General features: G+C 44.3%; 3 protein-coding genes across 6 annotated transcripts; 2 read left to right on the top strand and 1 right to left on the bottom strand.

The window, feature by feature from the left end:
• Nucleotides 1-15,139: 15,139 nt before the first annotated feature.
• LOC112235109 (single-stranded DNA-binding protein 3-like) lies at nucleotides 15,140-41,832 on the top strand. Of its 3 annotated transcripts, none has more exons than XM_042319495.1 (18): nucleotides 15,140-15,437; nucleotides 21,937-22,009; nucleotides 22,618-22,679; nucleotides 24,637-24,721; nucleotides 33,847-33,936; nucleotides 34,960-35,025; nucleotides 35,403-35,462; nucleotides 35,573-35,639; nucleotides 36,078-36,145; nucleotides 36,220-36,281; nucleotides 36,436-36,481; nucleotides 36,682-36,717; nucleotides 37,323-37,374; nucleotides 37,484-37,554; nucleotides 37,699-37,777; nucleotides 37,877-37,905; nucleotides 38,057-38,158; nucleotides 38,488-41,832. In XM_042319495.1, the coding sequence occupies exons 1-18, from the start codon at nucleotides 15,382-15,384 to the stop codon at nucleotides 38,641-38,643; spliced, it is 1,260 nt and encodes a 419-aa protein (XP_042175429.1). In that variant the 5' UTR covers nucleotides 15,140-15,381; the 3' UTR covers nucleotides 38,644-41,832. The 3 variants fall into 3 exon arrangements, with proteins under 3 accessions (XP_042175429.1, XP_042175428.1, XP_042175430.1); XM_042319494.1 differs by having other exon boundaries at nucleotides 37,323-37,377; XM_042319496.1 differs by having other exon boundaries at nucleotides 15,141-15,437; nucleotides 37,323-37,377; nucleotides 38,305-38,630.
• Nucleotides 41,833-42,135: 303 nt separating this feature from the next.
• On the top strand, nucleotides 42,136-48,007 carry LOC121846180. Of its 2 annotated transcripts, none has more exons than XR_006083097.1 (3): nucleotides 42,136-42,588; nucleotides 46,853-46,980; nucleotides 47,152-48,007. XR_006083097.1 is itself a non-coding variant. In XM_042319497.1 (3 exons), exons 1-3 carry the CDS (start codon nucleotides 43,087-43,089, stop codon nucleotides 47,449-47,451), a joined length of 783 nt encoding a protein of 260 aa, XP_042175431.1. In that variant the 5' UTR covers nucleotides 42,713-43,086; the 3' UTR covers nucleotides 47,452-48,007. The 2 variants fall into 2 exon arrangements, 1 of the variants encoding a protein (XP_042175431.1); XM_042319497.1 differs by lacking the exon at nucleotides 42,136-42,588 and adding an exon at nucleotides 42,713-43,441.
• Nucleotides 48,008-48,022: 15 nt separating this feature from the next.
• LOC121846182 lies at nucleotides 48,023-58,436 on the bottom strand. Its single transcript, XM_042319505.1, has 3 exons — nucleotides 57,869-58,436; nucleotides 54,187-55,742; nucleotides 48,023-48,038 (listed from the first exon to the last, which is right to left on the bottom strand). The coding sequence occupies exons 1-3, from the start codon at nucleotides 58,052-58,054 to the stop codon at nucleotides 48,023-48,025; spliced, it is 1,758 nt and encodes a 585-aa protein (XP_042175439.1). The 5' UTR covers nucleotides 58,055-58,436.
• Nucleotides 58,437-71,169: the final 12,733 nt, after the last annotated feature.

Here is a 71,169-nt window from a genome sequence, read left to right as displayed (position 1 = left end):
AGGAGAGAGGGGAGGTGGAAGGAGGAGAGAGGGAGGAGGTGGAAAGAGGAGAGAGGGGAGGTGGAAGGAGGAGGGAGAAGAGGAGGTGGAAAGAGGAGAGAGGGGAGGTGGAAGGAGGAGGGAGTAGAGGTGGAAGGAGTAGAACGGGTGGTGGTGGACAGAGGAGGTGGAAGGAGGAGATTTGGAAGGAGGAGAGAGAAGAGGTAGAAGGAGTAGAAAGGGTGGAGAGGGAAGGTGGAGAGGGAGGAGGTTGGAAGGAGAGGAGGAGGGAGGAGTTGGAAGGAGGAGAGAGGGAGGAGTTGGAGAGAGGGAGGAGGTAGAAGGAGGAGAGAGGAAGGAGGATGGAAGGGTAGAGGGAGGAGGATGGAAGGAGAGAGGGAGGAAGTTGGAAGGAGAGAGGGAGGAAGTTGGAAGGAGAGAAGGTGGAAGAAAGAGGGGAGGGAGGAGTTGGAAGGAGAGAGGGGGAGTTGGAAGGAGGGAGAGGGAGGATGTTGAAGGGGGAAGGAGGAGAGAGGCGAGGTGGAAGGAGTAGAAAGGGTGGACTTGGAAGGAGGAGAGGGGGAGGAGTTGGAAGGAGGAGAGAGGGAGGAGGTGGAAGGAGGAGAGTGGAGAGTAGGTGGAAGGAGGAGAGAGGAAGGAGGTGGAAGGAGGAGAGTAGGAGCAGAGGATCTTTCTCCTTAGACCCTCACACTTGAGGATGACTCACATGGCAAACACATGGCACACACTGACACGCATCACACACACTGACTGTTCCTGATCTGACTGGCTCATAGAGACCTCTTGCTTCAGTCTATGCAGTGTGTCCTTAATAAAGAAAGCAGAGCTCGGTTTCAACCCGTCTTAAACACATAGAAACAGATCATACAGAATGTATATAGAAGATTAAATGGAATACGCAGTCATGTGGAAGTGACCTTGGGAAGGGATGACCTTATCAATATCTCTGCCTGCAAACATTGTGTTGCCTTCTGAAGCTCCAACGGCACACACACATCAACATCCCTCCCTGCCTACAAACCTTATCTGCTACATTCTGAAGGATGCTCCATGTTTAGTGTTCCATGAAGGTGACATTGGTGGTAACACACACACATACACACACAGATTACATTGATGCATATGGGTGATACACACACACAATGGAATAGTGCGCCTGATTTTCCTCCAAGCCATGTTCCCTGTGACACAAAGTAATGTACGTACATGAGTGACATAAGTACAGCGCGCGGGTGTGTGTGTGTGAGTGTGTATGTGCTCAAAGCTCCAACGCATCTAGTTTGTTACCTGTCCAGTTCAACCTGCTCCAGGTGTGGTGGTGGCCTGGATACAGTGACCAGGTAAGACCATACATGACTGCCTGTCCCAAATGGCATCCTATTCCCTTCATAGTGCAGTAGTTTTGACCAGGGCCCACAGGGCTCTGGTCAAAAGTAGTGCACTACAGCATGGTAGGGAATAGGGACGTTTGGGATGGTGATTACGAGAAATCTCACTCATCACAGGGCTTCATCTAGATGTGATGGTTGCTATGTATCGCCCCCACCTCCTTAGTTACTACCCAACTGCTACAATACCTTCAACTTCACACAATAGAGAAAGAAGCTTCAGTTATATGGATTATGATCAGGGAACATTTCAGATATTCTTTTCAGTTTAATTGGAATTATGATCGATTTTTGTTATGAGAGATCATCTTAAAGTTGGCATATTAATTTAGCATCCTAGCATATGAAGACATGTTTTTAAACCCTCTCAGAGTAAATGACTGAAGTGTTGAGCATTATGCAGTCCATTTCAGTGCTCAAAACACAATGACTAGAGTTTAAGTATAGCCTTCATGTAGTTAATGTATTACACTGTTATTTAACTTCACATAATTCTTCATTTGATAATCGGTCAAGGAAAAGCTAAGATTAATGAGTGTGATCGACAGTGTGTGCAACTTGTGCGGTGCTGCTGATATCCCACTAGCTGACGGTATTCAGTTTGACTGTGTTTCTCCAGATCTCCGAGGAAAGCATCAGTTGACAGTTTCAAGCTCCCCCTAGCTGAATTGATTCTACTATGGGGCCGCTCGAAACGCAGCACCGTATGGTGGGGGTCTGCGATGTTACGTCCTTCTTTAACCAACCCCTTTAAACAAACAAAACTCGTCGAAATAGAAATTAAGCCTATTCGTCTTCTTTGTTGTTTATTTTAGACTTTATAGTAGTCCAAATTAAAGTTGAGCAGCCAATGGTTAAGAATTCAATGTTTTGTCAAATATGCTCCCCCCCTGTTCTTGGAAATAGTATATTCCACAATTTATTCCAGGCAAAGACTGACAGTTTTTTGGGTCACAGAACGGCTGTTGAAGTCACCAGTTTGCCCTCCCCCCGCCATAATAAGGAATTAGTACATTTTAGATAACGAAAAGGTTAGTGGATTGAGGGAGAAAGCATGTTGACATGTCTGCCCATTTCTACCGAATGAAAAGTATTTTTCCATCTTTATTAAAAGGCTTTAATGTTATTCTCTAGTCTACAACATCCACCTTTCCTTTTAAAAAAAAAATATATATATATTTATATTTCACCTTTATTTAACCAGGTAGGCCAGCTGAGAACAAGTTCTCATTTGCAACTGCAACCTAGTCAAAATAAAGCAAAGCAGTGCAACATAAACAACAACACAGAGTTACACATGGAATAAACAAACGTACAGTCAATAATACAATAGAAAAGTCTATATACAGTGTGTGCAAATGAAGGAGGTAAGGCAATAAATAGGCCATAGTGGAGAAGTAATTACAAAAAAAAAGCAATTAACACTGGAGTGATAGATGTGCATATGAAGATGTGCAAGTAGAAATACTGGTGTGCAAAAGAGCAGAAAAACAAATATGGGATAAGGTAGGTAGTTGATTGGATGGGCTGTGTACAGCTGCAGCGATCGGTAAGCTGCTCTGACAGCTGATGCTTAAAGTTAGCGAGGGAGATATAAGTGATATAACTTCAGTGATTTTTGGAACTGGAAGGAGAGGCGGCCAAAGAAGGTGCTGGCTTTGGGGATGACCAGTGAAATATACCTGCTGGAGTGCGTGCTACGGGTGGGTGTTGCTATGGTGACCAGTGAGCTGAGATAAGGAGGAGCATTACCTAGCAAAGACTTATAGATGACCTGGAGTCAGTGGGTTTGGCGACGAATATGTAGAGAGGGCCGGCCGACGAGAGCATACATGTCACAGTGGTGGGTAGTATATGGCACTGTGATAGACTGCATCCAATTTGCTGAGTAGAGTGTTGGAGGCTATTTTGTAAATGACTTCGCCGAAGTCAAGGACCGGTAGGATAGTCAGTTTTACGAGGGTATGTTTGGCAGCATGAGTTGTTTGGCAGCAAAGGAGACTTTGTTGCAAAATAGGAAGCCAATTCTAGATGTCATTTTGGATTGGAGATGCTTAATATGAGTCTGGAAGGAGAGTTTACAGTCTAGCCAGACACCTAGGTATTTATAGTTGTCCACATATTCTAGGTCGGAACCGTTCAGAGTAGTGATGCTAGTTGGGCGGGCGGGTGCGGGCAGCGATTGGTTGAAGAGCATGCATTTAGTTTTACTAGAATTTAAGAGCAGTTGGAGGCCACAGAAGAAGTGTTGTATGGCATTGATGCTCGTTTGGAGGTTTGTTAACACAGTGTCCAAAGAAGGGCCAGATGTATACAGACTGGTGTCTGCGTAGAGGTGGATCAAAGAATCCCCTGCAGCAAGAGCGACATCATTGATATATACAGGGAAAAGAGTCGGCCTGAGAATTTAACCCTGTGGCACCTCCATAGAGACTGCCAGAGGTCCGGACAACAGGCCCTCCGATTTGACACACTGAACTCTGTCTGAGAAGTAGTTAGTGAACCAGGCAAGGCAGTCATTTGAGAAACCAAGGCTGTTGAGTCTCCCAATAAGAATACAGGGATTGACAGAGTCGAAAGCCTTGGCCAGGTCGATGAAGACGGCTACACAGTATTGTCTTCTATCGATGGCGGTTATGATATCGTTTAGGACCTTGAGCGTGGCTGAGGTGCACCCGTGACCAGCTCAGAAACTGGATTGTAAAGCGGAGAAGTTATGGTGGGATTCTAAATGGTCAGTGATCTGTTTGTTCACTTGGGTTTCGAAGACTTTAGAAAGGCAGGGCAGGATGGATATAGGTCTGTAGCAGTTTGGGTCAAGAGTGTCTCCCCCTTTGAAGAGGGGGATGACTACGGCCACTTTCCAATCTTTAGGAATCTCAGATGATATGAAAGAGAGGTTGAACAGACTAGTAATAGGGGTTCCAACAATGGCGGCAGATAATTTTAGGAAGAGAGGGTCCAGATTGTCTAGCCCAGCTGATTTGTAGGGATCCAGATTTTGCAGTGCAGCTCTATCAGAACATCAGCTGTCTGGATTTGGGTGAAGGAGAAGGGGGGGGATTGGGGCAGTTGCTGTGGGGGGTGCAGAGCTGTTGGCCGGGGTTTGGGTAGCCAGATGGAAAGCATGGTCAGCCGTAGAGAAATGCTTATTGAAATTCTCGATTATCGTGGATTTATCGGTGGTGAAAGTGTTTCCTAGCTTCAGTGCAGTGGACAGCTGGGAGGAGGTGCTCTTATTCTCCATGGACTTTACAGAGTCCCAAAACTTATGGGAATTGGTGCTGCAGGATGCAAATTTCTGTTTGAAAAAGCTAGCATTTGCTTTCCTAACTGTCTGTGTACTGTATATTGGTTCCTGACTTCCCTGAAAAGTTGCATATCACTGGGACTATTCGATGCTAGTGCAGTACGCCACAGGATGTTTTTGTGCTGGTCAAGGGCAGTCAAGTCTGGAATGAAGTAAGGGCTATATCTTTTCTTTTTTTGAAAGGGGCATGCTTATAAATATGGTGAGGAAAGCACTTTTAAAGAACAACCAGGCATCCTCTACTGACGGGATGAGGTCAATATCCTTCCAGAATACCCGGGCCAGGTCGTTTAGAAAGGCCTGCTCGCAGAAGTGTTTTAGGGAGCGTTTGACAGTGATGAGAGGTGGTCGTTTGAACGTGGACATTTAACAAAGTGATCGCTGAGATCCTGGTTGAAAACAGCAGAGGTGTATTTAGAGGGCAAGTTGGTCAGGATGATATCTATGAGGGTGCCTACCTGGCCTACCTGGTTAAATAAAGGTGAGGACGGCCGGGGTGCTAAGCATATCCCAGTTTAGGTCACCTAACAGTACAAACTCTGACGATAGATGGGGGTCAATCAATTCACATATGGTGTCCAGGGCACAGCTGGGAGCTGAGGGGGGTCTATAACAAGTGGCAACAGTGAGGGACTTATTTCTGGAGAGATGGATTTTTAAAAGTAGAAGCTCGAACTGTTTGGGCATAGACCTGGATAGTATGACAGAACTCTGCAGGCTATATCTACAGTAGATTGCCTCTCCGGCCCCTTTAGCAGTTCTATATTGACAGAGAATGTTGTAATTTGGGATGGAAATTTCAGAATTTTTAGTGGCCTTCCTAAGCCACGATTCAGGCACGGCTAGGACATCAGGGTTGGCGGAGTGTGCTAAAGCAGTGAATAAAGCAAACTTAGGGAGGAGGTTTCTGATGTTAACATGCATGAACCCAAGGCTTTTACAGTTAGGGGTTGCATCTCTGCAGGCGCCAGTTAAGCTAGGTGCGGTCTCTGCATGTGTGGGGGGTGGGACAAAGGAGCTATCTGAGGCATGTTGAGCAGGACTAGGGGCTCCGCAGTAAAATTAAACAATGAGAGCTGCCCTAAACAACAGTATACAAGGCATATTGACATTAGAGAGCGGCATAAAGCAATCACAGGTGTTGATTGGGAGAGCTAAGACAACAACGGGTAAACAGCTAAGATGACAACAACGGGTAAATGGCGATGAATGGGTAGAGAGGGTCAGTTAGCTACACACAGGGCCTGAGTTCGAGGCTGGGGCCGACAGATAAACAAAATGAAGTACCGTGTTAATGAACAGTCCAACGGGCATCACCTGTGTAGCCGAGTGATCATAGGTACCAATGAGCAGCAATAGCTGAAACAGGGAGCCGTTCAGTAGTCGATTACTACGCTAGGCGAGCGGGAGACACAGTGTTCAGAAAGCTTGCGGGCCGGGGCTAGCAGATGGGTCTTCACCGACATCCACGTCGCAGAGGCTGGTTGAGAGCACATCAGCAGAATTACGTCAGCAGACTAGTAGACCAGTCGTGATGGATTGGCAGGGCTCCGTGTTGACAAAGGGTCCAGGCCAATTGGCAAGAGAGGTATTGTAGTTGGTGTACTTCATTTGCTAGCCGAGAGATGGGCCTAGATCGAGGCTAACTGGTGCTTGCTTCTGGATAAGGGTGTTAGCCACAATAGCTACTCGGTAGCAGCTAGCTAGCTGTGAAGATCCGGTGTAATGGTCCAGAGCTTGCCGCAGGAATCCGGTGATGTGGTGGAAAAAAACTGTCGCGCTGTGCAGACTGGCAGGCATTATCCGGGCTATCGTGTCTGAGATAAAGGTAAAGACCGCTATTAGTGGCTAACAATGACTAAATAGCCAGTAGCTAATTAGCTGGCTAGCTTCTGATGGAGGTTCCAGTTATAAGGTAAAAAAAAATAGCAGATCCGTACCACATCGAGTGAGGCGGGTTGCAGGAAGGTATATTTAATCCGAAAATTGAAAAAAAAGACATCTTACTGCTGCGCCATTTTGGATCAGTTTCGCTGTGAAAATGTAGGCCTGTCTATGCTGTAACACATTTATCATAAATATATTATAATAGAGTAATTCCGTGCCAGTGCACATCTTAGTGATGGGAACTATGATTGTCATGTTGTTTTATTTTCTCCAGAATAAAAAAAGAAAAGACAAACAGAACAGATTGAATAATAAGATGTTGGACAATTATTCTCAATAATGGAAAACTCTCTCTCCCCATATCCAGTACTGTACATATGACTGGTAAGTGAACAGTGGTAGCAGTTAAGGGAGAAGGACTAGTGATACTTGACTCTACAGGCTCTAATGTAGCCATTCATCAAATCAAATTCTATTAGTCACATGCGCCGAATACAACCGGTGTAGACCTTACAGTGAAATGCTTACTTACGAGCCCCTAACGGACAGTGCAGTTTCAAAAAATACGGATAAGTATGTGAGATAAAAGTAACAAGTTATTAAAGATTAGCAGTAAAAAAATAACAATATATACAAGGGGGTGCCGGTACAGAGTTAATGTGCAGGGGCACCGGTTAGTTGAGGTAGTATGTACATGTAGGTAGAGTTAAAGTGACTATGCATAGATGACAACAGAGAGTGCCACTGGTGTGGAGAGGGGAGGGGGCAATGTGAATAGTCTGGGTAGCCATTTGACTAGACGTTCAGGAGTCTTATGGCTTGGGGGTAGAAGCTGTTTAGAAGCCTCTTGGACCTAGACTTGGCACTCCGGTACCACTTGCCATGTGGCAGCAGAGAGAACAGTCTATGACTACGGTGGCTGGAGTCTTTGACAATTTTTAGGGCCTTCCTCTGACACTGTCTGGTATAGAGGTCCCAGATAGCTGGAAGCTTGGCCCCAGTGATGTACTGTGCCATTCACACTACCCTCTGTAGTGCCTTGCGGTCGGAGGCCAAGAAGTTGCAATACCAGGCAGTGATGCAACCAGTCAAGATTAGTTTGATGGTACAGATGTTGAACCTTTTGAGGATCTGAGGACCCATGCCAAATATTTTCAGTCTCCTGAAGGGGAATAGGTTTTGTCGTGCACCCGCTTCACAACTGTCATGGTGTGCTTGGACCATGTTAGTTTGTTGGCATTGTGGACACCAAGGAACTTGAAGCTCTCAACCCGCTCCACTGCAGCCCCTGTCGATGAGAATGGGGGTGTGCTGTGTCCTCTTTTTCCTGTAGTCCACAATCATCTCCTTTGTCTTGATCACATTGAGGGAGAGGTTGTTGTCCTGGCACCACACGGCCAGGTCTATGACCTTCTCTCTATAGGCTGTCTCGTCGTTGGCGGTGATCAAGCCCACCACTGTTGTGTCATTGGCAAATTTAATGATGGTGTTGGAGTCGTGCCTGGCCGTGCAGTCATGAGTGAACAGGGAGTACAGGAGGAGGCTTTGCAAGCACCCCTGAGGGGCCCCTGTGTTGAGGATCAATGTGGTGGATGTGTTGTTACATACCCTTACCACCTGGGAGCGGCCCGTCAGGAAGTCCACTATCCAGCTGCAGAGGGAGGTCTTTAGTCCCAGGGTCCTTAGCTTATTGATGGGCTTTGAGGGCACTATGGTGTTGAACGCTGAGCTGTAGTCAATGAATAGCATTCTCACATACAGTGGGGCAAAAAGGGCAGTGTGGAGTGCAATTCATACAATAATCATAATGCTTTAACACAGGTCAAGATCTGGAAGATAACATACATACTCACTGTGTGTGTGTGTTTATTAAAACAATACAGTGAATCCCCAGGACCAATCAAGCATTAGTGTAGTTAAGATCTGATTATCCCCTATTGGGCATCTGTGGTGGTTGATGATTATGTTTTTCATGTTGCTACAGTGCTAACCTTAAAAGCTCCAACATATTTTTAGCTTAAAACGGGCCAATAAGGCTCATTTTGACCCCAAATTTGTAATGATTGCAGAGACACCGTCTGTCAAGCAGTAACACAAATATAAATAGTTTAAACACACACAAGTAAATGGTTTATATTTTCCCAAAAGAAGTATATAGTATTGCAGTTGAAGCACCCTCTAGTCACTTTATGGATGGAATGTTATTCATATTTTTCATAATTAATAAACATGATTAAATTTGTCACGAAAATCCGGTGTTTCTATGTCAAACGGTTTTGCTCTATTTCATTCTTATGTGATGTATATAAAGTCTAATATTGGGATGCAAACTCAAAATGTAATACATTTCAACTCTATATCCGACATGGTACAAGTGTCTTCTTATTTTTAAGCCCACAACCATTTGTGTGAGGTGTATACTTTTGTTTCAAAGAAGATTTGTATGAGACTACCAAGAAACACTCTGTGACCTTAACTTAGCCTACTGCAGTAAAAGGTTTAAAAACCTCTTGGCGCACCGATCCCTTTAGCGGGATCATTTTGATCAACATCCGGTGAATTGCAGAGCGCCAAATTCAAATTAAATGACTAAAACTATTTAATTTTCATGAAATCACCTGTGCAATATACCAAAACACACCTTAGCTTGTTGTTAATCCACCTGGCGTGTCAGATTTCAAAAAGGCTTTACGGTGAAAGAAAACCATGCGATTATGTGAGGACAGCTCTCAGCAGACAAAACATTACAAACAGCTAGCTAGCAGCAAAGTAGATTGGTCATGAAAGTCAGAAAAGCAATAAAATGAATCGCTTACCTTTGTTGATCTTTGTATGTTTGCACTCACGAGACTCCCAGTTACACAATAAATGTTTGTTTTGTTCAATAAAGATTATCTTTATATCCAAAAACCTCCATTTGGTTGGCGCGTTTTGTTTAGTAATCCACAGGCTCGTGCAGGTCACGACGGGCAGACGAAAATTCCAAATAGTATCCGTAAAGTTCGTAGAAAAATGTCAAACGTTTTTATAATGAATTCTCAGGTTGTTTTTACAATAAATAATATTTCAACCGGACGGTAACCTTTTCAATAGAAGAGAGAAGAAAAAAAAGGTCTCGCTCCAGTGGCGCGCACTGACGCAATGTGATCATTCTCGCTAATTTTTCAGAATAAAAGCCTGAAACTATGTCTAAAGACTGTTCACACCTTGTGGAAGCCATAGGGAAAGGAATCTGGTTGATATCCCTTTAAATGGAGGATAGGCTTGCAATGAAAAAGAGAGGTTTCAGAAAAACAGCACTTTCTGGATGGATTTTCCTCAGGTTTTCGCCTGCAATATCAGTTCTTTTATACTCACAGACTATATTTTGACATTTTTGGAAACTTTAGTGTTTTCCTAATCTGCCAATTATATGCATATTCTAGCTTCTGTGCCTGAGAAATAGGCAGTTTACTTTGGGCACGTTTTTCATCCAAACATCAAAATACTGCCCCCTAGCCTCAAGAGGTTTTAAATAAAGAAATGCACACGTTTATAGTTGGAACATTCAAAATATAAAGATGAATGTTTTATTCACAACATCTGAATAGTACATAATAGAACCTGATAGAATATAGCAGGTATGTACAAGTGCTTTGTGATGTCTGCAGTAGATACTGCTGAACAGCTAGAATGGACCCATTATGGCTAACACTGGATTAACATCATCCTTCACCGTGAGTGTGTGTATGTACCCCCGTTAGCTAATGGGGATCATATGTGGAGTCAGCACAGAAACACTAAACAATTTACTTTCCCCACCACCACACACACAAACATCCTCGGCCTTAAACCCCTCGTCAGTGAGTTAAACACTACTCCTTGGGGTGGTAGAGTACAGCCCTGCCACCGTGTGTGTTAGAGATAGGTGAATGGAGGGAGAGGCGAGGAGAGAGAGAGAGAGCAGGAGGTATGGAGTGCGCAGATGGAGAGGGACAGCGGTAAAGAACTAGAAAGACAGAGAGAGAAAAGAAAGAGAGGTTTGGAGGCCCACAGAGGGGTAGAGGGGCCCTGTAGTTCTGGCCGAGGGGCAAGACTGTCAACAACGCATGTATCAAAACCCCCAGACAACACACTCCATATATACACACACAGCCCGTTTTTGGTGTTTGTGTACATACATAACACTGCATGGGACACCAAGAGCAGAGGTAAGACAAACATAATGCCAAGCATAACCTTCTCTACTGGAGAGAGTGGGGGAGGAAGAAGGGTAAAAAAGGGGGAGGAAGAAGGAGAGAGATGGTTGAGGGAGAAGGATAAAAAAGGGGGAGGAAGAAGGAGAGAGATGGGCGAGGGAGAAGGATAAAAAGGGGGAGGAAGAAGGAGAGAGATGGGCGAGGGAGAAGGATAAAAAGAAGGGGAGGAAGAGGGGAGGGAGAAGGAGAGAGATGGGCGAGGGAGAAGGATAAAAAAGGGGGGGAGGAAGAAGGGGAGAGGGGAGGGAGAAGGAGAGAGATGGGCGAGGGAGAAGGATAAAAAGGGGGAGGAAGAAGGGGAGAGGGGAGGGAGAAGGAGAGAGATGGGCAATGGAGAAGGATAAAAACGGGGAGGAAGACTGGGAGAGGGGGAAGGAGAGAGAGGGGGAGAAGGGGAGAGAGAGAGGGGGGAGGGAGAATGGAAAAGATGGGAGAGGGAGAAGGAGAGAGAGGGGGAGGGGAGAGAGGGAAAGCGGTAAATAGAGAGAACATTTAGAGAGAGATTAGGAGAGGGGATAGAATAGAGCATTATTTTTTCAGTCAACAAACATACCTGTGAAAGTAGTTATATGGTCATTTTACCACATTTTGGGAATAAAGCAATAAAGACATTACCAGATAACCATTGCAGTAAGAGTTTGATTGAATTCAACATTTAAATAAAATAGTGTTAAAAGCTGAGAACTGTGTACTGTCTGTGTAGTAGCAGATCACACCACAGTCTGTGTTCCTTTAATGAAAAATCTGTGTTCCGGGTGTGTGTGTGTGTGAGCATGTGTATGTATGTGTGAGTGTGTGCCACTGTTAAAACCCTTCTTTAAGAGGACATGCAATCTGGATCCTATTTAACATCCATGTGTTTTTATTTCAGGACTCTTAGGTCAGATGTACTTGACTCTGCTCCAACTGTTTAAAAGTTTGCCATTATTGACACACAGTATCAAAACTTTACTTAGATTGAAGAGGTGATATTTGACATTCTGATCCTAAAGCCTGTACGTACATGCATGTATGTGTGTGTGTTTGTGTGCCTACGGGTATGATATGACTGTACAGAGTTGTGTTCTGTCAGAAATAGGGCAGGTTAGGTCATAGACAGTTTCATAAGCCCAGTCTGACCTCTTTATACAGACACACACACAATCTCTCTCTCCCTCTCTTTCTTTCTCTCCTTTAATCTTCTCAGAATATTAGTCAACTCGTTCAAATTCCCACATCTCTCTCTCTTTCTCTCCCTCTACATCCCCTTTGTTTTCCACTGGCTGATTACAACCACGTGGACACGTAACAAAAATATAAACGCAACATGTAAAGTGTTGGTGCCATGTTTCATGAGCTGAAATAAAAGATCCCAGAAATGTTTCATACCCACAAAAAGCTTATTTCTCTCAAATTGTGCACAAATTTGTTTACATCCTTGTTAGTGAGAATTTCTCCTTTGCCAAGATAATCCATCCACCTGACAGGTGTGGAATATCAAGAAGCTGATTAAACAGCACAATCATTACACAGGTGCACCTTGTGCTGGGGACAATAAAAGGCCAAAGGCTCTAAAATGTGCAGTTTTGTCACACAACACAATGCCACACATGTCTCAAGTTTTGAGAGAGCCTACAATTGGCATGCAGATTGCAGGAATGTCCACCAGAGCTGTTGCCAGAGAATTCAACGTTAATTTGTTTGAGAGAATTTGGCATTACGTCAAACTGGCCTCACAACCGCAGACCACGTGTAACTACACCAGCCCAGGACTTCCACATCCAGCTTCATCACCTGCGGGATCGTCTGAGGGGAGAAGGAGCTGAGGAGTATTTCTCTCTGTAATAAAGACCTTTTTGTGGGGAAAAACTCATTCTGATTGGCTGGGCCTGGTTTCCCATTAGGTGGGCCTGGTACCCAAGTGAATGGGCTTATGCCTCCAAGGCCTACCCATGGCTGCACCCCTGCCCAGTCATGTGAAATCCATAGATTAGGGCCTAATTCATTTATTTCAATTGACTGATTTCCTTATATGAACTGTAACTCAGAAAAATCTTTGAAATGGTTGCATGTTGCAATTTTATATTTTTGTTCAGTATAAAACAGCAACCTGCCATTTTAGTTTCTGGAAATATGGTCCAACTATATGTTGTGGTGCTAAAACCATGTACTTACATGGTAATTAGCAGGTAATCATTAGCGAGTAATGAGCATGAGCAGGCAGGGTGTAAATACAGTCCAGGTACACATTGTTGAAAAACACCTACAACTGATATATACCTGTTTGCAGTTTGCACAAGGAGTGGGGAGGATGGAGAAGATGGGTGGAAGAATTCATGAATGGGAGACAAGGGGAGAGGAAAGAAGAGGAGAGAAAAAGAGACTGAAAAAGCAAGGAGAGGCAGTGTCATACCGAGGCAGTGGTTGTCTGTGGTTTTCCCCTCAGACAGAGTGAAAATAGGGGCGTAGAGAAACCAGGCAGTATGATCTTTAGAGAGATTACATTTCTATAGAGATAGAACGCATTCAGAGAAAACAGAGATTAGAGAGATACAGGAGCAGGTAGACATTTCCCTTAACTCTAAGGCTGTGTTTACACAGGCAGGCCAATTCTGATCTTCTGCCCAATTATTTACAAAAGAGCTCTTCTGATTGCTCAAAAGACCAATTAGTGGAAAAATAATCTGAATTGGGCTGCATGTGTAAACGCAGCCTAGCTGATCCCAGGTCAAACACTTGTTCAGTCCTGTTAATGGTTATGATTAGAATGTGAGGTCTGGTAACCTGATCCTAGATCTGAGGTTAAAGTGCTAACTTCTATTCTGAGAGATAGTAGAACTATCAGGTATCAGGAAGTGTGAGAAGCAAAATAGTTAACCACATTGATTAAATGTGCTACTACTGAAACCACCACACTCTCTACTAGCTAGGTTGTGGTATTAACACACGGAGGGCCATGTTCCAGTAACCTCCTTCTTTCTTACTACAGCATTGAAACGGGGACCATGTCTTTCAGCCATCTATAGGAATCCAGTGAGTACTGATCCAGACATCCAACAAACAGCCTAATTGTTGAGTCAAACGGCCTCATTCAATTAGCAATGAAACATGTGAATGTAATATTCTGAGAGGTCCTCTTCTGGAGTGATTGAAAATACAGGTCTGGCTCGATTGAACACAACCTGTTTGGAGTGTGTGTGAGATGTGTGTGTGTGCGTGTATACATTAGGGTGAATACCTCTGAATTCCAGGAGTGGAGTTGATTTATAATTACCCTAACGAATCATCCTACCCTATCAGAAATATACACACATACACACACACACACACACACAGGCACATTCCCTCAACAGTGTGTGTGTTCTGAGAGGTATGTGGGCTCAGACCAATCGATACTGATGCTATGATGAGACAGTGATAGAGTTTGTGGTCTAGAGCTGAGTAGATACAAACACACTCTCCCTCACTCTCTTCCCTATTGGAGCAACACAAGCACGCTGACAGCTCTGCCTAGCTAGACGGTGTTTGTGTGTCCTAGCTCTGCACTCTCTCTTCTCTTTCCCCCTTTTTTTGGACAATGTGTTTGCTTATGTGTGTCCTGTAGAAAACAGTGGAGGTGGCTAACTCCAAGAATGACACATACATGCAGTCAGTGTGTCCTTCCCACAGATGAGCAACATTTAAGCAGATCACTTCGCTCCTGCACACACACACACACACACACACACACACACACACACACACACACACACACACACACACACACACACCCAGCCACTGCACTGGCACTCACACACATTCTTAAAGGGACAGGACACACACACATCCCTCAACTTCATACTTGGTGTACATGTACACATTTTATTAATTATTCCCTCACACGACACATGGGCTGTGTTTAGACAGGCAGCCAAATTCTGATCTGTTTTTCTCCACTAAATTGGTCCTTTCACCAAACAGATCAGCTCTGAAAAAGATCTGATGTGATTCGTAAAAAGACCAATTAGTGGCAAAATGATCAGAATTTAGCTTACTGTGTAGACACAGCCATAGAACTATATCTAAACAGGACACACAGAGCTGTTATATACCATTCCTGGCCGGAACATACCTTACAGAGCACACAGTTCCATGTGGGCACAGTAGGGTACTGTTAAAAGAGGTATGTTAGTGCTGTGCTATATCAAAACCCTGCACACACCCATGTGGGTCTCCAGGCACAGGAATGAAGAACACTGACCAGTCTATCATAATTTAGTTTGGCAAATAAACCAAAAGGGATCTATCCCTTTAAGAAGCCCCCACCATTCTATAACAGGGGGAGCGTGGGTAAAACCCTGGAACAGCGACAAAAAAAAAACGATCACCAACAGACGGTTTCAAGCTCCCCGCGACGGCAGCAGCCCCTGTTCGGATCGGCAATGTTGAGGATGGATGTAGCCTGCTAGAAAAAAAAGACACCGGGGCACAGTGAGAGAGAGAACACTACTGCTGTGTAGCTATGGAGATCGTAAGTGGTCGCTTTCTTTGACAGGTGTCGGAACCGGACTGAATAAAAGTATCGAAACCAGCTTCAAGGATGTACGCCAAGGGGAAAGGTGCTGTTGTGCCCTCAGATAACCAAGCAAGAGAAAAGTAAGTGGGAATAGTGTAATGTCACAAAAACACTAGCTAGAGACACTAATGCTAGGATATCTACTGTTATCTCCAACGCTCACATACACCACCTCGCTTGTTGTCATAGAAAGGGTGCAGAACAAGATACGATATGCTCTCTTCGTAGTTTTGGTTCTTTGTTTTTCAGGTTTTCTTGCATCGGTGAAGTCTTGTAGCCCTCCCTAACAAGCAATCAGTTATTAGGGGTTGATTGCTAGCCTAGCTAAACGTTAGCTTACTACTAAGGTATCCATTCCTACTAGTTTCATTCTCATCTGGTACAGCATAATAACGTAATGTATGACATTGGAGATATTAAACAACATTGGCAAATTCGTTTGTTTTAAAGCGGTCTGTGCAATATGTTGCATTTTAGAATTGAGTGGAAAAGAGCATCCCTACCTCTCTGGGTATTGGGAACAATGCATTCGTGAAGATGCTTGTGTGTTTCAGGAAGCCTGGGATTAGTTTATGGTGAAATAACGTAGCCGATTGATAGCTTTTACAAAGTTGAAACCAATGTAACCGGTTTGGTTTCAATGTAACAAAGGAGTGCCCAACGTTCCAAAAAGGAACTATTCGAACTCACTCTACATTGTATGAATGTGTACCTTCATACGCGAGTTACTGCTAGGTAGGCTAGGAGCTAGCTAGCGGCAAGTATGACAACTTTGTGTCCAAACAGTTTGTTTAGCCCTTATTAAAGAGTAAAATACGTGTCCTTTTATAAAACTAGGTTTTTTGTCATTTTAAAATTGGTCACTATGCTGAGCATTTAGCCGAATAGTTGAGTTAAACTCTAGGCAGTGTGCTAGCTCAGTTAGCGGTAGCTTACCTATCCCTTTGTCTGCTAGCTACGGGTGCCGTTTTGTCCGTGAAGGATGCTGTTCCACTGAACTGGCTGCTAGTACGACAGAAACGTTATCTTATCCACCTAGTGCTACTGTGTTGCATTTATGTTTAGTTCCTGAACATGTTTGGCTCTCAACATGTGTTATTTGGTTTCTAAAGAGATTTATTTTTATTTTTTGTTATGACCTGCAGAACCAGATACTCAAAATTATGCACCGTGAACAACACAACTACTAGGCTATTCATACTGATTTATTTGAACTTTACTGACAAGCTGTCTGTCGGTGGCTCTTTTTTCCCTGTTTCTTTCCAAATGTCAACAAAGCCAATACCTCATTATTTGCCCATGCTTTTCCTCACACTTCAGTCCATATTTCAATAAAAACTGTTCTAAGCCTTGTCCCTTAGATGTGCAATTAAATTGTCAAAACATTTGTCTGCTCCTGATGTCTATGTCGCTGCTGTGCTTGAAAATAGTATGTTAATCTCTACAATCTAGCCTAACTGATTTTATGAATCAACCTCAGCACTTGAGCTCTGGGCAGACCATAGCTTTGCTCAGAAGGCAAACTTTTGTTGATTTTCCTCCCCTCTGTCTCTATTCTTCTGCCTCCTCCCCTCTCTCTCCTCCTCGGTCTCCTCTCCTTTCTTCCCCTCCTCTCCAATGCTCAGTTCTCCCTTCCTCTCTTCCAAGTCCTCATCTCCCTCTTCTGTGTTGAATTATTGAGTGTCTGACTGAAGCGGTTGCTCTGTGCTGTGAGTTGGAGTGGTGTGTGCGGTCGCTCTGAGATAGAATAATGTGTGTGTTTTTCAGTCTGTGAGAAGGGGGGGGAGAGAGAGAGAGAGAGAGAGTGTGTGTGTCGGTGGGCTTGCTTATCCGTGTTTAAAGAGGGGTTTTGTCTGCAGCCGCAGGCAGGATGTCAGGTATACTGGTGGCGAACATCAGGGGGGAAGTTTGTGTGAGAGAGAAAGGTACTGAGGGAGGCGTGAGCTGTCCCTTTGCTGACTGAGTAATTGTGCGTGTGTGCAGAGACTACCTTCCCATCAAAACATCTCCCAGTGTTGCAGCTCAAGAAACTATCTTCCTCTCAATGTGTGAGCTTAAATAATGCAGCAGACCAGGTGCACATAGCCCCCCCACCCCGCGCACACACAGACAGGCCTCCCATCACACACAAACATTTCATCAGTGCCCTTGTGGGGGAGATCAGTAGTTTCTGTTAACCGTAGCCTTCTGTAAACGGTCAGGAGAAGACATGGTGTGTATGTGAGAGAGTAGACCTACACTAACTAAAGTCAGTGGTGTAGTGGAGGGTTAAAAGCAGTTTACCCACCATGCATCCCACTTCTGGCTTGCCTCTGAAGCTAAGCAGAGACACTCTTTCCTCTGGTCTAAAAAAAAAAAGTAATTCCAATGCCCCAGGGCAGTGATTAGGGACGTTACCCTGTGTAGAGTGCCGTCATTCGGGTGGGATGTTAAGTGTCCTGACTGTGGCCACTAAAAGATCCCATGGCACGTAGCATGAGAGAAGGGGTGTTAACCCTGGTGTTCTGGCTACATTTCCCCACCTTTTGGGGGAAAATGCATTGAAAGTATAGGCAGTGTTACTTTATTCACCGTGACCGCTGATCAGTTTGCCCGCCTGTTAATTATTATTATTATTTTTACCCCTACAGCATTGACTAAGGTTTGTGCTTGTGTGTGTGCCGAGAGACCCACACTAAACCAGCAGTCTCAAAGAGCTAAGTGACTTTCAAATCATTGAGTGCCTTGTGCAGTGGTCACATTGGTCAGTTGTGAGAGGGAGGCCTAGCTGACCCAAGACAGACAGTAAACTCTACTACACCACCAGGCAGCCTCAGACAGTGTGTGTGTGTGAGAGAACCACTACCTCTGACATCCTGGCTCATAAATCACAGACTCACCTGTCTGAAGAGCTGCAACCTCACAATTGCCTCCTGCTCTTAAGAGGATTCGTACTCTTCTCTGGCAGTGTGTTTGTCCTGTCTCACCAGTTGTTTTATCTTTGATCACAGGGTGGGAACACCCCTCAGCTATTTATGGTCCTGTGAGACAGCCCTTACGACTCACACATCAGACCTGGGTTCAAATACATGTGTATTTTGTTATTTAAGTACTTATTTTCTGTGTATTTTCAAATAATATGGGCTGACTCAACTACTTCTATTTTATTCATGAGCTGTGGCCTGCCATCAACTGATGGCAGGCACAACACAAACCTCAGATGATGAAAGGTCTAAGCTACAACATATGCAAATTAAAAATAAAATAAGTTTTCATGAAATTATAAAATAGTTTGACAACCCTGTTTTTGTATGTACATTTTTTTTTTAAACATCAAAGTCAACCGTTTATCTTTTCCAATGATGAAGACATGGCTGTCTCGTGGTCTCGTGGTATGTAAAATGGGTCAACATTGAGCACCATAATCTCCTGGATGTTTTGTATTCAGGTGTAAGAAGTCACTTTCTGACCATTTGGGTCATGGTCCAATATGTATGTGAATTTATAATAAAAAAATTATTAAAACATTTCAATTAAAGGGGATATGGTGAAAAAGTGATTCCATTTAAATGTATTTACCCTATTTTCCAATACATGCCAATACCTTCCAAATGTATTTACCCTATTTTCCAATACATGCCAATACCTTCCAAACGTATTTCCCCACAGCATTCAAATATTCAACTACTTGTCTTTTCAAATAATTTTTTTTATCTGAATATTTACTTGAAATGGGAAGGTAATTCAGATATTTGCAATAGTGTTTTAACCCAGGTCTGACATACACAGGGCCAGCTATAGCCTATTGGGGGCCCTAAGTGAGATTTTATTGGGGGGGGGCAGCTCGCGGGCAAAACATTTGCGTGGCCACTTACCAATGTGGTGTAGAAAGTGCTGCAGTTTAAGACATTTTTCTGCAGTTCTACATATTTTGCGAAGAAACATTTTAGCAATTATATAACAAATTTCATGCCATTCTACAAATTTTGCCATGTGGTAGAAAACATTTTCTTAGTTACTTTCTTGCAATTCTACCCATTTTGTCATGGGGTGAAATGTTTGAAGTTTTAAAGAGGCACTATGCAGAAATTTCTCTTAAAATTCTAATAGTTTGCCTAATTTCCGTCTGACAAAACAAGCAAGTCTAGTGTAGAGAATCACTGTACCATCTAAAACACTGAAATTGTTTCCATAAACAAAAGTATTTCACTTTCAGCTGTTTGAAGCTGGTGTACAAAATCAAAACTTAAAAATGGGAAGCATAGAAATAGAGCACATAGAATCTGCACACACAGATCTGTAACTTACTTTTCTATGACTTTTGTCAGGTCGCCCAAAAGTTACATATTGTAGCTTTTGAAGCAAATTTACAGCAGTTCTACACTTTGACTTATGCCATGTTAACCCTTTCCCGCCTGAGCAGAATGTTCCACTGGATCATTGACCTTGGCGTGCATGAATGAGTATAATGAATACATGATACCTATTTTGAAAGCTGAGAAACTGCCCTTTCAAATGACAATCAGTCAAGAAAGAACACCTATGAAAATGTATGTTATATGAAAATCTATGCTCCCCCCAAATAACTGCAATTTACAACACTTTCTAATGAAGATCGAGAAAAACTTAGAGCATATTGAGTCTCTTGTTTCGTAAGAATTGAAAATCCGAATAGAAATACCTTTTTACTGTGAATACGTTTTTTTATATGGAATGTTTCTTGGTCGAACACTTATCTGCATAGTATATTCAACACATCTGCACCAAAAAAAATACAAATAGCATTTAGTCTGACATATGATAAGGAAAGTCATAAACAAGTAATGTAATATTAATAATTCAAGAACTTTATTGAAAGAATAACATTAGGGAGGACATTGTCTCATTCAAACCTGTAAAAAAAAAATATCTCCATCATAGCCAGAACATTAAATACAACCACCTTAGAGATATTGTCATGAAAATGTATTTGTAATGGCTTTTACACCTTCAATTTCTTCTGTACATTCATTACACTAGGCCGATCACGTGAGGAATCAGAACGTGAACAATTTAAAAGCCCAACATTATTTTAGTCTTTACATGTCCTTTACATCTCCAAGGCCATGAGAGTTCTGACTCAAACATGTAGGCAGGCTGGTAGGCAGGATCTATGGGGAAAGGAAAGGACAACATACAAGGGTGAGGAACATACAGGAGAAAGTCATGGAGGAGCCACGGTGGGGGCCTCTGGTGGGCAGAGGAGTCAGCTGTCTCAGAGTAGCTGCGGTGGACCTGGAGGCTGGTATGCAGCCGGTGTCTGGTAGGACTAGGAAGCCAGGCCAGTGGGGGGGTAAGAGGGGGGACCAGAAGGGAAGAGGCAAGGGTGGAAGCGGTCTGGGGAGGGGCGTTGAGAGGCCAGGGAGCAACGCTGGGAAGTGTCTTAGACCTGTGGGGGCAGGGGGACATGCATCAAGAATACTGTATTTCCTTAACCTCCCTAAACCAGCCTGATCTGGCAAGCTCACATATTTCACTGCAAGTGAAGTGAAACCAGTGTGAGCACAGTGGTCAATCTGGTTTAATTGACATTTGAGTCATTTAGCAGACACTCTTATCCAGACCGATTTACAGGAGCCGTTAGGGTTAATTGCCTTGCTCAAGGGCATATCAACAGATAATTTTTTCATGTAGTCAGCTCAGGGATTCGAACCAGCAACCTTTTGGTTACTGGCCCAACGCTCTTAACCGCTAGTCTAACTGCCAATTTTTTTTTTTAGTAGCCCATATCAGCGACAAACTTAGCTATGTTATTGACAGTACACAGAAAATCTAGCTCACTTGTTTTGCTAGCTAGAAAGAAATGGCCCAAAAAAATTCAGAGACGGAGGGAGTAGCAACTTTCTTTCCTCATCTGATCCACCTGCTGGTTTTCACTTTGACGCTGTCAAAATATCACTCGATCCACTCTCCTTCCAGTCATCTACCAGGGCACTGAGGCAAATGGAGGATTTGCGCCATGACCTTTCATTGAAGTCAAAAAAGGTTCCCGCCCATAAATCCCTAAACCAATTCTATCTATTTGTAGCTCATGTTGTCATGTGTAAATGGCAGTTTACAGAAATTCATTTAGTGATTGGACGGCAGTGTTATTAAGGCTTTAAACCATTGTTTAACTGTTATTACAAAATTAGAATGCTCCGGGTGGAAAGGGTTTCAATGATATCTCAGTGACAAAGACTAACAAAATCAATTGGGGACCCTAGGCACATACCTGGTCGGTATTTTGCCATGATTACTACAAGTTTAGATTGGTAAATAAATAAAAAAAATTGTTAGCTGAAATTGAGAAATTGCTGATGCACAACCAAATTTCGAACTTGCACCTTGTGTATTCTACTACTATCGCAACAGTAAGTTGAGACCCTGACTGAGTTCCCAAAAACAACCTAGCGGCCTGGGGCCCTAAGCGACTGCCTATGCCTGGAGCTGGCCCTGCTCACACGGTCAGCCTTGTTGTTCTAGTAGGTTTGTGTAATCCTCATCTAGATCTTTGCTAATGCTAACTCCTATGGCTTTTTCTATAATTTTGCTAATGCAATGTCTTGTTCTGTGTTGCAGGTTAGCGCTGTACGTATATGAGTACCTGCTGCATGTAGGAGCACAGAAGTCTGCACAGACCTTCTTGTCGGAGGTAAGACGCACACACTTTTCTGTCCTACTTTGCTCCTTCCCAGTAAGGGACTAGAGTGAGACAGTGGGAGAAAGGTAGACTGACTGAGAGGAAAAGAGAGGGAGACTGAGGTAGAGATGTGGACAGGTAGCGGTAGCCTAGATGGAGGCAGTGGTAGAGGGTGACCACGAGAGGGAAGGACGGTGTTGACGAAGAGTTAGAACGAGGTGTAACTATCTCAGAGGGCATTGACTGAGAGGTAGGGAAGAGAGGCGAGCGGGAGAGAGAGTGTGCTCGAGAAAGAGGGACAGCATCGACTTGCTGAGACAGACTGATTATGTGTTCTTAACCTCTAGGCCAGGGGTGTCAAACTCATTCCACGGAGGGCCGAGTGTCTAAGGGTTTTTGGTTTTTCCTTTCAATTAAGACCTAGACAACCAGGTGAGGGGAGTTCTTCACTAATCAGTGACCTTAATTCATTATTTGAGTACAAAGGAGGCGTGAAAACCCGCAGACGCTCAGCCCTCAGTGGAATGAGTTTCACATGTACTCTAGACACACACCCACCCTGACAGTCTCCTCTCCTGCTGAGTTTAGAACTAGACATCATGTTGCTTTCTCTCTTTCAGATACGATGGGAAAAGAATATTACGTTAGGGGAGCCTCCTGGATTCCTGCACTCGTGGTGGTGGTGAGTATCTTGGCCCCTTGCATCTTCTTGTGTTCACACGTTTGTGTATTCCATTAGAATATCATTTACATTCAGATGCATGCAGTTGAAGTCAGAAGTTTACATACACTTAGGTTAGAGTCATTAAAACTCCTTTTTCAACCACTCCACAAATGTCTTGTTTATAACAAACTATAGTTTTGGCAAGTCAGTTAGGACATCTACTTTGTGCATGACACAAGTAATTTTTCCAACAATTGTTTACAGACAGATTATTTCACTTATAATTCACTGTATCACAATTCCAGTGGGTCAGAAGTTTACATACACTATGTTGACTGTGCCTTTAAACAGCTTGGAGAATTCCAGAAAATTATGTAATGGTGTTAGAAGCTTCTGATAGGCTAATTGACATAATTTGAGTCAACTGGCGGTGTACCTGTGGATGTATTTCAAGGCCTATCTTCAAACTCAGTGCCTCTTTGCTTGACATCATGGGGAAATCAAAAGTAATCAGCCAAGACCTCAGAAAAACAATTGTAGACCTCCACAAGTCTGGTTCATCCTTGGGAGCAATTTCCAAACACCTGAGGTACCACGTTCATCTGTACAAACAATAGTACGCAAGTATAAACACCATGGGACCACACAGCCATCATACTGCTCAGGAAAGAGACCCGTTCTGTCTCCTAGAGATGAACGTACTTTGGTGGGAAAAGTGCAAATCAATCCCAGAACAACAGCAAAGGTGAAGATGCTGGAGGAAATGGGTACAAAAGTAAATATCCACAGTAAAATTAGTCCTACATCGACACAACCTGAAAGGCCGCTCAGCAGGGAAGAAGCCACTGCTCCTAAACCGCCACAAAAAAGCCAGACTACGGTTTGCAACTGCACATGGGGACAAAGATCACACTTTTTGGAGAAATGTCGTCTGGTCCGATGAAACAAAAATAGAACTGTTTGGCCATATGACCATAGATTTGTTTGAAGGAAAAAGGGTAGGCTTACCAGCCAAAGAACACCATCTTTGAAGCACGGGGGTGGCAGCATCATGTTGTGGGGGTGTTTGTTGCAGGAGGGACTGGTGCACTACACAAAATAAATGGCGTCATGAGGAAGGAAAATTATGTGGATATATTGAAGCAACATCTCAAGACATCAGTCAGGAAGTTGAAGCTTGGTGTTAAATGGGTCTTTAAATGGACAATGACCTAAAGCATATTTCTAAAGTTGTGACAAAATGGCTTGGAGTGGCCATCACAAAGCCTTGACCTCAATCCTATAGAACATTTGTGGGCAGAACTGAAAAAGTGTGTGCGAGCAAGGAGGCCTACAAACCTGACTCGGTTACACCAGCTCTGTCAGGGGGAATGGGCCAACATTCACTCAACTTATTATGGGACGCTTGTGGAAGGCTACCTGAAACGTTTGACCCAAGTTAAACAATTTAAGGCAATGCTACCAAATACTAATAGAGTATATGTAAACTTCTGACCCACTGGGAATGTGATGAAAGAAATAAAAGCTGAAATAAATTATTCTCTCTCCTAATTATTCTGACATTTCACATTCTTAAAATAAAGTGGTGATCCTAACTGACCTAAGACTGGGACTCTTTACTAGGATTAAATGTCAGGAATTGTGAAAAATGTAGTTTAAATGTATTTGGCTAGGGTGTATGTAAACTTCCGAATTCAACTGTACGTGTGAGTGAGAGAGCGCACATGTCAGTGTGATAGATGGCAAGTGAGAGTAGTATGGTGAATAACTGATGTACTGTATATAGATGTCGGTGGAACGCAGATGTAGGCTAATTTAGCTGGGGGGGGGGCAATGAATCTTTCCCCCACGGTCCTTCATGCGTTTCCATGGCAATTCAATTGCTTTGGTGGCATTCGATTGACCACTTTACCGCCTCTATTGGCTCATCAGGTGCTCCCTGACATGAACCCTCTTCCTCTATTTCCCATTGCAGTGTATTCTGGGATTTGTATTGCGCTGCGCCGGACAGACGGGAGAACTGCGAACACTCCAGCGAGGCCAAGGCCTTCCATGATTACGTGAGTGACAGGCCCAAGTGTGTGTTTGTGTGTGTCTTCGTCCCGCCTCTTCCCTTGGCCTAGGGGGTGTGTGTGTGTGTGTGTGTGTGTGTGTGTGTGTGTGTGTGTGTGTGTGTGTGTGTCGCTATCGTCAGTGTGTGGAGATAATGGAATAGAGGTCTTAATCCAGTAATCCCAGCACTGGGCCGGGGCTAAGCCAGGGATTTGTGTGTGTGTGTGTTGCAGCCCTGGCATCCGGCCCAGAGCAAGGGGGGCTTTCACATCCTCAGTGCCAGAGAGCTGGTTAACTGTATGCGTGTGTGCATGCTTTGTGTGCTCTGTTTTGTCTGCCTTGGCTGGCAACTGTTTGAGTGAAGTGCCAGTTTGTAAGTCTTGAGGACCAGATGGGCACTCAAACACACAAGGTGTGTGTCTATATCATGAATAGCATTCTGTCTGTGTCTATATCCATGTCTGGCATTCTGTCTGTGTCTATATCCATGTCTGGCATTCTGTCTGTGTCTATATCCATGTCTGGCATTCTGTCTGTGTCTATATCCATGTCTGGCATTCTGTCTGTGTCTATATCCATGTCTGGCATTCTGTCTGTGTCTATATCCATGTCTGGCATTCTGTCTGTGTCTATATCCATGTCTGGCATTCTGTCTGTGTCTATATCCATGTCTGGCATTCTGTCTGTGTCTATATCCATGTCTGGCATTCTATCTGTGTCTATATCCATGTCTGGCATTCTGTCTGTGTCTATATCCATGTCTGGCATTCTGTCTGTGTCTATATCCATGTCTGGCATTCTATCTGTGTCTATATCCATGTCTGGCATTCTGTCTGTGTCTATATCCATGTCTGGCATTCTGTCTGTGTCTATATCCATGTCTGGCATTCTGTCTGTGTCTATATCCATGTCTGGCATTCTGTCTGTGTCTGTCTGGCATTCTGTCTGTGTCTATATCCATGTCTGGCATTCTGTCTGTGTCTATATCCATGTCTGGCATTCTGTCTGTGTCTATATCCATGTCTGGCATTCTGTCTGTGTCTATATCCATGTCTGGCATTCTGTCTGTGTCTATATCCATGTCTGGCATTCTGTCTGTGTCTATATCCATGTCTGGCATTCTGTCTGTGTCTATATCCATGTCTGGCATTCTGGCTGTGTCTATATCCATGTCTGGCATTCTGGCTGTGTCTATATCCATGTCTGGCATTCTGGCTGTGTCTATATCCATGTCTGGCATTCTGGCTGTGTCTATATCCATGTCTGGCATTCTGGCTGTGTCTATATCCATGTCTGGCATTCTGGCTGTGTCTATATCCATGTCTGGCATTCTGGCTGTGTCTATATCCATGTCTGGCATTTGGCTGTGTCTATATCCATGTCTGGCATTCTGGCTGTGTCTATATCCATGTCTGGCATTCTGGCTGTGTCTATATCCATGTCTGGCATTCTGGCTGTGTCTATATCCATGTCTGGCATTCTGGCTGTGTCTATATCCATGTCTGGCATTCTGGCTGTGTCTATATCCATGTCTGGCATTCTGGCTGTGTCTATATCCATGTCTGGCATTCTGGCTGTGTCTATATCCATGTCTGGCATTCTGGCTGTGTCTATATCCATGTCTGGCATTCTGGCTGTGTCTATATCCATGTCTGGCATTCTGGCTGTGTCTATATCCATGTCTGGCATTCTGGCTGTGTCTATATCCATGTCTGGCATTCTGGCTGTGTCTATATCCATGTCTGGCATTCTGTCTGTGTCTATATCCATGTCTGGCATTCTGTCTGTGTCTATATCCATGTCTGGCATTCTGTCTGTGTCTATATCCATGTCTGGCATTCTGTCTGTGTCTATATCCATGTCTGGCATTCTGTCTGTGTCTATATCCATGTCTGGCATTCTGGCAGGGGGCTCAGATATGCTGTTTTCTAAGTTCTTAGATTTTTTTCCTCTTTGTTTTCCTGTAACTTTCTCTTTGCCTTCCTCCCTCTCTCATTTTGCCCCCTTCACTCATCTCTCTTTTTTTTGAGGGGGGGGATTACTACTCTTCTCTCCCCCCTTTATTTCCTATTTTCTCTCTTTTTTTTGTGGATTAATTATTCCCCCCATCTTTGGAGGGGAGGGGGGCTGGATAGATCAATTCCATTCAGTATCGGTGAGCATCATCAGTTTTTTTATTTGTGGATTAATTATTCATGGTGGTGGATTCCTATAGGCTGAGCCAGACATTAACCTTCCCCTGTGGTGCTTCCTCAAATCAAATACATTTTTATTTGTCACATACACATGGTTAGCAGATGTTAATGCGAGTGTAGCGAAATGCTTGTGCTTCTAGTTCCGACAATGCAGTAATAACCAACAAGTAATCTAGCTAACAATTCCAAAACTACTACCTTATAGACACAAGTGTAAGGGGATAAAGAATATGTACATAAAGATATATGAATGAGTGATGGTACAGAGCGGCATAGGCAAGATACAGTAGATGGTATTGAGTGCAGTATATACATATGAGATGAGTATGTAAACAAAGTGGCATAGTTAAAGTGGCTAGTGATACATGTATTACATAAAGATGCAGTAGATGATATAGAGTACAGTATATACATATGAGATGAATAATGTAGGGTATGTAAACATTATATTAGGTAGCATTGTTTAAAGTGGCTAGTGATACATCATTTCTCATCAATTCCCATTATTAAAGTGGCTGGAGTTGAGTCAGTGTGTTGGCAGCAGCCACTCAATGTTAGTGGTGGCTGTTTAACAGTCTGATGGCCTTGAGATAGAAGCTGTTTTTCAGTCTCTCGGTCCCAGCTTTGATGCACCTGTACTGACCTCGCCTTCTGGACGATAGCGGGGTGAACAGGCAGTGGCTCGGGTGGTTGTTGTCCTTGATGATCTTTATGGCCTTCCTGTGACATCGGGTGGTGTAGGTGTCCTGGAGGGCAGGTAGTTTGCCCCGGTGATGCGTTGTGCAGACCTCACTACCCTCTGGAGAGCCTTACGGTTGTGGGCGGAGCAGTTGCCGTACCAGGCGGTGATACAGCCCGACAGGATGCTCTCGATTGTGCATCTGTAGAAGTTTGTGAGTGCTTTTGGTGAAAAGCCGAATTTCTTCAGCCTCCTGAGGTTGAAGAGGCGCTGCTGCGCCTTCTTCACGATGCTGTCTGTGTGGGTGGACCAATTCAGTTTGTCTGTGATGTGTACGCCGAGGAACTTAAAACTTACTACCCTCTCCACTACTGTTCCATCGATGTGGATAGGGGGGTGTTCCCTCTGCTGTTTCCTGAAGTCCACAATCATCTCCTTAGTTTTGTTGACGTTGAGTGTGAGGTTATTTTCCTGACACCACACTCCGAGGGCCCTCACCTCCTCCCTGTAGGCCGTCTCGTCGTTGTTGGTAATCAAGCCTACCACTGTTGTGTCGTCCGCAAACTTGATGATTGTCACTGTGTGTGTGTGTGTGTGTGTGTATTTCTGTGTGTATTTCTGTGTGTGTGTGTATTTCTGTGTGTATTTCTGTGTGTGTATTTCTGTGTGTGTATTTCTGTGTGTGTATTTCTGTGTGTGTATTTCTGTGTGTGTATTTCTGTGTGTGTATTTCTGTGTGTGTGTGTGTGTTTCTGTCTGTGTGTGTGTGTATTTCTGTCTGTGTGTGTGTGTGTGTCTGTGTGTGTTTCTGTGTGTGTGTGTGTGTTTCTGTGTGTGTGTGTGTGTATTTCTGTGTGTGTGTATTTCTGTGTGTGTGTATTTCTGTGTGTGTGTGTGTGTTTCTGTGTGTGTATTTGTGTGTTTGTGTGTGTGTGTATTTCTGTGTGTGTGTGTGTATTTCTGTGTGTGTGTGTGTGTGTGTGTTTCTGTGTGTGTGTATTTCTGTGTGTGTGTGTGTGTATTTCTGTGTGTGTGTGTGTATTTCTGTGTGTGTGTGTGTGTTTCTGTGTGTGTGTGTATTTCTGTGTGTGTGTATTTCTGTGTGTGTGTATTTCTGTGTGTGTGTATTTCTGTGTGTGTGTGTGTGTTTCTGTGTGTGTGTGTGTGTTTCTGTGTGTGTTCTGTGTGTATTTCTGTGTGTGTGTGTGTGTTTCTGTGTGTGTGTGTGTGTGTGTGTATTTCTGTGTGTGTATTTCTGTGTGTCTGTGTGTGTGTATTGTGTATTTCTGTGTGTGTGTATTTCTGTGTGTGTGTATTTCTGTGTGTGTGTATTTCTGTGTGTGTGTATTTCTGTGTGTCTGTGTGTGTGTATTTCTGTGTGTGTGTATTTCTGTGTGTGTGTGTGTTTCTGTGTGTGTGTGTGTATTTCTGTGTGTGTGTGTATTTCTGTGTGTGTGTGTGTGTGTATTTCTGTGTGTGTGTGTATTTCTGTGTGTGTGTGTGTGTGTATTTCTGTGTGTGTGTATTTCTGTGTGTGTATTTCTGTGTGTGTGTATTTCTGTGTGTCTGTGTGTGTGTATTTCTGTGTGTGTGTGTGTGTATTTCTGTGTGTGTGTGTATTTCTGTGTGTGTGTATTTCTGTGTGTGTGTGTGTGTGTATTTCTGTGTGTGTGTGTGTGTGTATTTCTGTGTGTGTGTGTATTTCTGTGTGTGTGTGTGTGTATTTCTGTATGTGTGTGTGTGTATTTCTGTGTGTGTGTGTATTTCTGTGTGTGTGTGTGTATTTCTGTGTGTGTGTGTATTTCTGTGTGTGTGTGTGTGTGTGTGTATTTCTGTGTGTGTGTGTATTTCTGTGTGTGTGTATTTCTGTGTGTGTGTGTTCTGTGTGTGTGTGTGTTTCTGTGTGTGTGTGTATTTCTGTGTGTGTGTGTGTGTGTGTTTCTGTGTGTGTGTGTATTTCTGTGTGTGTATTTCTGTGTGTGTGTGTATTTCTGTGTGTGTGTGTGTGTGTGTGTGTGTGTATTTCTGTGTGTGTGTGTGTGTATTTCTGTGTGTGTGTGTATTTCTGTGTGTGTGTGTGTATTTCTGTGTGTGTGTGTCTGTATTTCTGTGTGTGTGTGTGTGTATTTCTGTGTGTGTGTGTGTGTATTTCTGTGTGTGTGTGTGTGTGTATTTCTGTGTGTGTGTGTGTGTATTTCTGTGTGTGTGTGTGTGTTTCTGTGTGTGTGTGTATTTCTGTGTGTGTGTGTGTGTGTGTGTGTATTTCTGTGTGTGTGTGTGTTTCTGTGTGTGTGTATTTCTGTGTGTGTGTGTGTTTCTGTGTGTCTGTGTGTGTGTATTTCTGTGTGTGTGTATTTCTGTGTGTGTGTATTTCTGTGTGTGTGTGTGTATTTCTGTGTGTGTGTGTGTGTGTGTGTGTGTGTGTGTGTGTGTGTATTTCTGTGTGTGTGTGTATTTCTGTGTGTGTGTGTATTTTCTGTGTGTGTGTGTGTATTTCTGTGTGTGTGTGTATTTCTGTGTGTGTGTGTGTATTTCTGTGTGTGTGTGTGTATTTCTGTGTGTGTGTGTGTATTTCTGTGTGTGTGTGTTTTTCTGTGTGTGTGTGTGTATTTCTGTGTGTGTGTGTGTCTGTGTTCTGTGTGTGTGTGTATTTCTGTGTGTGTGTGTATTTCTGTGTGTGTGTATTTCTGTGTGTGTGTGTGTGTGTGTTGACATGTATTTCTGTGTGTGGGTGTGTGATAGTCAACCATGTAGCTGTATTGATGTAGTTTTGTCATTGATATTTAGGATTTATCTGTGTTTTGTCTATGTCAAGCATGATGCCAGTAGCCTGGTTAATGGTATTTCTATACAAACCTTGCCCTCTGGTATGATAGGTGGAGTTCTCACCATATTGCCTAGGGTGGCTAGGTCCTGGTTAGAGGTTGTTATGGAAAACTTGTCACTCTGTCTCTCTCCCCTACCTCTCTCTCTCTTTCTGAGAGGGGGATGCTAGAGGGACAGGGAGCAAAGGACTCGTCTCCATAGCAACAGCTTCGACTAACTACTGCAAGAGATGAGGGAGAAGGAGTTTGAGCAAAAGTGTGAGTGCAATGGGTAAGAACTGTGTGGGGAGTGGTGTGTATTTTTGGTGTGTGTGGGTGGGTGTATTTCTGTGGGTGGGTGGGGATTTCTGTGTGTGGGTGTGGTGGGTATTTCTGTGTGTGTGTATTATTTCTGTGTGGGTCAGGAGGTGTGTGTGTTATTGTATGGGTGGGAGGGTGTGTATTTCTGTGTGTGTGTGGGGATTTCTGTGTAGGGTGTGTGTGGTTAGGGGAGTGTGTGTGTAGGGCTGTGGGTGTGGGTGGTTAGGGAGGTGGTGTATTTCTGTGTGTGTGTGGTTGGAGGGGATTTCTGTGTGTGTGGGTGGGTGGGAGGATTTCTGTGTGTGTGTGTGGGAGTGTATTTCTGTGTGTGTGTGGGTGGGAGGGGATTTCTGTGTGTGTGTGTGTGGGTAGGTTCTGTGTGTGGGAGGGAGGGAGGGTAGGTTCTGTGGGTGTGTATTTCTGTGTGTGTGTAGGGCTGTGTGGTGTATTTCTGTGTGTGGTATTTCTGTGTGGGGGAGTGTATTTCTGTGTGTGTGGGATTTCTGGTGTGTGGTGTATTTCTGTGTGTGGTTAGGGTGTAGGGGAGGTCTGTGTGTGTGTGTGGGAGGGAGGAGGTTAGGGGCTGTGTGTGTGTGTATTTCTGTGTGGGTGGGATTTCTGTGTGTGGAGGTTAGGGTGGGTGTGTGTATTTCTGTGTGTGTGTATTTCTGTGTGTGTGTATTTCTGTGGGAGGGTAGGGAGTGTGTGGTATTTCTGTGTGTGGGTGGGTATTTCTGTGTGTGGGTGTGTGGTTTCTGTGTGGTGTGTGTATTTCTGTGTGTGGGTGTGTATTTCTGTGTGTATTTCGTGGTGTGGGTGGGTGGGTGGGTGGGTGTGTTATTTCTGGGAGGGTGGGTGTGGATTTAGGGCCGTGGGAGGGATTTCTGGAGTGTTATTTCTGTGGGAAGGAGGGAGGATTTCTGTGGGTGGAGGGAGGGAGGGAGGGGATGTATTTCTGTGGGAGGGAGGGTGGACCGTGGGAGGGAGGGGATTAGGGCCGTATTTCTGTGTGGGGGTGGGAGGGGAGGTTAGGGCCTGGGGAGGAGGGAGGTCATTGATATTTAGGATTTATCTGTGTTTTGTCTAGGGATGATGCCAGTAGGGTTAATGGTATTTCTATACAAACCTTGCCCTCTGGTATGATAGGTGGAGTTCTCACCATATTGCCTAGGGTGGCTAGGTCCTGGTTAGGGGAGGTTGTTATGGAAAACTTGTCACTCTGGGAGGGAGGGGAGGTTAGGGCTGTCTGAGGGGGGATGCTAGAGGGACAGGGAGGGAAGGAGGGCCGTGTCCATTAGCAGGGACAGCTTCGGGCTAAGGGGAGGTTACTGGGGAAGAGATGAGGGAGAAGGTTAGGAGGGGGGAGGGAGGGAGGTTAGGGCAATGGGGAGGAGGTTAGGGAGGTTAGGGCCGGGGGAGGTTAGGGAGGTTAGGGCCGTGGGAGGGAGGGAGGGGTGGGAGGGAGGAAGGGGAGGGAGGGAGGGGAGGTTAGGGCCGTGGGAGGGAGGGAGGGGTGGGAGGGAGGGAGGGAGGGGAGGTTAGGGCCGTGGGGGGAGGTTAGGGCCGTGGGGGGAGGGAGGGAGGGGAGGTTAGGGCCGTGGGAGGGAGGGGAGGGAGGGGAGGTTAGGGCCGTGGGAGGGAGGGAGGGGGGAGGGAGGGGAGGTTAGGGCCGTGGGAGGGAGGGGGGAGGTTGGGGGGGGAGGGAGGGGAGGTTAGGGCCGTGGGGAGGGAGGGAGGGGGGAGGTTAGGGCCGTGGGGAGGAGGGAGGGAGGTTAGGGCCGTGGGAGGGAGGGGGGGAGGTTAGGGCAGTGGGAGGGAAGGGGTGGGAGGGAGGTTAGGGCCATGGGAGGGAGGGAAGGGGTGGGAGGGAGGGAGGGAGGGGAGGTTAGGGCCGTGGGGGGGAGGGGAGGTTAGGGCCGTGGGGAGGGAGGGAGGGGTTAGGGCCGTGGGGGGAAGGGGAGGGAGGGGAGGTTAGGGCCGGGGGGAGGGAGGGGAGGTTAGGGGAGGGGGAGGGGAGGTTAGGGCCGTGGGAGGGAGGGAGGGGAGTTAGGGCCGTGGGAGGGAGGGGGGAGGGGAGGTTAGGGCCGTGGGAGGGAGGGGAGGTTAGGGCAGTGGGAGGGAGGGGAGGTTAGGGCCGTGTGGGGGAGGAGTTTAGGGCCGTGGGGAGGGAGGGGAGGTTAGGGCCGTGGGGAGGGAGGAGGTTAGGGCCGTGGGGGGAGGGAGGGGAGGTTAGGGCCGTGGGGAGGGAGGAGGTTAGGGAGGTTAGGGCCGTGGGGGGAGGTTAGGGCCGTGGGGGGAGGGGGAGGGAGGGAGGGAGGGAAGGGGTGGGAGGGAGGGAGTTTAGGGCCGTGGGAGGGAGGGAAGGGGTGGGAGGGAGGGGGGAGGGGTGGGAGGGAGGGGGGAGGGAGGGCCGTGGGGGGAGGTTAGGGAGGGAGGGGAGGTTAGGGCCGTGGGAGGGAAGGGGAGGGAGGGGAGGTTAGGGCCGGGGGGGAGGGAGGGGAGGTTAGGGAGGGGGGGAGGGGAGGTTAGGGCCGTGGGAGGGAGGGAGGGGAGGTTGGGGAGGGAGGGAGGGGAGGTTAGGGCCGTGGGAGGGAGGGAGGGAGGTTAGGGCCGTGGGAGGGAGGGAGGGAGGGGGGAGGTTAGGGCCGTGGGAGGGAGGGGAGGTTAGGGCAGTGGGAGGGAAGGGGTGGGAGGGAGGGAGGGGGGAGGGGAGGTTAGGGCCATGGGAGGGAGGGAAGGGGTGGGAGGGAGGGGAGGTTAGGGCCGTGGGAGGGAGGGAGGGAAGGGGTGGGAGGGAGGGAGGGGGAGGGGAGGTTAGGGCCGTGGGAGGGGGGGAGGGGGAGGTTAGGGCCGTGGGAGGGAGGGAGGGGCCGTGGGAGGGAGGGAGGGGGGGAGGTTAGGGCCGTGGGAGGGAGAGAGGGAGGGGAGGTTAGGGCCGTGGGAGGGAGAGAGGGAGGGGAGGTTAGGGCCGAGGGAGGGGAGAGGGTGAGAAGGAGGAGTACAGATGTTTGGGGAGGGAGAGGGGTTTAAGGGGAATGAGCCGGATGGAAGAGAAGGAGCGAGATGGAGGGAGACCCAATGCATCTATTAGTGTGTGATTGTGTGCTTCATCTTTTAACACGTGTGTGTTGCAGAGTGCGGCAGCAGCCCCCAGTCCTGTGATGGGGAATATGCCTCCTAATGATGGTATGCCAGGAGGACCCATGCCGCCTGGATTCTTCCAGGTAATACACCTCTTCATCCCTCTCTTCTGCTACCTCCCTCGCCCCTCACTTTACGCATAGTTAAACTCCCTCTTGTCATCTCTCCCTCCACTCCTCCAAGCATCTACACCATCCATTACTTTATTCCATCTCTTCCTACATCTCCTCACACTTTTTCACCTCTCTCTCTCCACCTCCAATGATCCCACACTCCTCTTCTCTCGCTCTCTCTCTATATATATATCACACACACACACACATGGCCAGACAGTGTGATGGACAGCACTGGCATTTGACAGCACTGGCATTTGGCAGCAGCGACGATAAGGTGGAACGGAGAGAGGGGGAGAGAGAGGGGCCTCAATGTGTTTGTTTCTGTGGCTACCACTTTATTGTTTGTCTAGAGAGCGAGAGAGAGTGGAAGAGAACTAGAGAGAGAGCTGGAATGAAATAATGGAAGGGAGGAAGTAGGTGAGAGTGGGGGATGGCAAGAGTAGCGAGAGAGTGAGAAAAGAGAGGAGAGGCACGGAAGTGCTATTTATAACACAAGTGAGGGAGGAGGGTGTGTGTGCCTGTGTTGTCCTTTTTGTACAAGTGGCCTTATCATTAGCAAGAGCTGTTTGCTGCAAATATGCCTGTGTTGCTATTATCGTGTGTGTGTTTTGGTGTTCGCCAATAATTATTTTTAAATAGAAGATGCACACAACTCACAAAACAAACCTGAAGTCATACATGCAGTCTGCAGTTCGTCAGTCTAGTTGCATGTCCTGATGTTGAACAAACAGTGTGGGATGGACAGCGACCAGCCATGCTTTAGGCTCCTTTGATCCACTCGTTCTGAGCTGTGCGTTTTAGCTGTGTCAACATTGCCCTCTAGTGGTGAAGACACCCTCTTACCATGGATTAGGAAAAACGGCCTCCTCTCCCTCTCCGTGTTCTGATTGGCTACTGCCTAGCTTCTCTGCCACATCCCATCCCTTGCTCCTGAATGTGTAATTGTGTTAGCTCCCCCCTCTCTCTGATGTCACTCTTCTCATCTCTCAGGGTCCGCCAGGCTCCCAGCAGTCTCCTCACGCACAGCCCCCCCACGGCATGGGACCACATGGACAGGTAACACACACACAGAGAGAGAGAGATTAATAATTGACTCTCTCCTCTGGAGCTGTTCTGGGGGGAGGGAGCTTTAGCCTCCACACAGACACACTCCACCAACACCTCATCAATAAAACAAGAGGAGCCACTGTGGACCTACACACTGAGCATGTGCACAGGACAGACAAAACCCACACACTGATCTACATGTAAGGCTAAAGGAGGAGAGCAAATCCTCTGTAAAATACCTTGTTAATGAGCCGGCTCATTGTTTTAGTTTTCTGTGTTCTCACCCCCCCCTTCCTCCTCATCCTCCATTCACACTCTGTCCATCATCTGTCTGCTCTGCTCCTTTTCAGTCGGAATGACAAACTCTCTCTCTCGGTCTCTCTCAGCCTTTCATGTCACCACGGTTTCCAGGTGGACCCCGCCCCTCACTCCGAATGCCAAATCAGGTATGGACCACACGCTCACCTATACAGCTGAACATGCAACTTCCAGGTAGGTATGTGCTGGTGGTCCATACTCACCATCGCCCTTTCTCTCGACCATCTGTTTCCCTCAGCCTCCAGGGGGAATCCCAGGGTCTCAGCCTCTCCTGCCAAACAGCATGGACCCCACCAGACCACAAGGTGTGTGTGTGTACACATTATTCATGCTTGTGTTTTTATGGAAGCTTGCAGTTTTTCCAAGTGTCGTTCCTCTCTGAGAATGCCGGTGCCCCCAGGACCTTACAGATCTAGGGGGTCATCTGGGTGGAAGATAGGATAGTGTTGGTCTCGGTGTGTGTTTTGGCTTGAGATTACAGGTTCAAATTAAGAGATGACCATTTAACCTAACAGGGGTCCCAGTTAATGAGATTAGAGTTTAGTCTGTTGCCTGCCATAAACCCTGCCTTCCAGGTTCAGACTGGCCATATGTGGATTAGGTGTGGAGGTGACCGTTTCATTGGATAAAAGCGTTTGCTAAGTGAATCGAATTAACCATTAGACCATCATATAGTATCTTCATGTTAACACCAACACACACTGGTAGTTAAGACTGTGTTCTTGTCATCTTTTCTCCTGTAGGACATCCTAATATGGGCGGGCCAATGAGAATGAACGCTCCAAGAGGAATGGGGCCCATGGGTCCACAGGTAAGTGCGTGCGCACACATACACGCACACACACTCTATAGTTTTGACACCGTGTATCTCTTCTCTCTATGTAGAACTACGGGGGTATGAGACCCCCTCCCAACTCCATGGGTGGTCCTATGCCTGGGATGAACATGTAAGTGTTCCCTCCATAGGGAGAAATACAGTCTATCCCATAGCACCAGCTTCATGGTTGAATATCGAAGGCCCCGACATCATGAATGTTGAACTGTTGTTTTCTTGGTTTATGGCAGTGTTTCCTATACTTACAGTTTCTCTCTGTCTCTCAGGGGACCTGGTGGTAGAGGGCCGTGGCCTGGTCCCAATGCTAACTCAGTAAGTTGTTTCCTCCTCGCTCAATTTGTCATAGATTAGATTATTCATTAAAAGGATTATAATTTTAACATGTTGCCTGAAAAGGTACTATACTGACCTCATGTTGCTGGAGGAAAGAACTACTGGTTAGTTGAGAGTCTCTCCTGGCGGTAACTATGACCCCCCCCCCCTAACCTCTAGTTTCCCTTCTCTCATCACAGATACAATACTCCTCCTCATCTCCCGGCCACTATGTGGTGAGTAGCCAACCGTCAGTGTTTTCAATAACTTGTCGCTTATACTGACTTACACTGACTCTACTCCAGCCACTTTAATCATGGGAATTGATGGGAAATGTTGTAAATATATCACTAGCCACTTTAAACAATGCTACCTTATATAATGTTACTTACCCTACATTGTTCATCTCATGCATACGTTGATACTGTACTCTACATCATCGACTGCATCCTTATGTAATACATGTATCACTAGCCACTTTAACTATGCCACTTGGTTTACATACTTATCTCATATGTATATACTGTACTCGATATCATCTACTGTATCTTGCCTATGCTGCTCTGTACCATCACTCATTCATATATCCTTATGTACATATTCTTTATCCCCTTACACTGTGTATGACAGTAGTTTTTTTTGGAATTGTTAGTTAGATTACTTGCTCGTTATTACTGCATTGTCGGAACTAGAAGCACAAGCATTTCGCTACACTCGCATTAACATCTGCTAACCATGTGTATGTGACAAATAAAATTTGATTTGATAAAACTGTTCCTTAGCTGTGGAAATGGGAAATTGTGTGCAATGTTCTTATTGACCTTTTTGAACTGTTTCCCAGGGTCCTCCAGGAGGAGGGGGGCCGCCCGGAACTCCCATCATGCCCAGCCCAGGTGGTGCGTCCCTTAAATAAGCCCCCCCCCCAGCACCAGTACTATATTTAGACACTGTGTTGCCTCTCTCTGTGGACTAATGTTATGCTATTGTGTTCGTCTCCCCCAGACTCCAACAACTCCAGTGAAAACATCTACACTATGATGAACCCTATAGGACCAGGAGGAAACAGACCCAACGTGAGTCACATTACACGTCGTATTCCACCGCGCGATACAGTATGACTTTATCCCCCTGCTGATTAGAGAGCAATAAAACCAGACTAAAGGTCCAGTCACTGAGACATCTTTGTGTGTGTGTGTGTGTGTGTGTCTCTCTTCCAGTTCCCTATGGGCCCGGGGCCTGATGGACCGATGGGAGCTATGGGAGCCATGGAACCTCACCACATGAATGGCTCACTAGGTGGGTGACAGGGTTATGAACACCTGTTATAATGCAGTCGTAAGGGTGACATAATGTTCAGTGCATGGGTTTAACTGTTTTGAATCTCATCTCTCTCAGGCTCTGGGGACATGGACGGGTTGCCAAAGGTGAATATAAATCCCCTTTTCTACAACATTTGACTTGAATCTCAAACGGACAGGGTTTACAGTCAAGGGGACATGTCTTGGTGCTGCTGAGCAAATAACTTGTGGTACGACATATTTGTAGAGTTATCTATCTATCTATCTATCTATCCAGAACTCTCCTAACAACATGGGGGGTATGAGCAACCCTCCCGGGACGCCGCGGGACGATGGAGAGATGGGTGGAAACTTCCTCAACCCATTCCAAAGTGAAAGTGTGAGTACTGCTGGCCGATGAACCCTGACCCTTGTACCTTGACCCCACAAGAACCATGGTGGGTGACCTGGTATGTAATGTTGTAGTGGTTACATTTTTCACTCATATCTACCCCCCCCTCCCCCCTTCCCTTTTTCTCTTCACAGTATTCACCCAACATGACGATGAGTGTGTAATTTTAATTTCTTTATTTTTGTATTTTCTTTTGGTTATTTTATTTTTGTACCTTTCCACCTGGATTTTTCCAACCCCTCACCTTGGATCGGACTCATTCTGCCTTTCCCACCTCACCTCACCCCCACCCCCCCGGAACTCTCACCGCTACCCAGGCTTCTAGGACAGCCCTGGGGCATGCTGGGCCTCTAGTGAAGGCGGAGCTTCCCGACGCTGTCTGTGGCATAGACAGGAAACAGAGACACAGGAAGTCCCTACTCTCTAACCCCGCTCCCTGCCTCTCTGACTTCTTGTCAGGCTCTGGACAATGAGAGAGGGGATGATGGAGAGACTGGATAACATGGACACCCTTCAGGACACAGCATGGTAGGGTTCTGTCAGTAGCTGTCTGGAAGCTCGACAAACATTACATTGGCATTCGCTTTTATTTTGATGTTTTTATGTGTTTCTAATGGATACAGGGGTGGAACAGGATCATGAATGATCCCCTTTTCCCTATGTAGTGCACTACTTTAGAGGAATAGGGTGTCATTTGGGACCTAGACATGGAAGTGTCGTCCACCCCCCTCCCCTCGTTCACTCTGTGTATACATTTAAAAAACACAAGTGTTGTGATGTTTTCCATTACTCTGTATGTAATGTATTATTGCTATTCTTTTATAATATTTTATTGTTCTGATTAATAATATTGTTATGATGATTCTGGTTATTTTAAAATGTAGGATTTAATTTCTGTAGTTTTTGTTGTTGTTGAAAGGACACACACAGTGATGACCTCTTCGTTAGTAACTTCACAGGATGGTGAACCTTCGCTAGTCTCCTTAAGGAAAATACCACAGGATATACACGATCTACTGCCCCCTCTTTGCCCAGTCAGAGGGCAGCACCTTGGTCCATCGTGGTACTTTAAATTGTAATTCCCATAGTAATGTCCCTCTCCATCCCCCTGAGAAGGTGTATTCTCTGTAGTAGACTAAGTGACCCTGAACATGCAGAGGATGCACAGTTGTATTTATTTGTTTCATTTTCCATTGAGACAGACTTATTGTCAACCTGTTCTGTCTGCACACTCTGGAATCACTCTGCACCAATCAGCATCCATCTCCTAGAGGAAGACATCTTGGAAGTGTCTGGTTTTTGTTTTGATTGTATTTTTTACCCAGAGGGCAGTTCTGACCTTCTGTGAAATGATTCTGATTGGATGCTTAAAGGACTCTTGTAACAGAGCTGAGCCAATCAGTAGGCGGTTTGGCAGTTGCCATGGTAACTGCCTGTTAAGATCCCCCAAAAGGACAACATTTGTCCTTACACACACAACCAACCAGTCGGCCTACCTATGCCACCCCCCTCCCCAACCAACCAGTCGGCCTACCTACGCCCTCCCCAACCAACCAGTCGGCCTACCTACGCCCTCCCCAACCACTGCTCTCTCCCTTTGTGATGTCTGTCTGTCTTTTGGTTTGTTGTAAATACTGTAAAGGGAATTTTGATATCATGACATGTTTTGATATTTCCGTCACAATCAATGACTGATGAGAAACGAGTTGATTCAGACCAACTGGGTATGAAAAGAGACGGTGTGTGTTTTTACAGTACCTCACTGTTTATCTCTGACACAACTAGGGCCAGGAGCAACCCTCTATATTGGATCATTACTTAGGGAGCTACAACTAACGTTAGAGTCCAGAGTGTTTCCTGTCCAGGTCAAGCTGTTAGGGAAATCTCCTGTCCCTAGTAACGATAGATGAAAATAAGGTTTTCTATTAAGGATTTGTTTTCTGTATTTGAATTGAGAAAGGATGTAAAAACGCAGGTTCTTGATGATATGAAGAGTGTTAAGGGGGTGTATTTTGAGATACTGCTGTATAGGTTCAACTCTGAACCATATTCACTCAGGGCAAATCTGAAATGCACCCAATTCCCTATATGTAGTGCCCTACTGAAGCCAAAAGTACTGCACTACATAGGGAATAGGGTGCCATTTAGGATGTGCCCTAGTTGGCACCAGTGCAAAGTGTTTCTGTTATTGTTGGAAGAGGATAATTCTAGGACAACAAACCATGAAACTGTTTCTGTTTCTAAAATGTGAGATATATTTACTTACCATAACTAGGGCTATGACTTTTTATGTGCCCTTGTCAGTGGAGGCTGCTGAGGGGAGGATGGCTCATAATGTCTGGAATGGAGCGTGGAACCGCGTTTGATCTGTCTGATAACATCTCACTGATTCTGCTCCAGCCATTACCACAAGCCTGCCGTCCCCAATTAAGGTGTCCCACCGACCTCCTGTGGTCCTTGTCTTTTCATGTGCTCAGGAAAAACTCACGGCCCTACTCATTACCTTCATTTGACCTTTCTGCTCTGCCCGTACCGATCGAGGACTTATCTTTATATATGTGACAGCATGGGCAGTACCATTGTGGCTACAACCCATAAGAATCCCCATCCAGTTGCCTACTTTAATATGGCGGAAGTATGGTGGAAGCCCTCAATGGCGCTGCCCATGCTAACACAGCATTTTGGCCACTATAGGCCTCTATCATTCTCTATGGCACTACCTTTTTCAAGTTGTGTTCCCTGACCATGTGACCTGTTCAGGCAAACCTCCTGGCCCTAGTTCTTCCCTTCTGATCATGAGGTGTCAAACTCTGCACCGGTGCAAACGCCTCTCCTGTATGTAAAATCAACGTTGTCACATTGTTGGTCATTTCTGTGTTTCTATGGTGATGTGTAATACTGTTTCATTCTGGGAGGGTTGAAAGGAGGGGGGGGACGGAGGGTAAGGAAACATGTTTCTGTTCCTTGGGGTGTATCCATCTCGATCGTCTAAAGGAGAATCTTCTCTCCTTTCACCTGCACTGATGTGAAAGAAGAGATGATGTGAGGAGAGGAAGCCACTTTGGACTGAGATGCAGACCATGTTTTTCTCTGGTGACAAAGCAGTATTGAAGACGAGGCAGTCTGTTTCCCGGTGCCAGTATTTCAGAACTTTTAGTCCATTACAATGATCCTGTGTTTTTAAAATTCTGTTCACCCCTTTTGGATTGGGTGCCTCGTTGATTTGAAGATCCAACTGAAAGAGAAATCTGACCGATCTCTTGCAGTGCTGTGTATATAAATGATTCCATTTGTTTGGAATATTGCTATATTCAGGTTCTTTTCAAAAGCAGGGGGACCATAATCTAAGGGGACAACACGGTATCATGCCAATCTGGATGAAACATTGTGAGGAACTGCCTCCTGGGTTTGCTTTGTATTTCCCGATAGGCTAGTTTCCGCTCCTAAATGTCTAGTGTAGTAATAAAACGTTTCCTATTTGTACGTTTTATGTTGTAATAACGTTTCTTTAGAGACTGATTAAAAAGTTGATTATTGAGAAAAAGGTGGGAAGTCTTGCATCAATAAATGTCATTTGTTTTAGGTTTTTCATCGAGTCATCAGTTTTTTTTTCCTGTGTCCCTCTCGTTGTAGATGCATCAAAATAAAACTACTTCACTGCTTTTGCCAAGACATTTAGTTCTTTCAACACATTTTATTAGAGGCTTCTGGTTCCATGACCTCAATTAGTTTGCTCTCTCTCGCACTGCTGACGATGAAGACAAAGGAAGTGTATGTGTGTTTACAGGCCTGTCCAACGGCAGAACAGCCTGTAAAGTCATTACCGGAGTGCTTCCAAACATTCCTCCATATCCACAGGTCTTTTTCCACAAGTCTGTGTTCTGACAAGATGGCGTCGACAGACATGGCAGCTCTGCTTCTAGCTCCTAAGCAACTTTGCAGTATTTCGTGTTTTTTTTTGTGTGTGAGACAAGAATTTCGCTACACCCGCAATAACATCTGCTAAATATGTGTATGTGACCAATAAAAATTGATTTCGAGTGCCGTTTCTGCACACACACTCCTCTAGGCTGTTTGAACTCAGGCGGTGGTCTGCCAGATGAAGGCCGTTCAAAGCTGACTTCTATCAGTCCTTCCCAGAGCCTTTTGTAGTGTGGAGACTCGGCAACAGGTGACCTTTAGAGCTGAAAACCATTGACAACTTTGAACGCTCACCGCTACCCACGCCTGCCCTTCACCTGAGACAGGACCCACGCTCCTCGTAAAGGAGAGAGGTAGAACGGAGGGAGACTGAGCGAAGAGGATGTGTATCAGTGTCCAGTCGGCTGAAGTTGTCTGTTGCCAATATGTGATGTGTGGATCTCCACTTGGTCTGGAGTGAAACCTTAACAATCAACCTAGGACCTCAGACAACCCAGGTACGTTTAGATGCTAACTCACTATTTGACTTTCGCCTTTCCGACTGCCTCTATTTCTTACTATCTCTCTACCTTTTCCTCTCCTCCAGACCATGTCGGTCCCCCAGGACCTCCTGCCAAACGGCAGTCCCCTGATTGGAGCAGCGAGGCTGGGGAAGCTTTGCCTCGTTAGGCTGCTCCTGGAGAGGGGTGTTACGGAGTCTAGTTGATAGGCAATCGACTAGCCGGACTGTTCCCAGGGACTCCAGTTGTAGCCATTCGTACAAGGCACAAACAAGGCTATTGAACCTGACATTGGTGTCTGTCGTTATTCCTTTATCTAACATATCATACTGAAACATGGTATCAGAAGTGGCTCGGAAAACACACGTTTGTTATTTTTGTAGCTAAGTACAGTATAGGCGCAGTTACGTTCCATATGCGAACACACGCCGTTTCCTAGTCACAACACTGATCAACTCGTTGTTAGCTGGCTAGCTAGCATCACTACCTACGTCGATGACTGAAGGCAAAGAAATCTCATATTCCATTGCTATGGCAGCGAACATTCCGCCACCAAATCCCATGGTTCTCACAGGGGACTGGAATACTAATTGGGACAACTTTAGGGATGAATTCGAGGACTATGCGCTGGCGACCGGTCTACATGAGAAACCCAACGAGGTACAAGCGGCAACTCTGAGGAGTTTAATGGGCAGCGAATGCAGGCATATCTATCGGCACAATCTCACCCTCACAGCACGTCTACAGTGTGATGCAAAGGCTATATTGGATGCATTGGAGAATTACTTCAAACCCGCCAGAAACGTAATTTATGAGCGGTTCGTTTTCGGAAGCTGTAAACAGGAAGAGGGTGAGTCAGTACACAACTTTGTAACCCGTTTGAGAGAGAAATCCGCCACTTGTGAATACGGGGGATTGAAAGATGAATTGATTCGTGACAAAATAGTGCTGGGAATTGCAAATGAGGATACACGCCGGCGTCTACTGAGAGAGAGAGACTTAACATTAGTAACTGCCATTGAAATGTGCCGCACTGCTGAAGTCACTGACATGAGAATGAGAGCAATGGAAATCGAAACCCCACGCTCCGACGTTGATACTGTTCACGCTGTTGCTAGGCAGACATTCAGACTAAACCAATCGAGGCAGAGCAATTCACCACGAACGGTGAACACAGAGAGCCCCGTAGCATGTAAATACTGTGGGAATACACACACACGTGGCAAAGAGCACTGCCCTGCCTACGGAAAACCATGCAGAGCTTGTGGAACTAATAATCATTTTGCAAAAGTGTCTCTCAAAAGCAAAATAAGGGTGAGTGAGGGCAAGATTCTGTGTTGATGATGTCATTCAATGTTCAGAGCTGAAAAGTGAAAGTGACATTTACATGCATGAATCCATTGGGGCTGTACACTCAAGAGGGAAGAAATGGTTTGTGACACTACGATTACACAACAAGCAACAACAATGTCAACTGGATTCTGGTGCTACATGCAACGTAATGAGCTACAAAGACAAAATCAATCTGGCACCTGACACACATCTATTGCCCAGCGATACTAGACTAAAGCTCTACTCAGGAGAGCTAATGAGCTCTATGGGCACCTTTTGAGACCGAATGTGTTATTCGGGGACGCAAACACAAGCTGGAGTTTGAGATTGTAAAAACCAGTCAACATCCTCTCCTCTCAGGCTCTACATGCAAACGCCTGGGACTGATGCAGTTCACTGTACAAAATGACCTGCACATTGTGGATCATGTCCAGCATGGACCCCTGTCCAAAGAACAACTACTTAACAGATATGACGATGTATTCAACATGCCCGTTGAATCTGTGCCTGGGGAGGTACACTTTGAAGTGGATGAGAGCATCACTCCAGTCCAGTGTGCTCCTCGCAATGTGCCCATTGCAATGAAAGTGGCTGTGAAGGCCCAGCTGGACAAGTATGAGGCCGATGGCCACATGATATCTGTGACTGAACCAACTGACTGGATCAGCAATATGGTCATAGTGAAAAAACCAGAGAAGCTGAGGGTCTGCATCGACCCAAAGCATCTGAACCAAGCACTGAAACGATCCCACTACATCATGCCGACACTAGAGGATGTCCTTTATAAGCTTCCCAAGGCCAGGATTTTCACCTTGGTGGATGCCCGAGATGCATTCCTTCAATGCAAGCTGGATGAAGAAAGCAGCCTCATGACTACCTTCTGGACTCCCTGGGGTCGGAAACGCTGGCTCAAGCTCCCGTTTGGTGTCTCAGTGGCGCCTGAGATATACTAACGTAAGCAGCACGAGTTACTGGCTGGGCTCAAGGGCATTGAACCCATCGCAGATGATGTCCTGATCGTAGGCTGTGGTGACACAGACGAAGAAGCAGTACGCGACCATGATGTGAAGCTCCTGGCACTGATGGAGCGCTGCCGATCAGTTAAGCTTCGCCTTGGCCTGAAGAAGCTGCAGTTCAAGGTGAAAGACGTCCACTTCCATGGCCACATTCTCTCGGCAAAAGGCCTGAAGCCGGACCCAGACAAGGTCAGAGCGATCCTCGACATGCCAAACCGGTCTGATGCAAAAGGAGTACAGCGTCTCATCGGCTTTGCAAACTATCTTGCAAAGTTCATGTCACACCTATCAGCAGTCTGTGAGCCTCTGCGCCGGTTGCTGGACAAAGACACACCATGGCACTGGCAACCCAAGCACGAGGCCGCAGTGCAGGAGATGAAATCTCTGGCTTCATCCATGCCAGTGTTGCGCTACTACGACGTCATGAAGCCTGTCACAATCCAGAGCGACTCCAGCCAAAGGGGACTTGGATGCTGCCTTATGCAGGAAGGCCAGCCCGTTGCGTTTGCCTCGAGAGCGCTCACCCCCACCGAACAAAACTATGCACAAATTGAAAAAGAGTGCCTCAGCATCGTCTTCTCCTGCCAGCGATTCCATCACTACTTATATGGGCGAGACCTGGTCATTGCTGAAACTGACCACAAACCACTCATTGCCTTATTCAGTAAACCTCTCCTCAACGCGCCCAAGAGGCTTCAAAGCATGCTCCTGACTCTGCAAAACTACAGCCTGAAGGTCATTTACAAGCCAGGACCAGAGATGTACATCAGCGACACACTGAGCAGGGCAACAACACAATGTACAGGCAGACGCACTGTCTATCAGCGGCAGGCCATCTGTTCGCTACAGCAGGAACAACAAGATGTTCAACAGATCAATCAGGCAGACTACTTAAACGTCACAGATCAGCGTGCAAAATGGCGTCTTGTTCAGAGGTCAGAAGGTCATTATTCCCAAATCACTACGTCCAGAGATGCTTACCCGCATACACTCCAGTCACGTTGGAGGTGATGCGTGCTACCGCCAGGCTCGTGAAACATTATACTGGCCAAACATGCAAGCAGAAATTAAAGACTTTGTCAGCAACTGTACCACATGCAACGAGTACGCTCATGAACAGCAAAAGGAAACCATGATGTCACACGAACTGCCCACAAGGGCCTGGCAAATCGTCAGCATGGACTTATTCAGCCACAGACAAAAGGACTATCTTTTCATCGTTGATCACTACTCTGACTTTTGGGAAATTGAACTGCTCCCTGACTTGTCTGCAGAGACGGTCATAAAGCGCTGCAAGGCGCAGTTTGCAAGGCAAGGTCAGCCTGACAAGGTAATCACGGACAATGGCCCACAATTCACTGCACAGTTCAAGCGTTTCGCCTCAGAATGGGAGTTTGACCACGTGACCTCCTCTCCAAGACACCCAAAAGCAAATGGCAAGGCAGAATCAGCTGTCAAGATTGCAAAAAACCTGTTAAGCAGGGCCTTGCGCGACAGCAACCCCTGTCAGAGCCAATACTTACTCACGGGTGGGTCGGCTGTGCAAGCCACCGGACAGGCTTACTCTGTAAGCAAGGGACTGTTAACTTGCCCTCGGTTAATTAAAATCTATATTTGTTCTTAAATAATTAAATTGAAATTAAAAAAGGAAGATGACAACTGAAGTAAAAAAGAAAATGTAATGCTTTTTCTATTGTTATGACCTGACTGTTAAGAATTTAATGTTATGCCTTTATGTTTGCACTTTCTATTGAAAAGGATGATGTTACGGAGTCTAGTTGATAGGCAATCGACTAGCCGGACTGTTCCCCGGACTCCAGTTGTAGCCATTCGTACAAGGCACAAACAAGGCTATTGAACCTGACATTGGTGTCTGTCGTTAGTCCTTTATCTAACATATCATACTGAAACAGGGGGTGCCCAGGTCAACGAGAGAAACCCAGGAGGAGAGACTCCTCTCCTGGCCTTGTGTAAAGCCCTGAGACGGGAACCCACTGGACCTGGAACCCTGAAACTGCTCAGATACCTACTAGACAACCAGGTCTGTGTCTGCTTTTAAAGGAGAGCTCTGTAGGTTTAATTTTCCCTTGTGGGATTCTATCCTACTCTATTCTAAACAGGTGGGTCCTAAACGCCCACTGTGTGTGTGTGTGTGTGTGTGTGTGTGTGTGCCTACCTACATCCTAACCCCATCCTATCTTTCCCCACCCAGGCAGACCCTAATGCCCAGGACCGGTCAGGCCGTACAGCTCTGATGTATTCCTGTATGGAGAGGGCTGGAGCTCAGCTAGCCTCTACTCTCCTCTCAGCTGGATCTGACCCCAGTATGGCGGACTACTCTGGAGCTTCAGCTATGGTCTACACTATCAATGCACAGCACCAGCCTACACTACAGGTCAGCAGGGAGGAGGGGTGTGTGTGTGTGGATGTGTTTAACTTTACTTGGTGGGACCAGAACAGAGGAGATGAGGGAGAGGAGGAAAGGAGGAGCGGGAGTGAGACCCTATGTTAGCTGTTGTGGTGTGATATGTGTAGTTACTTGTAATAACCTCTAGAGCATGCTGGACACTTATTTAGTGCTTGCTGACCTGAATGTGTGGATACATATCAACAGTCTAAAGCCGTAATCTCCAATCCAAATAATTTGTTGGAATCATTTGTTTATTAGATATTTCCTATTTATACTGTATGGATAATAAAACCCATCCTTTATTCAGTTGTGGTGTAGCTTTTCCCCCCATTCCCACACTGAAAGTTGTCACTGAACTTTAGTCTGTCTTGCTTTATGATAGTTAAATGTGACTATCATTTGCTAGAGGGGAATATGCTAGAGGGGAATATGCTAGAGGGGAATATGCTAGAGGGGAATATGCTAGAGGGGAATATGCTAGAGGGGAATATGCTAGAGGGGAATATGCTAGAGGGGAATATGCTAGAGGGGAATATGCTAGAGGGGAATATGCTAGAGGGGAATATGCTAGAGGGGAATATGCTAGAGGGGAATATGCTAGAGGGGAATATGCTAGAGGGGAATATGCTAGAGGGGAATATGCTAGAGGGGAATATGCTAGAGGGGCTATATGCTAGGGGGCTAATATGCTAGAGGGGAATATGCTAGAGGGGAATATGCTAGATATGCTAGGGGGAATATATGCTAGAGGGGAATATATGCTAGAGGGGAATATATGCTAGAATAATGCTAGAAATATGCGCTAGATAAGGAATATATGCTAGATAAGGAATATATGCTAGATAAGGAATATATGCTAGAGGAGAATATTCTAGATAAGGAATATATGATAGAGGAGAATATTCTAGATAAGGAATATATGATAGAGGAGAATATTCTAGATAAGGAATATGCGCTAGAGGGGAATATGCGCTAGATAAGGAATATATGCTAGATAAGGAATATATGATAGAGGAGAATATGCTAGATAAGGAATATATGATAGAGGAGAATATGCTAGATAAGGAATATATGATAGAGGAGAATATGCTAGATAAGGAATATATGATAGAGGAGAATATGCTAGATAAGGAATATATGATAGAGGAGAATATTCTAGATAAGGAATATGATAAGTGATGATTTTAGATTTAGATTTTTCACCATCTTTCACCGTTATAGTGCAATTCATGTATTGTTTAGTGTTGTATTGTAGTGGTTTTGTTGGCATGCATCCAACATAAAATCGTCACTTATCATATTCCCTCTATCATATTCTGGGAATTATATTCCCCTCTGTCATATTCCCTTCCATCATATTCCCATCTATCATATTCTGGGAATTATATTCCCCTCTATCATATTCCCCTCTATCATATTCTGGGAATTATATTCCCTCTATCATATTCCCTCTCATATTCCCCTCTATCATATTCCCTCTCATATTCCCCTCTATCATATTCCCTCTCATATTCCCCTCTATCATATTCCCTCTCATATTCCCCTCGATCATATTCCCTCTCATATTCCTCTCGATCATATTCTGGGAATTATATTCCCCTCTATCATTTTCCCTCTGTCATATTCCTCTATCATTTTCCTTATATATCATATTACCCTCTATCATATATCGCTCTATCATATTTCTTCCGTCATATTCCCCTCAATGCGAGCTGTGGCAAGAAGGTTTGCTGTGTCTGTCAGCGTAGTGTCCAGAGCATGGAGGCGCTACCAGGAGACAGGCCAGTACATCAGGAGATGTGGAGGAGGCCGTAGGAGGGCAACAACCCAGCAGCAGGACCACTATATCCGCCTTTGTGCAAGGAGGAGCAGGCGGAGCACTGCCAGAGCCCTGCAAAATGACCTCCAGCAGGCCACAAATGTGCATGTGTCTGCTCAAACGGTCAGAAACAGACTCCATGAGGGTGGTATGAGGGCCCGACGTCCACAGGTGGGGGTTGTGCTTACAGCCCAACACCATGCAGGACATTTGACATTTGCCAGAGAACACCAAGATTTGCTAATTCGCCACTGGCTTCACACAGATTTTATTTATTTTTTATTTTATTTCACCTTTATTTAACCAGGTAGGCAAGTTGAGAACAAGTTCTCATTTACAATTGCGACCTGGCCAAGATAAAGCAAAGCAGTTCGACAGATACAACGACACAGAGTTACACATGGAGTAAAACAAACATACAGTCAATAATACAGTATAAACAAGTCTATATACGATGTGAGCAAATGAGGTGAAAAGGGAGGTAAAGGCAAAAAAAGGCCATGGTGGCAAAGTAAATACAATATAGCAAGTAAAACACTGGAATGGTAGATTTGCAATGGAAGAATGTGCTGTTTGGGCTAAATTATAGGTGGGCTATGTACAGGTGCAGTAATCTGTGAGCTGCTCTGACAGTTGGTGCTTAAAGCTAGTGAGGGAGATAAGTGTTTCCAGTTTCAGAGATTTTTGTAGTTCGTTCCAGTCATTGGCAGCAGAGAACTGGAAGGAGAGGCGGCCAAAGAAAGAATTGGTTTTGGGGGTGACTAGAGAGATACTGCTCCCTGCTGGAGCGTGTGCTACAGGTGGGAGATGCTATGGTGACCAGTGAGCTGAGATAAGGGGGGACTTTACCTAGCAGGGTCTTGTAGATGACATGGAGCCAGTGGGTTTGGCGACGAGTATGAAGCGAGGGCCAGCCAACGAGAGCGTACAGGTCGCAATGGTGGGTAGTATATGGGGCTTTGGTGACAAAACGGATTGCACTGTGATAGACTGCAGGGATGGGAGATCAATATCCTTCCAGGATACCCCGGCCAGGTCGATTAGAAAGGCCTGCTCGCTGAAGTGTTTCAGGGAGCGTTTTACAGTGATGAGTGGAGGTCGTTTGACCGCTGACGCATTACGGATGCAGGCAATGAGGCAGTGATCGCTGAGATCCTGGTTGAAGACAGCAGAGGTGAATTTAGAGGGCAAGTTGGTTAGGATGATATCTATGAAGGTGCCCGTGTTTAAGGCTTTGGGGAGGTACCTGGTAGGTTCATTGATAATTTGTGTGAGATTGAGGGCATCAAGTTTAGATTGTAGGATGGCTGGGGTGTTAAGCATGTTCCAGTTTAGGTCGCCTAGCAGCACGAGCTCTGACGATAGATGGGGGGCAATCAGTTCACATATGGTGTCCAGAGCACAGCTGGGGGCAGAGGGTGGTCTATAGCAGGCGGCAACGGTGAGAGACTTGTTTTTAGAGAGGTGGATTTTTAAAAGTAGAAGTTCAAATTGTTTGGGTACAGACCTGGATAGTAGGACAGAACTCTGCAGGCTATCTTTGCAGTAGATTGCAACACCGCCCCCTTTGGCAGTTCTATCTTGTCTGAAAATGTTGTAGTTTGGAATTAAAATTTCAGAATTTTTGGTGGTCTTCCTAAGCCAGGATTCAGACACAGCTAGAACATCCGGGTTGGCAGAGTGTGCTAAAGCAGTGAATAGAACAAACTTAGGGAGGAGGCTTCTAATGTTAACATGCATGAAACCAAGGCTATTACGGTTACAGAAGTCGTCAAAAGAGAGCGCCTGGGGAATAGGAGTGGAGCTAGGCACTGCAGGGCCTGGATTCACCTCTACATCGCCAGAGGAACATAGGAGGAGTAGAATAAGGGTGCGGCTAAAAGCAATAAGAATTGGTCGTCTAGAACGTCTGGAACAGAGAGTAAAAGGAGGTTTCTGGGGGCGATAAAATAGCATCAAGGTATAATGTACAGACAAAGGTATGGTAGGATGTGAATACAGTGGAGGTAAACCTAGGTATTGAGTGATGAAGAGAGAGATTTTGTCTCTAGAAACATAATTGAAACCAGGAGATGTCATTGCATGTGTGGGTGGTGGAACTAATAGGTTGGATAAGGTATAGTGAGCAGGACTAGAGGCTCTACAGTGAAATAAGCCAATAAATACTAACCAGAACAGCAATGGACAAGGCATATTGACATTAAGGAGAGGCATGCTTAGTCGAGTGATCAAAAGGGTCCGGTGAGTGGAGAGGTTGGTTGGGAGTCACGTTGTGAGACCATATGCTGGTGCGGTTGGCCCTGGGTTCCTCCTAATGCAAGACAATGCTAGACCACATGTGGCTGGAGTGTGTCAGCAGTTCCTGCAAGAGGAAGGCATTGATGCTATGGACTGGCCCGCCCGTTCCCCAGACCTGAATCCAATTGAGCACATCTGGGACATCATGTCTCACTCCATCCACCAACGCCACGTTGCACCACAGACTGTCCAGGAGTTGGCGGATGCTTTAGTCCAGGTCTGGGAGGAGATCCCTCAGGAGACCATCCGCCACCTCATCAGGAGCATGCCCAGGCATTGTAGGGAGGTCATACAGGCACGTGGAGGCCACACACACTACTGAGCCTCATTTTGACTTGTTTTAAGGACGAACAGACATAGAACAAGACAGGAACAGTGTCAGCACACTGGTAAACAAGGACATATGACAATCAATACAGAAGCAGGGAACAGAGAGGGAACCCGACAGATATGGGGATGTTAATGATAGAGGTGATTGAGTCCAGGTGAGAACAATAATCGCTGACCCGCAAGATGGGGGAAGGCAGGTGTGAATAATGATAATGGCAGAAGCGATCAATGCTGGGGAGCTTGGTGCCCTCGACAGACAGGGGGGAAGATAGGTAGCAGGAGTGACACATATTCCCTCTATCATTTCAATCTCTCATATTCCTGTCTATCATATTCCTTAAATATCATATTACCCTCTATCATATTCCCCTTTATCATATTCCCCTCTATCATATTCCTCTCTTATTCCCTCTATCATATTCCTCTATCATATTCCTCTCTCATATCATATCATATTTATCCTCATATTCCCCTCATATTTCCCCTCTATCTCTATCATATTCCTCTCTATCATATTCACTCTATCATATTCCCTCTATCATATTCCTCTCTATCATATTCCCTCTATCATATTCCCTCTATCATATTCCTCTATAATATTCCCCTCTAGCATATTCCTCTGTCATATTCATCTCTATTGTATTCCTCTATCATATACCTCTCTATTGTATTCCTCTGTCATAATCCTCTATTTCATATTCCCTCTATCATATTCCTCTATTTCATACTCCCTTAGTCATATTCCCCTCTATCATGTGCCTCTATCATATTCCCTCTATGGCAGCTTTGAGTGATGTATTGTTGTCCCTACCTTCTTGTGTTTTTTGTTGTTTTCTGTGCCTTACAATGTTTGTGCCCTGTTTTGTTCTGCTAACATGTTGTGTTGCCTCCATGTTGTTGTCAGGTTCTGTTGCAACCATGTTGTGTTGCTGCCGTGCTATGTTGTCGTGTTGGGTCTATCATTATGTAGTGTTGTGTTGTCATTCTTGTTGTGATGTGTGTTTTGTCCTATATTTATATTTTTACTCCAAGCCCCCATCCCCGCAGGAGGCCTTTTACCTTTTGGTAGGCCGTCATTGTAAATCAAAATTTGTTCTTAACTGTCACGACTTCTGCCGAGGTTGGCTCTCCTGCCCGTTCGGGCGGTGCTCGGCGGTCGTCGTCACCGTCCTACTAGCCACTACCGATCCCTTTTCGTGTATCTGTTGGTTTTGTCTGATTGGTTTCACCTGTGTGTTGTTTAGTTAATTAGTGTCTGTATATAATGTAGGTTGTCCCACCCTTGTTTTGTGCGGGATTGTTTATTTTGTCATTCATTTTTCGTCTGTCGGTGTTATTGTGTTTCTTATTCTCCGGTTAGTCTGTTATCCTGTGTTGGATAATTTCACCCTGTGTGTGTTTGGGTTGACCGTGTTTGTTTTGTTCACCGGAGAATAAACTTTATATCGCTATCTGCTCTCTGCACCTGATTCCACTCACCTTGATTAGACGTGACATTAACTGACTTGCCTAGTTAAATAAATGTTCAATTAAATAAAATTAATAAAATATCATATTCCTCTCTAGCATATTCATCTGTATCATATTCCTCTCTATCATATTCCCCTATATCATATTCCACTCTATCATATTCCTCTATCATATTCCTCTCTATCATATTCCTCTATCATATTCCTCTCTATCATATTCCTCTCTATCATATTCCTCTCTATCATATTCCCCTCTATCATATTCCTCTCTATCATATTCCTCTCTATCATATTCCTCTATATCAAATTCCTCTCTATCCTCCATCCACTCCCACTCCCTTTCCTTCCTCCTCATCTCAGCACAGCTCCACTCCATCGGGTAGATTTGGAATTCAACATTTTAACAGTGCAACACTCCCCAGATTTGTGAAATGTAAACATTGGGTGTTTATACTGTGTTATACAGTATGCCTTGACAAAAATCAAACAGAGAGTAAACCTTTTTATTGATTTTTTAAATTATTTTTTTCATTGCATGCAAAAATATCGTATACCTCCCTGCTCTCTCTCTCTAAATACCCAGTCTACTCATCCATCTTCAAGCTTTCATCCTTTCCCTGCTCTTCTATCACCCTCTCAGTTCCACCTCCAGCTGGCTCCCTCTTTTTCTTCTCTAGTCTCTTCCTCTCCTCTTTCCTCATCTTTTCTCTCTTCTTCTCCTCCTTTTCTTGAATCTTTCTCTCCATCTCCAAGAACTCAGCTTGAGCTTTCTCTCTCTTTTTCAGCTCCTCAGAACACTTCTTCTCTTTCTTAATCCTGTCTTTCATCATGTGATTATGTATCTTCATCAGCCCCTCTAACCTCTTTTTCTCTGCCTTTTCCTTCTCTTTTCTTTCCTTCTCTCTCTTTTTCTGTTCTAACTTCTCCCTCTTTTTCTCAGCCTTCATGACTTTCTTCTGCTCTTTCTCTCTCTCATTCATCTCTTTCTTCTCCCTCTTTTTGTTCTCCTCCTCCTTGTTTTTCTTCTCCTTTCTCTCTTTCTCGTCATCTTTCAACTTCTTATGCAGTTTCTTATTTTTCTCTTTTTCCTTCATCTTCAAAAATGGGATTTTCTGCATGTGGTTCATGACCAGAAAGCCCACTCTTCCAAGGATGGTCTCTGCTCTCTCTGATGACGGCATCCCATTGGAGCTCTTGGAATGGGCACAGTCCGCCTCACGCTTCAATCCCTCCCTCTGTCTCACCTCCTCCTTGTGGTCCTTGTCATGGATGCATCCCAGGATTGGAGGAATTGCTCGGACAGGGCTTTTATCACAAGTCAGTTCCTCTCTCTTAACAGTGGATGCAACTGCACTTGCCTCGGTGTCAACTGAGCACTCTGTGTTGTCCTCAACTGTCTCCTCTGGCAGTTGGTGGTCGTTGTTGTTGTGGATGCATGGCAGAACTGAAGGACTTTTATCTTCCCAAGTGTAAATGGCAACAGTTGCTTCTTTGTCTACTGAGAACTCTGTGTTGTCCTCAACTTTCTCCCATAGCTGTTTGTGGTCAATGCTGTGGGTGCAGGGCAGCCTTAGAGGCAGTGCTGCGGGTGCAGGAAGACTCTTATCAGCTGAAAACTCCTCTTGGAGGACAGCGGACACGGAAGCGGCAGATTCACTGGCGACTGGACACTTGTTGGTTCCCTCTACTGCCTCCTCTGGCAGTTTGTAGTCATTGTCAAAGACAGGTGGCAGACTTGGAGGCAGCATTGGGACAGGGCATTTAGCTGTTGATCTGTCCACTCCATCAACAGTAGCTGTGCCTGAAGTGTTCTCTGTAGCACCTGAGACCTCATAGGCATCCTCTACTGTCTGCTCTGTAGGCTTGAAGTCATCGTCAAAGACTGGTGGCAGGCATGGAGGCAGCACTGAAGGAAGACTTCTGGCTGCCCATCGGTTCTCTCTCTTGACAGTGGCTGTGTCTGCAGTGGCCTCTTTGGCAACTCGGCACTCTGTGGCTGAAACAGCAGGCTGGGAGGTTCCTGGGACAATTAATGAATTGCCAACGAACCGCTGAGCCAGTGGTGGGAGGGAGAAAGGATAGAATCTGTCCTCTTCCTTTATATTAGATATTGCCACTGGAGCAACTGAGAGCTCAGTGGTTCCCTCTACTGTCTGCTGTGGTGGAATGGAGTCATCGTTAAAGAAGTGTGGCAGGTATCGATGCAGCATTGAGGAAAGATGTGTATCTGTCAATAAGTCCTCTCTTTTACCAGTAGATACATCTGCTGTGGCCTCTGTGGCAACTGGGCACTCAGCAGGGACAAAGTATGAAAATACAATGAACCGCTGTGCATCCTGAGCGCGTATGGCCAATTGAGAGGGGGGATGTAACATGGTTGGTATAGGCCTCCGATTGGTGAAAGCCAGCGGTGGGAGGGAGTCAATACAGGGAGCCATGAACTCAGTGAGTGGACGGTTGGTCACATCTCTCACATTCTGCGGGAGAAAAGAAACAGACATGTTGAAAGTGATCACATTCACGACATACATACTTTATGAGTCAACGCTATTTACTTATACATCACATATACAGTGCCTTCGGAAAGTATTCAGACCCCTTCACTTTTTCCACATTTTGTTACCTTACAGCCTAATTCAAAAATTTAATAAATCGTTTTTTTCCCTCATCAATCTACACACAATAGCCCATAATGGCAAAGCAAAAACAGAATTGTTCCAAATTCATTACAAAGAAAATGTGAAATATCACATTTACATAAGTATCCAGACCCTTTACTCAGTACGTTGTTGAAGCACCTTTGGCAGCGATTTTAGCATAGAATCTTCTTGGGTATTAAGCTACAAGCTTGGAAATCTTGTGTTTGGGGAATTCTCCCAATCTTAGGAGAATCCAAGTTAGGTTGGATGGGGAGATTTTCTGCACAGCTATTTTCCGGTCTCTCCAGAGATGTTCGATCAGGTACAAGTCCAGTCTCTGGATGGGCCAATAAAGGACATTCAGAGACTTGTCCCGAAGAAACTTCTGCGTTGTCTTGGCTATGTACATAGGGTCATTGTTCTGTTGGAAGGTGACTCTTCACCATACTCTGAGGTCCTGATTGTTCTGGAGCAGGTTGTAATCAAGGATCTCTCTGTACTTTGCTCTGTTCATCTTTGCCTAGATCCTGACTAGTCTCCCATTCCCTGCAATTGAAAAACATCCCCACAGCATGATGCTGCCACCACCATGCTTCACCGAAGGGGTGGTGGCAGATTTACTCCAGATGTGACCCTTGGCATTGGGGCAAAAGAGTTCAATCTTGATTTCATCAGACCAGAGCATCTTGTTTCTCATGGTCTGAGAGACTTCAGGTGCCTTTTGGCAAACTCCAAGCAGGCTGTCATGTGCCTTCTACTGAGGAGTAGCTTCCATCTGGCCACTCTACCTTAAAGGCCTGATTGATGGAGTGCTGCAGAGATGATTGTCCTTCTGGAAGGTTCTCCCATCTCCACAGAGGAAATCTAGAGCTCTGTCAGAGTCACCATCTGGTTCTTGGTCACCTCCCTGACCAAAGCCCTTCTCCCCCGATTGCTCAGTTTGGCTGGGCGGCCAGCTCTAGGAAGAGTCTTGGTGGTTCCAAACATCTTCCATTTAAGAATGATGGAGAACAGTGCGTTCTTGGGGACCTTCAATGTTGAGGAGAGGTTTTGTACCCTTCCCCAGATCTGTGCCTCGACACAATCCTGTTTCGGAGCTCTACGGAGAATTCCTTCAACCTCATGGTTTGTTGTTTGCTCTGACATGAACTGTCAACTGTGGGACCTTATATAGACAGGTGTGTGCCTTTCCAAATCATGTCCAATCAGTTGAAAATACAACTGGTGGATTCCAGTCATGTTGCAGAAACATCTCAAGGATGATCAGTGGAAACAGGATGAACATGAGATAATTTACAGTCTCATAGCAAAGGGTCTGAATACTTACGTAAAAAAGGTATTTCAACATTTCTAAAAACCTGTATTTGCTTTGTCAATATGGGGTATTGTTTGTAGATTGCTGAGAATTTGCATATATTCAATCAATTTTAAAATAAGGCTATTAGGTTAAAAAAAGTAGCTAAAGTCAAGGTGTCCGAATTCTTTCCAAAGGCACTGTATATATCTAGTGTCCTCTCAGATGCTCTGCACCAGTCTGTACCAACCCTGGGTCTTCTAGCCAATGGGTCAACTAATTGTAAAAATACATGCCCCACACCCAGCATAACATTTGACATTTTAGACATCTAGCAGATGCTTTTATCCAGAACGACTTACAGTTAGTGCATTCAACTTAAGGTAACTAGGTGGGACAACCATATAATCCTGATATGAAGGTCTACGAGAGATCGCTTGGTCTAGTTCTTTTTATTTATTTAAGACAACCATAAGAACTGAGGACTATGTCCATAACAATACTCAAACAGAGAGACAGACACGATACAACACAAGAAAAGATGTCAGACAAAATATTGTTAGCTTACAATTCATGGCATATCATTTTGCCCGGATATTGACATGTATTTGCTTTAATCAATATTGTTCAATAGAACTCTAGTCAACTTTGTCAAAGTTGGTCTTGTTACCTCCTCAATCAGGCTTGGCATTTTCCTCGTCTCAAACCAAATCCTCTTCATCTCCTTCTCCTGCTCCCTCTGGATCTGTCTCACCAGAGCCAACCTGGCTCCCAGCTCCATCATGTAGTCTGTCTGGATCTCCCTTTCCTTCAACTGACACTCAGCCCTCCTCTGTGTCAGCATTGAACCCTCCATGTCTTCCTCCTAGCTAACAATAACTCTGAAAAATACATAACGTTGTAGTAAGTGGCGTGTTGCTCACCAAAGAATAATGCATCTCTTTACAATGTGCACACATTTTCTTCCCATTTACTTACAATGAAGCAAGTGACAATCCTGATCCAGAGGTGATTACGCAATAGGCCTATCTGAATTACTAGTAAAAAGTTGGCTACCTGAAACTCGACCAAGTTCAAATGAATCAAATTTTTGCCTTTCCTATCATTATGTGCACAATATCCTTTATGACATCATCATTGTGATGCAAGGCGTTGCCATTGGAGATGACAAAGCACAACACAGACTTTAAAAAGAAAACTTCAGTCTCCCTCTGTACGTTACTACTGAGCCTTATCCAGTCATTTTCAACCCCCCCCCCACTCCTCCATATTGGGCCTGGTTTTCACAAAACACACTAATCACTTATATCATATCATTCAAAAAAGGTTTGGGGTAGAAAATGACTCTGTATCCATGCAGGACCTAACTTATTGTACAGTTTCATATATTGTATAAAACAAGGAGGTAAACACTCCAGTCTTCTCTTTGAGTGCCCCTGTGTGCACCTTCATGTAAAGAGTAAAGATCAATTCAACCATTTGAAATGGATGACCATTCATTTAAGAAAAACTGATTTTCATTAGCAATTTAGCAACTACAAATTAGGTAGGTCGACTTGTTTTTTTACATAACCTTCCCTTTTGGTACATATTTATTCAGATAATTGATTACAATATCAGTTGTTATTAACAGAGAGAGGGTTTTCTTTCATCAATATAATGCATTTGCCATTAGCCTGGCTCACTACAACAACTAACATGTCATCTCAGGTGTCAGGATGAACCATTTTCTCACAAAAATTGGATTCAAACAAACTGTCTCTCGTCAACAGTTTCACTTGTCACCATGATTGCATGTTAGGCCTAAATAAAAGGTAATGTAAGTACACAAGTAATTTGAAAAGTAGTTATTCTACAGAAACATAGTTATACAGTAAGTTATATTACAACCTACCTCTCCAGTAAGCAGTGTGTTCTCTCTCTCTCTAATGAAATAGGACATTAATAATCTGTCAGTAGTTAGTTGAATCAGTACCTTTACACTGTTCTGTTTGTCTGTACAACAGTTAACCTCCCAGAATCAGAATCTTGTGATGTCACAATGAAGGCCTCATTGCCATGACTACCCACAGAAGCTCTCATGTGTAGTCAAATGCTGGAACAATTCACTTTTTTAGCCTATGCAGCACAGTCATAACTGATATTTGCATTGAATCCATGTAACCACATTTTTTATTCAAATAAAATGCTCTACCTCATTTCAAATGGTTGACCATTCATAATACAGGTGTTTTGACTAATTCAAAGTCAATATGTTTTAGATATCACAACTAGCATCCAGGTTTACTTAGGTTATTTGTTTGATCTCAGCCTACCACTAATGTCAATGTTTACCAGTCAAACGTTTGGACACACCTACTCATTCAAGGTTTTTTTCTCTTTTTTTCTACATTGTAGAATAATAGTGAAGACATCAAAACTATGAAATAACACATACAGTGGGGGGGAAAGTATTTAGTCAGCCACCAATTGTGCAAGTTCTTCCACTTAAAAAGATGAGAGAGGCCTGTAATTTTCATCATAGGTACACTTTAAAAAAAAGTCCATATTATGGCAAGAACAGCTCAAAACAGCAACGAGAAATGACAGTCCATCATTACTTTAAGACATGAAGATCAGACAATCAGCAAAATGTCAAGAACTTTGACAGTTCCCCCCCAACCCCTCTTGTACGCTGCTGCTACTCTGTGTTTATCATATATGCACAGTCACTTTAAATATACATTCATGTACATACTTCCTCAATTGGCCCGACCAACCAGTGCGCCCACACATTGGCTAAACGGGTTATCTGCATTATGTCCCGCCACCCTCCACCAGTCAACCCCTATTTTACGCTACTGCTACTCTCTGTTCATCATATATGCACAGTCACTTTAATCATATCTACATGTACATACTACCTCAATCAGCCTGACTAACAGGTATGTAGCCTCGCTACTTTTATAGCCTCGCTACTGTTATTTTTCACTGTCTTTTTACTGTTGTTTTATTTCTTTACTTACCTATTGTTCACCTAATACCTTTCTTGCATTATTGGTTAGAGCCAAGCATTTCTCTACACCTGTTGTATTGTGACAAAATAAACTTTGATTTGATTTGAAGAACCAAGCATTTCCTTTATTTAACCAGGCAAGTCAGTTAAGAACAAATTCTTATTTTCAATGACGGCCTAGGAACAGTGGGTTAACTGCCTGTTCAGGGGCAGAACAACAGATTTATTTGTACCTTGTCAGCTCGGGGTTTGATTTCCGGTTACTAGAAACCACTACCCTGCCGACATCAAGGCCATGATGAAACTGGCTCTCATGAGGACCGCCACAGGAAAGGAAGACCCAGAGTTACCTCTGCTGCAGAGGATACGTTCATTAGAGTTACCAGCCTCATAAATTGCATTCCAAAGAAATGCTTCACAGAGTTCAAGTAACAGACACATCTCAACATCAACTGTTCAGAGGAGACTGCATGAATCAGTCCTTCATGGTCAAATTTCTGCAAAGAAACCACTACTAAAGGACACCAATAATAAGAAGACACTTGCTTGGGCCTAGAAACACAAGCAATAGACATTAGACCAGTGGAAATCTGTCCATTTGTCTGATCAGTCCAAATTTGAGATTTTGGTTCCAACCGCTGTGTCTTTGTGAGATGCAGAGTAGGTGAATGGATGATCTCCGCATATGTAGTTCCCAGCGTGAAGCATGGAGGAGGTGTGATGGTATGGAGGTGCTTTGCTGGTGACACTGTCTGGGATTTATTTAGAATTCAAGCACACTTAACCGGCATGGCTACCACAGCATTCTGCAGCGATCCGCCATCCCATCTGGTTTGCACTTAGTGGAACTCTCATTTGTTTTCAACAGGACAATGACCCAACACACCTCCAGGCTGTGTAAGGGCTATTTGAACAAGAAGGAGAGTGATGAGTGCTGCATCAGATGACCTGGCCTCCACAATCACCCGACCTCAACCCAATTGAGATGGTTTGGGATGAGTTTGACCACAGAGTGAAGGAAAAGCAGCCAACAAGTGCTCAGCATATGTGGGAACTCCTTCAAGACTGTTGGAAAAGCATTCCAGGTGAAGCTGGTTGAGAGATCGCCAAAAGTGTACAAAGCTGACATCAAGGCAACGGGTGGCAACTTTGAAGAATCTCAAATATATAATATATTTTGATTTGTTAATTTTAGATAAAACAATTGGCCATTGGACTCAACAATGAGTGGTTTGGGAGGAATCAGTGGCTAACTGTGGCTAACTCCATTGCAATGCAATCATTAGCCTGCTATTCACTGGAACCCAAGTCTAAGGGGTCTCTTTTCATTTAAAATCATAAACATTCAACATTGGCCATGCTGTCAATGAAGATTATTTGTGCACTGTTAACTCGTGCAAAATCTGACTTTAGTAAGTTCAAGACATTTTGAGCTTGGGAAAATACACTGAACTTTCATCCAGCTCAGTTCCTCAGGCCTCATTCTAGAGCTTGAAGATCACTGACATCAATTCAAGCTTTTTGTTGTTGTTGAGTTCCCAGTTTTCTTGAAAGCACCATGAATCCAGAGGATACCAGACTTTGATAACAAAGTATGCTGACAAAATTTTCCCACGATGGACAGCCGCACCACCTTCCTGTTCAAGTGAGCACAGCACAACAAGGTGAGTCCAAAAATGTATTGTATGCTGCTGCATAAATGACGTAATATGGCAGAGAGATATATATACTGTAGCTAAGAAAGTAAGTAAGCTGTTAGCAGACCATGTGCCTCACCGAATGAATGAACTATTCCACTACCAGACAAGGCTTTGCTGATAGCCAGGTGCAGCAGTTGTACTGATGTTGGGACTCAGCTGTTGGGACAGCTTTATGTAGGCTCTAACAGTATGTGGGCACCATCTTTCACCGTTAGTGCAATTAATGTATTGTTTAGTGTTGTATTGTGTAGTGGTTTTGTTGGCATGCATCCAACATTTTTTTTTTTCTTTGCCCCACCAAGATATACAAACTAAAATCGTCACATCATATTCCCTAAAATTCCCCTCATCATATTCCCTTCCATCATAATCCCTCTATCATATTCCCTTCCATCATATTCCCCTCTATCATATTCCCCTCTATCATTTTCCTTATATATCATATTACCCTCTATCATATTCCCATCATATTACCCTCTATCATATTCCGCTCATATTTCTTCCGTCATATTCCCCTCAATGCGAGCTGTGGCAAGAAGGTTTGCTGTGTCTGTCAGCGTAGTGTCCAGAGAATGGAGGCGCTACCAGGAGACAGGCCAGTACATCAGGAGACGTGGAGGAGGCTGTAGGAGGGCAACAACCCAGCAGCAGGACCGCTACCTCCGCCTTTGTTCATCTCTGTCATAATTTAAGGACCGACGCCGGAGATGAGAAGCAGGTACGGGGAGTCAAATATTAATTGTGAACAGACATAGAACAAGACAGGAACAGCTTCAGCACACTGGTAAACAAGGACAGATGACTTTCAATGCAGAAACAGGGAACAGAGGGGGTTGTGCTTACCGACAGATACAGAAGTATGGAAGGTAACGACAGATTGATTGAGAACACCAGGTGAGAACAATAATCGCTGACCCTGGCAAGATGGGGATGAAAGGCAGGTTGACACTGAGAACATGTGAAGACGTGATGAGAGTCTGGAGACGCCATGGAGAACGTTCTGCTGCCTGCAATCCTCCAGCATGACCGGTTTGGCTTGGGTCAGTCATGGGTGGGATATTTCTTTGGGGGTGACACAGCCCTCCATTCCCAGAGGTATCAAATGACTCCCCTCTATCAGCCTGACTCCAACATTTTCCCTCTATCCGAGATAATGCCTCAGACCCCTTGTCATACCATTAAATATCATATTAATACCTCGATCATTTCCCTCTCATATCATTTTCCTCTATCAAATTCCTTCTATCATACTACCCTCAGCAAGACAATGCATCATGTGGCTGGAGTTTGCTAGAGGAAGGCATTGATCATAATCCCGTTCCCCAGACCTCAATTCCAATTGAGCACATCTGGGACTAGGTGTGTGAGGAAGAATCAGGCGCAGAGAGCAGACTGTTCCACAGGAAGAAGTGCACCACCTAATTCAGGACCAAAAGCAATGCCCACAACACAGGGCGGGAAAAATATGGACCAACCCAAAACACAGGGTACCAGGTTTTAAGGCACATTACACCAATAACACACAAACGTAAAACAATTTTGAATGACCGCAAAAAACATCCATGGGTTGATTAAATTTGAAGCCATCAAGCAAACACAAATAGAAATTTGGTGTCAATACAGATCAAACAAAACAGAAAAAAAAGGGATATTGGCGGCTAAGAAGGCCGGTGACATTCCCCGCCCGAACAGGCAGAGGAGCAAACTTTTAGTGTTCACCTTTATCATATTCCCTCTATCATAATCATCTCTATATATCCCCCTCTGTCATGTTCATTTCTATCATAATTTAGGGTCCGACGCCGGAGATGAGAAGCAGGTACTGGGAGTTAAACATTTAAATGGGAACAGACATAGAACAAGACAGGAACAGCTTCAGCACACTGGTAAACAAGGACAGATGACTTTCAATGGAGAAACAGGGAACAGAGAGGGGAACCCAACAGATATGGGGAAGGTAACGACAGACATGAGCAGGAGTAACACATATTCCCCTCTATCATATTCCCTCTATCCCTTCTTCATGGGGGAAGGCTATCATATTCCTCTCTTTTATATTTCATATCATCCTTATATCATATTCCTCTCAATCATATTCCCTCTATATTCATATTCCCCTCGACATATTCATATTCATATTCCTCTCTATCATATTCCTCTATCAGCATATTCCTCTTTCTATTCCCTCTATCATATTCTCTATATCATATTCCCTCTATCATATTCTCTATCATATTCCCTATCATATTCCCTCTATCATATTTCCCTATATCATATTTTCCTCTCATATCATCATTTCCCTCTATCATATTCCCTATATCATATTCCCTATATCATATTCTATCTTATTCATATTCCTCTCTATCATATACCCTCTATCATATTTATTAAATATCATATTAAACTCTTTCATATTCCCCCACTATCATATATTCAACTCTTTCATATTCCCCTATCATATTCCTCTCTAATTTTATATATTCCCCTCTATATCATCTCTTCCCTCTCCATCATATTCCCCTCTATCATATTCCCTCTTTCATATTCCCTCTATCATGTTCCCTCCATATTCCCTCTATCATATTCCTCTCATCATCCCCTCTATCATATTCATATTCCCTATATCATATTCCTCTCTATTTCATATTCCTGTCTATCATATTCCTTATCATATTACCTCTATCTATTACCCTCTATCATATTTATTATATATCATATTCTCTCTTTCATTTTCCCCACTGTCAAATTCCTCTCTATCATATTCAACTCTTTTCCCTCCATATTTTTGGTTCTTTCCCATCTATTCCCTCTATCATATTCGCCTCTATCATAATCCTCTATATCATATTCCCCTCTTTTCATATTATTCCGTTAATCATATTCCCCTCTCTATCATATTCCCCTCTATAAAATTCCTCTCAGTCATTTTCCTCTCTGTCATTTTCCTCTCTATCATTTTCAACTATATCATATTCCCCTATATCATATTCCCTCTATCGTTTTCCCTCTATAATGTTTTAAGGACCGACACCAGAGATGATAAGCAGGTACGGTCAAACATTAAACTCTTACTCCTATGTGGGACGTCAGCGTCCCACTTAGGCTAACATCCGGTGAAATAGCATAGCGCAAAGATACTAAATGCACAATTCGTAATGTTAAACTTTCTTGTAAATACATGTATCTAACATCATTTAAAAAGCTTAACTTCCTCTTAATCCAACCACCGTGTCAGATTTTTAAAATGCTTTTCAGCGAAAGCAATCTTACGATAATCTGAGACAGCGCGCCACACGCACAAGTATTACAAGCATTTTCCATCCAAGCATTAGCGTCACAAAAAGCCAGAAATAGCACTAAAATAATCAATCAAAAGGTCCAATCTTCACAATAAATGGTTGCTTTGTTCGATTAAATCATGTTTTTATGCATAAAACGACACATTTTGTAAAAGGCTTGTGTCGTGAATTCCGTATCCTTCGACGTTCAACGAGACATGGGATGCAATCAGTCACACAGCATTGACGTTATCTAGTCATGGTTGGTTTCTGTGAAATCCTTGTTTGTTAGTAACACAACGACACCTGATGGCTCTTGTTAGGTGCATATTGACCGAAAGGAGGTGATTTGAACCCAGCAAACAATGACCTGATTACCGCCAATGATCTCACCTGTGCTTCTTTGAATGACTGTATTTCTGCCCAATCACCACTGATCCTCTTGAAATCTTGCTTGGTAGATAGCCAATGGGCTGAAGTAAATGGAAATAGCAAATGTTTGTATCAGGGAAGACCAGCTCTTGACCGAAACTCGAGCGTAACGCAGCCATTCGCCATTGGAGTTTCTACCAGAAGGAGCCATTTTCTTTGCGCGACTGCAGTATTTAGTCAAGATAATTTTCCGCTCTTTTATTGAAGTAATTATGGCGAGTAAAGCTGTAAAAGCAAAGGCAAAGTCCAAGTATATGGATCTCCATGAGATTATTTCCGAGATTGAAGGAGAAAGTGACACAGAATTCCCAGATGATCTATCAGATTGTGTGTCAAGTTTGGATGCTCAATGTCATGTAGCTCACTCATTCCTGAAGATATCTTTCTAAAACTTATGTTCTCCATTTCTACCACCCCCAGCATCCTATCTGGCATGTTCTTGTTTCAGTTGAAAGATGATGCAGCAACAATAAAAACAGAAAACGAGTTAATTTCCTTGTATTTTCTTCTACCAGATCTATGGGACAGGGCATTTAGCTATTCTCCATCACATTCAATTTCACTTTACACAAAATCCTCACTGTCTGCTCTGTAGGCTTGTCATTCAAAGACTGGTGGCAAATGGTAACAAGAATATGCATGTCCTCTCTTCTGGGTGTCTGCAGTGGCTCTTTGGCAGGCAGTTAGCATTTGGGACAATATGTCTTCAGGCCGGAGCCAGTGGTGGAAAAAGGATAGAATGGGGGTAGGCTGTGGTGGAATGGAGTCATCGTTGTGAACAGACATAGAAAGATGTGTAAGACAGGAAAAGTATGAAAATACAATGTGCACACTGGTAAACAAGGACATATGACAATCAATACAAGGCCTCCGATTGGTGAAAGCCAGCGGTGGGAGGGAGTCAATACAGGGAGCCATGAACTCAGTGAGTGGACGGTTGGTCACATCTCTCACATTCTGCGGGAGAAAAGAAACAGACATGTTGAAAGTGATCACATTCACGACATACATACTTTATGAGTCAACGCTATTTACTTATACATCACATATACAGTTTCTTCAGAAAGTATTCAGACCCCTTCACTTTTTCCACATTTTGTTACCTTACAGCCTAATTCAAAAAAATTTAAATCGTTTTTTCCCTCATCAATCTACACACAATAGCCCATAATGGCAAAGCAAAAACAGAATTGTTCCAAATTCATTACAAATAAAATGTGAAATATCACATTTACATAAGTATCCAGACCCTTTACTCAGTACGTTGTTGAAGCACCTTTGGCAGCGATTTTAGCATAGAATCTTCTTGGGTATTAAGCTACAAGCTTGGAAATCTTGTGTTTGGGGAATTCTCCCAATCTTAGGAGAATCCAAGTTAGGTTGGATGGGGAGATTTTCTGCACAGCTATTTTCCGGTCTCTCCAGAGATGTTCGATCAGGTACAAGTCCAGTCTCTGGATGGGCCAATAAAGGACATTCAGAGACTTGTCCCGAAGAAACTTCTGCGTTGTCTTGGCTATGTACATAGGGTCATTGTTCTGTTGGAAGGTGACTCTTCACCATACTCTGAGGTCCTGATTGTTCTGGAGCAGGTTGTAATCAAGGATCTCTCTGTACTTTGCTCTGTTCATCTTTGCCTAGATCCTGACTAGTCTCCCATTCCCTGCAATTGAAAAACATCCCCACAGCATGATGCTGCCACCACCATGCTTCACCGAAGGGGTGGTGGCAGATTTACTCCAGATGTGACCCTTGGCATTGGGGCAAAAGAGTTCAATCTTGATTTCATCAGACCAGAGCATCTTGTTTCTCATGGTCTGAGAGACTTCAGGTGCCTTTTGGCAAACTCCAAGCAGGCTGTCATGTGCCTTCTACTGAGGAGTAGCTTCCATCTGGCCACTCTACCTTAAAGGCCTGATTGATGGAGTGCTGCAGAGATGATTGTCCTTCTGGAAGGTTCTCCCATCTCCACAGAGGAAATCTAGAGCTCTGTCAGAGTCACCATCTGGTTCTTGGTCACCTCCCTGACCAAGGCCCTTCTCCCCCGATTGCTCAGTTTGGCTGGGCGGTCAGCTCTAGGAAGAGTCTTGGTGGTTCCAAACATCTTCCATTTAAGAATGATGGAGAACAGTGCGTTCTTGGGGACCTTCAATGTTGAGGAGAGGTTTTGTACCCTTCCCCAGATCTGTGCCTCGACACAATCCTGTTTCGGAGCTCTACGGAGAATTCCTTCAACCTCATGGTTTGTTGTTTGCTCTGACATGAACTGTCAACTGTGGGACCTTATATAGACAGGTGTGTGCCTTTCCAAATCATGTCCAATCAGTTGAAAATACAACTGGTGGATTCCAGTCATGTTGCAGAAACATCTCAAGGATGATCAGTGGAAACAGGATGAACATGAGATAATTTACAGTCTCATAGCAAAGGGTCTGAATACTTACGTAAAAAAGGTATTTCAACATTTCTAAAAACCTGTATTTGCTTTGTCAATATGGGGTATTGTTTGTAGATTGCTGAGAATTTGCATATATTCAATTAATTTTAAAATAAGGCTATTAGGTAAAAAAAAAGGTAGAAAAAGTCAAGGTGTCCGAATTCTTTCCAAAGGCACTGTATATATCTAGTGTCCTCTCAGATGCTCTGCACCAGTCTGTACCAACCCTGGGTCTTCTAGCCAATGGGTCAACTAATTGTAAAAATACATGCCCCACACCCAGCATAACATTTGACATTTTAGACATCTAGCAGATGCTTTTATCCAGAACGACTTACAGTTTGCATTCAACTTAAGGTAACTAGGTGGGACAACCATATAATCCTGATATGAAGGTCTACAGATGCTTGGTCCAGTTTTTTTATTTATTTAAGACAACCATAAGAACTGAGGACTATGTCCATAACAATACTCAAACAGAGAGACAGACACGATACAACACAAGAAAAGATGTCAGACAAAATATTGTTAGCTTACAATTCATGGCATATCATTTTGCCCGGATATTGACATGTATTTGCTTTAATCAATATTGTTCAATAGAACTCTAGTCAACTTTGTCAAAGTTGGTCTTGTTACCTCCTCAATCAGGCTTGGCATTTTCCTCGTCTCAAACCAAATCCTCTTCATCTCCTTCTCCTGCTCCCTCTGGATCTGTCTCACCAGAGCCAACCTGGCTCCCAGCTCCATCATGTAGTCTGTCTGGATCTCCCTTTCCTTCAACTGACACTCAGCCCTCCTCTGTGTCAGCATTGAACCCTCCATGTCTTCCTCCTAGCTAACAATAACTCTGAAAAATACACGTTGTAGTAAGTGGCGTGTTGCTCACCAAAGAATAATGCATCTCTTTACAATGTGCACACATTTTCTTCCCATTTACTTACAATGAAGCAAGTGACAATCCTGATCCAGAGGTGATTACGCAATAGGCCTATCTGAATTACTAGTAAAAAGTTGGCTACTGGAAACTCGACCAAGTTCAAATGAATCAAATTTTTGCCTTTCCTATCATTATGTGCACAATATCCTTTATGACATCATCATTGTGATGCAAGGCGTTGCCATTGGAGATGACAAAGCACAACACAGACTTTAAGTCTCCCTCTGTACGTTACTACTGAGCCTTATCCAGTCATTTTCTACCCCCCCCCCACTCATCCATATTGGGCCTGGTTTTCACAAAAGAAAACAAATCACTTATATCATATCATTCAAAAAAGGTTTGTGGTAGAAAATGACTCTGTATCCATGCAGGACCTAACTTATTGTACAGTTTCATATATTGTATAAAACAAGGAGGTAAACACTCCAGTCTTCTCTTTGAGTGCCCCTGTGTGCACCTTCATGTAAAGAGTAAAGATCAATTCAACCATTTGAAATGGATGACCATTCATTTAAGAAAAACTGATTTTCATTAGAAAACAAATTAGGAAGGTTGACATTTTCACATATTTATTCAGATAATTGATTACAATATCAGTTGTTATTAACAACTTTCAAATATAATGCATTTGCCATTTGGCTCAAAACAACTAACATGTCATCTCAGGTGTAGGATTTTTCTACAAAAATTGAAAACAAACTGTCTCTCGTCAACAGTTTCATTGTCACCATGATTGCATGTTAGTAAATATATTACTAAGAAACATAGTTATACAGTAAGTTATATTACAACCTACCTCCAGTAAGCAGTGTGTTCTCTCTCTCTCTAATGAAATAGGACATTAATAATCTGTCAGTAGTTAGTTGAATCAGTACCTTTACACTGTTCTGTTTGTCTGTACAACAGTTAACCTCCCAGAATCAGAATCTTGTGATGTCACAATGAAGGCCTCATTGCCATGACTACCCACAGAAGCTCTCATGTGTAGTCAAATGCTGGAACAATTCACTTTTTTAGCCTATGCAGCACAGTCATAACTGATATTTGCATTGAATCCATGTAACCACATTTTTTATTCAAATAAAATGCTCTACCTCATTTCAAATGGTTGACCATTCATAATACAGGTGTTTTGACTAATTCAAAGTCAATATGTTTTAGATATCACAACTAGCATCCAGGTTTACTTAGGTTATTTGTTTGATCTCAGCCTACCACTAATGTCAATGTTTACCAGTCAAACGTTTGGACACACCTACTCAGTCAAGGTTTTTTTCTCTTTTTTTCTACATTGTAGAATAATAGTGAAGACATCAAAACTATGAAATAACACATACAGTGGGGCAAAAAAGTATTTAGTCAGCCACCAATTGTGCAAGTTCTCCCACTTAAAAAGATGAGAGAGGCCTGTAATTTTCATCATAGGTACACTTAAAAAAAAGTCCATATTATGGCAAGAACAGTTCAAAACAGCAAAGAGAAATGACAGTCCATCATTACTTTAAGACATGAAGATCAGACAATCAGGAAAATGTCAAGAACTTTGAAAGTTCCCCCCCAACCCCTCTTGTACGCTGCTGCTACTCTGTGTTTATCATATATGCACAGTCACTTTAAATATACATTCATGTACATACTTCCTCAATTGGCCCGACCAACCAGTGCGCCCACACATTGGCTAAACGGGTTATCTGCATTATGTCCCGCCACCCTCCACCAGTCAACCCCTATTTTACGCTACTGCTACTCTCTGTTCATCATATATGCACAGTCACTTTAATCATATCTACATGTACATACTACCTCAATCAGCCTGACTAACAGGTATGTAGCCTCGCTACTTTTATAGCCTCGCTACTGTTATTTTTCACTGTCTTTTTACTGTTGTTTTATTTCTTTACTTACCTATTGTTCACCTAATACCTTTCTTTATTGCATTATTTTATTAGAAATAAACTTTGATTTGATTTGAAGAACCATCAAGCGCTATTTTTTTTTATTTTTTTTTATTTTTTACAACCAGGCAAGTCAGTTAAGAACAAATTCTTATTTTCAATGACCCTAGGAACAGTGGGTTAACTGCCTGTTCAGGGCAGAACAAATTTATTTGTAAGCTTTTGATTTGCAACCTTGAAGTCCACCGCTCTACCACTACCCTGCCGACATCAAGGCCATGATGAAACTGG

The sequence above is a fragment of the Oncorhynchus tshawytscha genome, unplaced genomic scaffold (assembly GCF_018296145.1).
Source record: "Oncorhynchus tshawytscha isolate Ot180627B unplaced genomic scaffold, Otsh_v2.0 Un_scaffold_1528_pilon_pilon, whole genome shotgun sequence".
NCBI classification, from domain to species: Eukaryota; Metazoa; Chordata; class Actinopteri; order Salmoniformes; family Salmonidae; genus Oncorhynchus; species Oncorhynchus tshawytscha.
This window is presented reverse-complemented; position numbering and strand designations above follow the sequence as displayed.

Bases quoted from the DNA above. Each gene is read 5' to 3' on its own strand.
- LOC121846182 (XM_042319505.1), bottom strand. From the start codon at position 58,054: ATGGAGGGTTCAATGCTGACACAGAGGAGGGCTGAGTGTCAGTTGAAG. The intron at 55,743-57,868 runs GTAACAAGACCA...TTTCTCCCGCAG, and splicing joins TGCCAAGCCTGATTGAGGAG to AATGTGAGAGATGTGACCAA.
- LOC121846180 (XM_042319497.1), top strand. From the start codon at position 43,087: ATGACTGAAGGCAAAGAAATCTCATATTCCATTGCTATGGCAGCGAAC. The intron at 43,442-46,852 runs GTGAGTCAGTAC...ATACTGAAACAG, and splicing joins AAGCTGTAAACAGGAAGAGG to GGGGTGCCCAGGTCAACGAG. The intron at 46,981-47,151 runs GTCTGTGTCTGC...TTCCCCACCCAG, and splicing joins GATACCTACTAGACAACCAG to GCAGACCCTAATGCCCAGGA.
- LOC112235109 (XM_042319494.1), top strand. From the start codon at position 15,382: ATGTACGCCAAGGGGAAAGGTGCTGTTGTGCCCTCAGATAACCAAGCA. The intron at 24,722-33,846 runs GTGAGTGACAGG...TGTGTGTTGCAG, and splicing joins CCAAGGCCTTCCATGATTAC to AGTGCGGCAGCAGCCCCCAG. The intron at 36,146-36,219 runs GTAAGTGCGTGC...CTCTCTATGTAG, and splicing joins TGGGGCCCATGGGTCCACAG to AACTACGGGGGTATGAGACC.